General features: G+C 39.3%; 1 protein-coding gene across 1 annotated transcript; it reads right to left on the bottom strand.

Annotated features, from left to right (window-relative positions):
• Nucleotides 1-30,373: 30,373 nt before the first annotated feature.
• LOC124117541 (hematopoietically-expressed homeobox protein hhex-like) lies at nucleotides 30,374-48,040 on the bottom strand. Its single transcript, XM_046479477.2, has 4 exons — nucleotides 47,248-48,040; nucleotides 33,543-33,730; nucleotides 32,274-32,324; nucleotides 30,374-31,789 (listed from the first exon to the last, which is right to left on the bottom strand). The coding sequence occupies exons 1-4, from the start codon at nucleotides 47,753-47,755 to the stop codon at nucleotides 31,616-31,618; spliced, it is 921 nt and encodes a 306-aa protein (XP_046335433.1). The 5' UTR covers nucleotides 47,756-48,040; the 3' UTR covers nucleotides 30,374-31,615.
• Nucleotides 48,041-72,089: the final 24,049 nt, after the last annotated feature.

Below are 72,089 nucleotides of genomic sequence, written 5' to 3'. Positions count from 1 at the left end.
ACTGTGCAGTAATTGAATACTATCTAATTGGCCATTGGCTCTTATTAATCTGCACTCCGCTGTCTTAACTATAGAGGTTCCAAGCAATACGTCAGCTGCCTATAACCTCTTGTCTAACACGGAGTCTCCGTGGCGGATTTCTTTCACACCGTCACGTTTAATCGCCCCAAAAGTAAACAAAAAGGTAATATACTGTTTGGTTTGCGATCAAAATCGTAAAGTTGGCCACATTTTGTGTCGTTCTAGGGCTGTAAATTCAGACCGCGAGAGTCAATCCATAGCTTCAGACTTGAAACAGGGAGAGGTCACTCTCAAGACGGTTCCGTTGCCTGGAGGCGTGGCCGAGTACGAATCACGCACGAGCGTTAATACAATAGTCCAAGTGGGGATTGTTCTTAAAGGTGAATTCGAAAGTTGACAAATTGCTTCAATTAAATGCAAAGAGGTGCCACGGAGGCCGCATACACTTTCCTATTGCTATGCTGGGTCTAATTCAGATGATTATGTTTTCGTCAACTACCTGGTTTTGAAGGTTTTGAGTTCCGATCACATACATAAATAAGGCTAATTCAAAGCCTATTGAGACCAAAATCTTGCTGGTACCTCCTGCTGTGCAAGACCAACAATTATAATTCAATTATATCATCCTAGTCAAAGCCCTAGATGAAAGGATTGGTTCTGGGAGCAATCGCAAGTTCAACCATCTTCTCAATGATAGATATCTCTGAGGAGCTCGTCCAATGTTACTCAGCGACTCTGTGTTCCACTTCTGGTGCTTGATCCTTTGTAAAGTTCGTTTTTCTTTGAACGTGTTTCGTCACTGACAATGTATAACATATGGTTGCTCCAAGGGTCCATTTCAAAGTAATAAGTTTGCTCTGCGTGCCCCTAAATTGAAGTTAATGGGGTACAAGGGGTGTGAGAATTTGACGAAAATGCTGAAAAGATCTCCCTTTGTGTGGATGTGGTGGATGTGAATTGTCATTGACGCACGGGTGTCAGTCCATCGGTGTATTTTTGTTCACGTCATGAATAGTGCACACATTCCTTCTAAAATTTGCTGTTGATAATGTCGCCGTTAGTCAACTTGTTGCGGACTCAACACTCATCTTGATTTCTTCCATTGATTGAGTGATTGTGTGTTCCTTAACGCCGCACCAGCAATATTCCAGCTATATGACGGCGGCTTATAAATAATCGACCAGACCAGACAATCCAGTGATTGACACCATGAGCATCGATATGCGAAATTAGGATACGATGGCATGCAAGTCAGTGAGCCTGACCACTCGATCCCGTTAGCCGCATCTTAAGACAAGCATAGGTTGCTGAAGACTTCTAACCCGCATCTTCACGGGAGACTTCTTCCATGCAGTTAACAGTACGAGAGTTTCAAATATACTGCAGATAATGCCGAACTTTCGTTCAGGGGAGGCACTTTGTTTGGTTGTCAGTAAAGGGAAAACAGTTGTTTTTTTATTTATCATATAATACACTTGATCAGCGAGGATGGGTCCAACGCTGTAGTCACTGATAAACAGTGAAGATTTGCCAAGTTATAGAAGCAGTGAAAGAAGAAGAGACCCTTCTGTCAGGCTGTGTGAAACTGAACTGGCGTTTGTATGTATGCTTGTTGTTGAACCGCACTCAGCAATCATCCACATATATGACAGCTGCCTGTAAATAATCGAGTCTGTACCAGCTATTGCAGTGATTATTATCTGCAACGATCAACGCAGTCGGGGTACGATGACACACAATCACCAGTCACCGAGTCTGACCACCTGATCCATTCGCTTCGTACGACCAGCATAGGTTCCGGGGACCAATTCTAACCTGGAATCATCACGTGAACATTACAAACAGTTGGGGAAGATAACTTAACATGAAAATCACCACAGAGAAATTGATAATATAAGACCGTTGCAGTGTAGCATAGGGGCGGTCGGGTAGCCTAGTGGTTAAAGCGTTCGCTCGTCATGCCGAAAACCCGGGTTCGATTCCCGACATGGGTACAATGTGTGAAGCCCATTTCTGGTGTCCCCCGCCGTGATATTGCTGGAATATTGCTAAAAGCGGCGTAAAACCATACTCACTCACTCACTCAGTGTAGCAAAAGAACGCCTCTAAAATTATTTTTGTCAAATTGACATGATTTACTGTAATAAATGAAGGCTATTTGATCTGTCTTGTTAGTTAAACATGCATTAACAGCTACTCTTAAAGTAGGAGAGCTACTTTCAATATGAGACAAATGAAATACGGTCGGTTATGAGTTATAGGTGTAAACGTGACTTTATAAATCGTAAATAAGTCAAAGTTGACAACACACTCACGTAAGAAGGGTTTTTACAGCCACAGTATATTTACTTTAAAAACAACTGTTTTTTTACAGACGGTTATTCGACATTTGTACATGAATTATTAGCCATTTAATACTTGTAATGTTCAACTCAATGGCTTTATTCTTCGGTCTGATCATTATTCCCAATATTATGATTTATGATGATTGCAGTTTAAGCGCATTACGCAATACAAGTTGCATGACAACAATTATAATCGGCGTTTCGGCTTGCTCTTAGAGATACTTCAGCCTGTAAGCGCTCCGTTTTCTTCCAAATTTTATTTCGGCAATAAAGTGGTCATACAGCGTTATTGCCTGGCGGTAGGTGAAATGATAGCCCAATATTTCGATTAATTGTCCATTATTATCGGCCGTTCTACCTCTTGAGGCCTCTTGACGTTTTCCATGTTGTAAAAATTATCAGAGATCCGACCAAGCTATGTCGATTCCTGATAAAGGTGACAAGTATCGTATTGTTATAGTATTGAGTAGGGTGGGTATTGGTGATACGACAAGGAGATACGGCATTAAGTACTTAATGTACGACCTCCGAGAAGGGTTGAAGGAACGATGCTTAATTTTTCTCCATGTTGTTAATCATTTATATGACGCCGTCATGTCCGATGTGTTGTGCGAATGGCGTCGTTGACATGATATCAAACACGATACGGCTTGTGGGGAATTACGAGAGAGGTTTATGCATGTTGTTAATCACTTTCGGACAAATATATTCGCCGTCGAGAGAATTAAACATCCTGGAAGCGAAATTGTTAATGTTATAAATAATCGTAAAGCAGTCGTTCGTTCATTTATTTAGACAAAAAATTGTCGTGTAATATATAGGACAGTATAATACAAGACCACGCGGTATAACACAACCCAGCTCAAGGTTGGACAAGTTGGTAAAACCAGAAGAGTTTAGTAAAACAAAACACAAAACAGCACATTACGACACAACAGGGTACAGTACAAGTGAACGCAACTTCACACAACACAACACAGTGCAGTACGAAATGACGTATCACTGCAAGGTACTAGAAAGCTCCATACAACACAACACAACACAACACAACACAGTGCAGTACGAAGTGACGTATCACTGCAAGGTACTAGAAAGCTCCATACAACACAACACAACACAGTGCAGTACGAAATGACGTATCACTGCAAGGTACTAGAAAGCTCCATACAACACAACACAACACAACACAGTGCAGTACGAAATGACGTATCACTGCAAGGTACTAGAAAGCCCACACAACACAACATAATACAGTACAGTACGAAATTACGTATCATCGCAAGGTACAAGAAAGCCCACCCAACACAACATAATACAGTACAGTACGAAATTACGTATCATCGCAAGGTACAAGAAAGAAAATGACAGCAAAACAGCACGTCACAACGCGGGAATAGCTGGTACGGCGCAACAACACAACACAGAGAGGCAAGACACAACACAGTAAAGAACTCGATGACACATCGCCGCACGGCACAACACTGCACAAGAACGCAAATGATTTTACAGCACAGAACAACCCGGTGAAACATGGCACCAAACCAACACAACACGCTCTGCATAATCACACAACACGTTCCACATCATTACACAACACGCTCTGCATCACCACACAACACGCTCTGCATCACCACACGGCACGTTCCACATCAACACGTTCCACATCACCACACAACACGTTCCGCACAACACGTTCCACGTTACCACACAACACGTTCCACACAACACGTTTCACATCACCATACAACAAGCTCTGCATCACCACACAACAAGCTCTGCATCACCACACAACACTCTCTGCATCACCACACAACACGCTCTGCATCACCACACAACAAGCTCTGCATCACCACACAACACGCTCTGCATCACCACACAACAAGCTCTGCATCACCACACAACACGCTCTGCATCACCACACAACACGCTCTGCATCACCACACGTCACGTTCCACATCAACACGTTCCACATCACCACACAACACGTTCCGCACAACACGTTCCACGTTACCACACAACACGTTCCACACAACACGTTTCACATCACAATACAACACGTTCCACACAACACGTTCCACATCACCACACAACAAGCTCTGCATCACCACACGACACGTTCCAGATCATCATACAACACGCTCTGCATCACCACACGACACGTTCCACATCAACACGTTCCACATCACCACACAACACGTTCCACACAACGCGTTCCACGTTACCACACAACACGTTCCACACAACACGCTCTGCAGCACCACACGAAACGTTCCACACAACACGTTCCACATCACCATACAACACGTTCCACACAACACGTTCCACATCACCACACAACAAGCTCTGCATTACCACACGACACGTTCCACATCATCAGACAACACGCTCTGCATCACCACACGACACTTTTCACATCACCACACAACACGTTCCACATCACCACACAACACGTTCCACATCAACACGTTCCACATCACCACACAACACGTTCCACACAACACGCTCCACATCACCACACAACACGTTCCACATCAACACACAACACGTTCCACATCAACACGTTCCACATCACCACACAACACGTTCCACATCACAACACAACACGTTCCACATCACCACACAACACGTTCCACATCAACACGTTCCACATCACCACACAACACGTTCCACATCACCACACAACACGTTCCACATCACCACACAACACGCTCCACATCAACACGTTCCACATCACCACACAACACGTTCCAAATCAACACACAACACGTTTCACATCACCACACAACACGCTCCACATCACCACACAACACGTTCCACATCACCACACAACACGTTCCACATCACCACACAACACGTTCCACATCACCACACAACACGTTCCACATCAACACGTTCCACATCACCACACAACACGTTCCACATCACCACACAACACGTTCCACATCACCACACAACACGTTCCACATCAACACGTTCCACATCACCACACAACACGTTCCAAATCAACACACAACACGTTTCACATCACCACACAACACGCTCCACATCACCACACAACACGTTCCACATCACCACACAACACGCTCCACAACACCACACAACACGCTCCACATCACCAAACAACACGTTCCACATCACAACACAACACGCTCCACATCACCACACAACACGCTCTGCATAACCACACAACACGCTCTGCATAACCACACAACACGCTCCACATCACCACACGACACGCTCCACATCACCACACAACACGTTCCACATCACCACACAACACGCTCCACAACACCACACAACACGCTCCACATCACCACACAACACGTTCCACATCACAACATAACACGCTCCACATCACCACACAACACGCTCTGCATAGCCACACAACACGCTCTGCATAACCACACAACACGCTCCACATCACCACACGACACGCTCCACATCACCATACAACACGCTCTGCATAATCACACAACACGCTCCACATCACCACATAACACGCTCCACATCACCACACAACACGCTTTACATTGCAGCCCAATACACCGTACATTTACGCACAACAATTGGTATCATCGCCACATCCACATACAACTACACAACACAACCACACAACACATCACACAATTATAAACCTGTACCCACCGCAATTACGTATGCGACTCTGGTGCAACCTCTAACTCGGGTAGTTAACAACATGTGTGCGTTTCACCAAAGTGATAAGCGTCTAAAACCTGCATCACTTCGGCTGTCCTCCCCCAGCAAGCTGACAGGTCGTCACACAGCCGTCATAATTGTCACGTTATACCCACTCACTCACTCATTCAAACACCGCATACTGGACACGTTGAACCGATCTTCCAAAATATCAGCCCATAAAAATCGCCGTAAAATTCATTGGCCTTCTTGTGTAGTCTTGTTTATAACATATACACATTCCACACAACACGCTCCACATCACCACACAACACGTTCCACATCACCACACAACACGCTCCACATCACCACACAACACGTTCCACGTTACCACACAACACGTTCCACATCACCACACAACACGTTCCACATCACCACACAACACGCTCAACATCACCACATACTGGACACGTTGAACCGATCTTCCAAAATATCAGCCCATAAAAATCGCCGTAAAATTCATTGGCCTTCTTGTGTAGCCTTGTTTATAACATATACACATTTCAGACAGCAACAACGATTGAATGGGCCGCTTTCACGCCACCTCAGTCAGACGTATCAGGCCCCGGACATCATTTAATCAAATCGTGTTGTGAGTTAGTCATACTACACACGTCAAGAATGCCAGAGAGACAGATTAGCCTTTAAATGAGCTCTAGAGACTTCAACAGATAAGAAAGTCGTTAAAACACAATCAGTTGTGAGGGGATGAGCGTTGACTCGGCCCCTCACCTGACGACCGCCATTCTGTCTGAAGTGACTCCGCCATATTGGATACGTCTCCGCGCTTGCATGGCGTTTCGCGACCAAATCCCTCTGCTATTCGGATAGACGTCATCAATTAAGCCGCGTTAGACACTATGACTTATTACAGTCAGGTTAAGGTTATGCTGTCCTAAACTGACATTTAAACACCCTCATTCATAACTCCTCTCCCTGCCGTCTTAGGCTCCGAGGAGGCGCGTGGACTATGTTTTCAACAATGGCGGACGTCACTCTGATAGATTGGGATAAAATATTGTTCTAATAAACTTTGAGCGAACTAGAAACTGTTGGGGGCGTATGGCAATTACTCTGAAAGGAACATTGCTGTTCATTGTCGTGATATTGGCAGATTAAATGATTACACAAAAATCTATACGTCTATTTCTTGCAATACGACTACGTTGATGGCTAAATGACTTTGTCGTTAGAAATTGAGTATTGTCGATGGGTATGGCGTTATCAGGCAAAAGGAAAATGAAAAAAGGTTTTGCACTTGGAACAGGTACTGCTGACTTGGTCACGACGAACATTAATCGTGAATGTGTGCATGTGTGCATGTGACTGGGTTTAAGGGAAAAGTATACCAAGAAAATAAACAAACAAACAAACAAACAAACAAACAAACAAGTAAATAAATAGTGGTTGTTTCGGTGAGTGAGTGAGTGAGTGAGTGAGTGAGTGAGTGAGTGAGTGAGTGAGTGAGTGAGTGAATGAAGGAATGAATGAATGAATGAATGAATGAATGAATGAATGAATGAATGAATGAACGATCGAATGAGATCTACAAGACCATAACCTCTAGATAGTGACCATTTATGTATGACCTTCAAGAAACAATCAGTCAATCAATACATCAATTGCCAATCCACCAATACATCATGCAGTACATCATTCAATATCAATCAATACATCATACAATATTAATCAATATATAAATCAATAAATCAATCATGTTATGAGCCACTTCATCATCTCCTTCATAATTTTACCTACGTATCTATAATTTAACAAAATTAAAACGATAAAATTCAAGACTATCCCATAAAGAGGTCATGTCAATACATAAAAAGACGATAAAGTTTTGAAATGGGACTTAGATTCGATATTTGAAGTCTTAATTGAGTAAAGATAGCAATTGTCAAATTCAAAGCAGAATCTATGTGGACAATCCACTCCAGTTATGGCTCTCTAAAAACAAGTTTCCTGTAATATACGACCTTCAAAACAAATAACAATAAACAGCCCTCCTTCAATATTTAGCGCACTATGAACATTTATAATGTTTGTGAGAAACAATATCTTCAATTACAGCTGTTCAACATGAAGATAAATGTTTGTCGATAGATTACCTATTTATTTAAAGAGGTGATTAAGAATAGCGATGTAATATAATCCTGCGTCACCTGTCGTTGTCACATACATTGAATTACCTTAGTAGCTGATAACGATTTTTACTCAGAAGCCTATATCATGTAGTATATGTTTTTCTGATATTTCGAATTTGCTCAAAAATGTCCGAAATTCACGTTTCTAAGATGGAACGTTATTCATGTTTGCCCTCGCCATGGTAACAGATTTTCACCAGGGCGAGAATCAGAGAATACTATTGTCAGTGGTTTTATAAAAAAAATCCTGGAAGTCTTTTAAATTTAAAAATTTGGAATTTGGAATTTTAAAAAAAACAACTCTTTTCCAAGCACACCAGATATATTAACTTTTTAACCCCAGTTAATGTCTTTAGGTATCTCTCCTTGACAGACATATTATAAAATTGAAATGACTTCTGAAATTAGCAAGAAATCACAATTCGTTGATTGTTCCAGGAAACACGAATTCGAAATTCGGCATACTGTACTTTATGTATTTTGTTATGTTTATTTTTTTGCATAACAGCTAAGATGTAAACTGATGGTATGTCATCGTTCCCCGATGTCATGGATCCTTGCTCACACTATTAACCACTAGATTTCAAGACCCAGACTCGAGTATGATTTATGTTGAAAGTGCCCGAAAACAATATTCACCAAGTCATTCTTCAAGCGTGTATTTTGTTCCGTCCTTCCACATGTTGTACAGCTTGCGCGTTTGTGACTAGGCCCCCAGTTACCCATGACTGTCGTAAGAGTGAGTGAGTGAGTGAGTTGGGTTTAACGCTACTTTTAACAGTATTCCAGTTATATCACGGCGTGTCAGCTTAATGTGGGAGGAAAGCCCGAAGTGATGCAGGTCTCAGACGTTTACCGCATCGATGAAACCCACGAGCACGGGTATGGTGCTGACAAACCTAGAAACATAATCGGGGCGAACCGGGATTCGAACCCACAATCATATGTTTCTGGCGTGCCCAAGGAACGCAACTCTGCACAGCGAATCGCGGCGCCTTAGCCGACTGGGCCACCCGTGCCTCCGACTGTCGTAAGAGCCGATTAAAATGGGGATCTTATGGTCAGGCTCTGTGATTGTGTTTGTTTGTTTCTTTATTTGTTGTTTAACGCTGCATTCACAAATATTCCAGCTATATGACGGCGGTCTGTAAAAAATAGTGTCTGGACCAGACAAACCAGTGATTGATACCATGAGCATCGATCCACGCAATTGGGATCGATGACATGCATCAACCAAGTCAGCGATCCTGACCATCCGATCCCGTTAGTCGCCTCTTTCGACAGGCATAATCGCCTTTTATGACAATCATGGGTTGCTGAAGACCTATTCTTACCCGGATCTGTGATTGTGTATCACCGTTCCCTTACGGCGTGAGACGTCGATCACGCTATCAACCACTGGTTTGATCAAGGTTATTACGTGCAGGCCGAGTGTGGACCCAGCTTGAATGTTGCTGAAAGCGGAATTACAAACAAACAAAAACAAACAAGCAAACAAACATTTGTCCCGGGTCTCGTTTATCATTTTTCTTAAAACAATAACGAAATTTCACTGTATCTTCAATTTTTATTTATATATATTTTTTTAATTGACGAGCCCATCTGATGATGATTCATGAACTATTCATCGCTTCACGTAAACGTCGTGTTGATATTACAACACGCTTTTGTTGAAGGAGTGTAAGCAGGACTTTAGAACGGTAGTCAACGCAATATTACACCTTCACTCACTGCAATACGCCTTGTAAATAAGGCCTGTTTACACGAACAACACGCAAAGCCTATAATTGGTTTCGATGTAACCTGCCGATAAGACATGGGCAAACTTTATGGCAGGTTGAAAAAGGTCACTCACCTTGAGATTGGGTCAAAGTTCACAGCAGATTGAACAGTACATTTAGAATTCAGCTTCGAGAACTTACTTGAAAATATGTTATCCCTTTCGCTTATTAACTTTTCATATATGATTCTCTGTGACGTCACCCAAATCCTTCACATTATCTGTTGTAAATATGTTTGGGCGAATATTTTCATAACACTGCATTACCACGTTTACATTTAATTGAGGCAAGTGTCGACTGTCGGCCCAGTAGAATAAAGTTAGTATAAAACCTTTTTATCCAACACCCTCTACAAACCAGCTTCAGCTGTCGGCCCAGATGAGAACGGTTACGGAAACGACCTTATTATTCGACATCCTCCGTGAACCAGTAAGAGATTTTTTTTGGAAAACCCCAATTGTTCTCGAAAACATTTTGCCTCAAAATTTACTCGCCAAAATAAATTGTGCTTTGGACATCATCCAATAACACACGTTGGCGTCCTCTTTCAAATAAAAAAACGTGTATATCTTAAAGTGTTAAGAGAAAGAAATGTTTCGTCTCCAACACAAATCCGCCCCATCACTTAATATTAAAAGGTCTGCCCCTAAAACCACCCAAAGCTTGCGTCATCCCCTTTTACGTAACCTCAGGTAGCAAAGTTGAGAGCTTTGGTTGCTAATACCCCTGTTAAACACAGAACGTTTACACAATCTATCACGCAGGTCCTTCACGCGGCGGGCACACAACAGCGTGTTGCGCAGCCTATAACTGGTCTCTATCTCGCCATACCCGGTATGACAGCCAGTATTACCCTCTTACCTTTGACAGCTCATAAACAACTGCACACACATACCCAGACCGCCCCTTAATATCGAAGAGGGGACAATATAGTAATTACTGCAGCGCTAGCATAAGCTATTAATTTGACGGCACGGCCGCCATATTTGAAGTTCAGAGTGACCTCTGACCTTGAGGATTTGGACTGGCGACACTGGGTTTAGCGAAATAGACTGCTGGTGTGGTTTCGCTATCTCCAGCATTGATTTTGGATTGACACTGGGACTTATATGTGAAAGTGAAATGAAAGATTAACGCGAGGAAAGGAGTAGGCGAAAAGAGGATTTTGACATGTGATTTTGACATGTTTGGCCCCATCCTATAACATTCCCTGTGAAGGTCCAGGTTAGAATTGGTCTTCGACAACCCATGTTTGTCGTAAGAGGCGACTAACGGGATCGTGTGGTCAGGCTCGCTGACTTGAATGGTACATCCCTATATCCCTATTGTCTAGGCCGATGCTCATGATGTCAGTCACTGGATTGTATTGTGCAGACTCCATTTTTTACAGACCGTTGCCCCATAGCTGGAATATTGCTGAGTGCGGCGTTAAACAACAAACTATAAAACTATACATATCCCAAGTACGAAACCTTAAAGGGCCCGACAGAACGGATGTTCACAATAGCTGCAAATTATGAATATTAACTCGATGGATGTATTTTATTCCCTGTACCGATTGTTAAAGGAGTCGACATTAATGGAGATGACGTGTTCACAATGACTGTTAATTATCAATATTTTTATATTGTGTAATCACGAAGAGTTTAAGTGATAGGTTGTGAAGTATGTTTTTTAACACCGCACTCAGCAATATTCCAGCTGTATGACGGCGGTCTGTTAATAACACCAGACAATCCAGTGATTGACATCATGAGCATCGATCCACGCAATTGGGATACGAAGGCATGCATCAACCAAGTCAGCAAGCCTGACAACCCGATCCCGTAAGTCGCCTCTTACGAAGAGTTTAAGTGTACTCGTCGACACCATAGACATGAATCTCTGCTCCAATTAGCGACCATAATTTTGTCTTGAGGCAAGTGCAAGGAGTCGTAGCCATAAGGCGTGTGCAGAGTTTTCTCCCTTAGCAGTGCAACGATCCGCGAATCCACGTTTCCGTCGTATGTCATCCCTTTCTTTACCAACACGACACCCCTGCCAATTTCCCATTGACAATTCACTTATATATGTTCACCTGATATATGAATTGAAATACGGTTCAAAGCGGATATAAACCCAACTCCCTGAACTCATCAGAATCTACAAACATCGGTATTCAATAAAATAAATGATATAAAAATAATAATAAAATATAAAAGACGAGTAGATAAAAATAAGTGTATATATGTTTAAAACAAATAATGAAAATGGCTGTTAAGGTAAAGAATTTATGAATGCTTGTAGATTGAAATCTGCAGCAATCAATAAACGACGACAGTCAAGGAAATGAAAGTGCAATGTTTGCATTTTCGTGGGCGTGGTCCGGTTCAAACGTCATTGCCATGCAATAAACATGTTCACCTTTGACCTACTAAGAATAAATCTGATAAAGCGAATATGGTTGCGTCGGATGATTTTCACAGCCAGAATCAAACATATAAATAGTTAAAAATAATTCACATCAAACTTCGGACCATTGCTTTATTGTATTTATCATAATATTGCTCCTGTTCCAAGTATAAATGGAAAATTGTAACATTCAAGCGATATTGTTTTATTTATATCATGCAATACGGTAAATTATCAGTTAATGAAGTGAAACATTAATTTCTATGCGAAACCACTGTGATCTGAAATGTACGCGCCCATGTGAGCGTCGGTTTATGCTGAAATAGCTGGACGCGCTTCCTTACGACGCAGCCGTGATCAATGTGTTTTTTGTTATTGAAGGTCACTGAACCTAATTATGTTTTTTGGATCGGCTGGTTGGAGGACATGTGCCTTACAACGTCGGCGCAATTAGGGAGTGGGTCTAACGTTACTTTGGACAGTATTTGCATCACGGCATGTCAGCTTAATAAGGTAGGAAAACGATACATGCCTTTCGCGTTGACCACTTTGTGAAAACCCACGAACAGGTATGCTGCAGAAAAACCAGGATTCAGGGTGATTAGGGGTTTCAAAAACACGATAATAAAATCCTGGCACGGCTAAGCTGATTGGTCAACTGGGTCACTTGTGGAAAATGACGGGCATCGACAGTAAGAGTATACATCCGGGCAGAATGACGAAGACAAAATGACAGTTCACAAATTCCACACATACATATTTCTTTCTGAAACGTAGGAGCCAAACTATTTGGGAAGAGGGGGGCCGAGAATTCATTTTCTTCGGCATTTCGAATTAATAATTTAAAAAACAAACAAAAAACTGAGGCAAAAATAATTTTGACAGTGTGGTCAGGAACAAATTTTTTTTTACTCAAAATATCTTTCTCTGATAATCGAATTAACCTAACGCCGACACAACAATCAAACATGATTGACCAGAAAGTCTAACATCAATCATTTTGTCCCACAATTTCAAACCAGTCAGATTTATATCAGAATGTTATTTCACTTTTAAAATGATTCGTATATGAATATATTTGCTCATTAGTTGCCCATTAAATGAAGAGCTTAAAATTTCGAGCAATCAAAAAAAACGGTGGAAGAGTATTAATTATGAGCATATATGTTTTACAACTATTGATACGCACAATCATTGCTGGGTGCAATGCGTACGACAATGACGTTATTGTAAAATCTTTGTCAAAATATAAAACAATCAAACAGTGAATCGGTAAAAAAATATTTTAAAATGCATGTCAAGTTTTTCCCCAAACGATTTAAGTGCTAGGACTAGCCTGTATGTAACTCCAGTACAGTTAATAACCTCTTAGTGGCAGCGATAAAACCGATTGATGGAGCGGTCCCATGTTCTGTACTTAAATTAAAGGTGAGGTGAGGCAAATGGGGTTTACGTCGGGTGAGTGAGTGTGTGCGTGCGGCTGCTTGCTCTTATGCAGCGCCATGCGTGCGTGCGTGCGTGCGTGCGTGTGCGTGCGTGTGTGTGTGTGTGTGTGTGACTGCTTTTGCTAGTCAACACTAATGCGGGTTTTACAGTGCTAGCCCACTGAGATACCTACCAATTTCTACCGTGGATACCCCACTCAGACACTATATAATGCCGAGCGCCAGTCAGGTTAACAACAAATAGCATCTTTTAACGTCTTTTGGTATGACGCGGCCGGGGATCGAACCCCGACCTTCCGCTCCCCAGGCAGACGCTCTACCACTAGACTACGAAGGCAGTTACTTATTAAAGAAAAATATACGAGATTGAGACACTGCCAAACCTTGAAACATAATCGGCGCCAACCGGGATTCGAACCCATGATGATAGGTTTCGGTCGTGTCCAAGGGACGCAACTCTAGTCAGGAAACGACCGCGGCACCTTGTCATTAAAAAATATATATATATAAACTTATGTCACGTTTAAAATGAATCAGAGGAAACCAAACTGTTTGGGCAATATGATCTCATGTTGCTACAACTGACCAATCAAGTTTAAAAATAGCTGAGACGCTCATGTGCAAATATCGAACCCTTATTATACTCGATCTTTCAACCTTTATGGGCAATATATTAAATTATACCGGGCGCTTTGATGATATCTACTTGTTAGACATAAATTAACTTGTTGAACACTCGTTTGTATGATGAATCGTAAATTGTTAAGCAAACAGTCTTCTTCATAAATTATATAATCGTATAGCCCCTCTGGTCAATGGCTTTAAATACCTCGGAACGCATGTCCAGAACGTTAATTGATAAAGCCAGGTCTCAAGAAGAATGATATGAGGTACTTCCAGTTGTCTAAACTGTGAATTATCATGAATAGTGAGTAGTTTGTCTTTTCAAAACACCGTAAAGTCAAGTAGATTTGTTTGAAAGCCTGTCCATATGAAATGTAATTGAAGCATACAATTGCTTAATATGCCGCTCTTCCAGTCTGTCTTGCAATAGACAACAATAATGATTGATGACGCCAAGCACATTCACTGGGACATCTTACTCTTAAATTGCCAGCTAACCTTAGCTCCGACAGTCAATAGAGAAGCAGGTTTGAGTACCGCGCATGCCCGGATACCTGCTTGTCGTCATGGTAACTGAAGGAGCTAATGGCTGCCAGGTCGCGCCTACTTGACGAGATCTCTTGGTGACGAGAGTTCGGATTTGAGGCAGCCTTCGAGAGCTAGAGACGCAGCCATGATTGATCGAAATTAGGATACATGTTTAGAGAAATTATGGAGAATTTAAACAGCCGTCTTGAACGTGAGAGGGTGTCGCCGCCTGGCGGCCAAATAACGTGACCATATCGTGGCGACGTAGTCCCCCGGCTCTTCAAAAGATATTTCTATCTGTCGTGTTTTAGGAGGAGAAGACAAATTAGCTTCAATTGGTGCATGCAATTTCACACAGGTCTCTATGTTGAATGGGGCAATTCTTCTGTGTATTGGTTGTTCTTGAGGGTCGTCCTGCTGTAAGTAGCGATGAGTCGACAATAATGATGGAAGACTGTTCTGAGGTTTACATGATCTAACCGCTATCTTGATCTGAAGAATGTAAACACTTTCAAACATGACCCTGGTGACAGTAGTTTAAAATACACCTCATGTTGGGAGCCCACAATGTATTTTATTCAGGGCGTCTAGAAGACATTAAACTTGTTTCGTAAAACTTGAGGCAATTTGTTTATAAAGCTAACAACAGTATTACGGGCTATATTTTAGATAAATATTAAAATGCATTCGAACACGGCTCATATAATCGTTGATATGTGAGTGAGTGAGTGAGTGAGTGAGTGAGTGGGTGGGTGGGTGGGTGGTTGAGTGGTTGAGTGAGTGAGTGAGTGAGTGAGTGAGTGAGTGAGAATGTATAGTTCAAGTCACTGGGCAAAGTAAATGATGTGTAAACGACTTCAAAACAATTTGCTTGGACTGCCAATTTAGCAGTGCATAGCCCACCTTTAAGGAGAGTCGACCTGGGTGATATCTGACATATCGAATGAAAGGTATACACATATGTAATAATACATTAGACAACGTTCAAGCGGAACCCATTTAACCGAGAACCTCACCATACCGAAATGCGCTTGCCCATGTCACTCGTTTATTCAGATAAAATAAACATTTCTAATTACGAACTGACCCAACTAATAGTTTCGAGTGTTTCAACTGGTTTCTGAAAGCCCACTTGTAAAAAGTAAACTGATCAATTCTTTTTAAATCACACAGCAGCTGCAATCTAATAACAACGATTAATTTGAATTTGAGAAAGATTTCGCAATTTGAATATTAATTCCCTCTTAAAAAACGTGACTTCACAGCTGTATTCTGAAAGTAATCGCTATTTACAATCGGGTGTTTGGAGAGAAATGCACACAACTGGATTTCAAACACCCATCCAAGAGACGTCACACGGTGGATTTTAGCATTCTACTTCTGCCGTTTCAAGCAGTTATATTTGTTCGAACGTCGGATCTAGGGTTATATTTCATATTCAACTCGAGCAATAACCAAACATTTGACGCCGAACACAGCAGAGGAAATAGTGAAATTGATAGATTGTACAGGTAATAACTTAATGAATCCATATTTACTTGTCCTACTAACACTCGAGGTTTGTCACTAATTCCTAAAATGAGGACCGATTTGTCAGATTCGACTCTATATTCTCCAACCTTTCACCCATCCCATATATCTCCTTCGAGAGCGGCGCCTTCAAAAGTTTACTGCGGTGAAAAAAGCGGAGGAAATATGCTCTTGAAGTTGAGAGACGTCATAACGTTGTGCCATAAACGTGAAGATTTATTGGGGTGTGTAGTTTTGCACTTTGGGTTTACATGGGATTACGCTGTAGAATAGATTCACTTTTTGTAAAGACGAAAATGGGCAGTGTGTGTCTTAAGGTTTAACCTCGAATTTGAATGTGCCATCTTTATATGGCCGTTAAACCCTCGGAGCGATTGGAAAAATAAAGCGGATCCTGCCACCTAAGGAAGATAATCGTGTAAATTGAGGTATCTGTTCGCACTGGGTCACCCGTGCCAAATCGAAATTTTGGAAGAACGCTGAGTTGCCCTAAACCTTTATTTTTAAACTTTTCAGAGTTAGTGAGTGAGTAAGTATGGTTTTACGCCACTTTTAGCAGCAATATTCCAGCAATATCAGGGCGGGGGACATCTGAAATGGGCTTCACACATCAAACCCGCGTCTTCGGCGGGCATTAATTAATCTAATTAATTTGTCTAAATACGAAACTCACTCACTCACTGAATTCAACAAACAATCAGTAAATATTTCAATTATTGCTTTATATTGGATAAACAAAGGGGGATTTTACATGCGCTTCATATTGTCACCCATCAACAATTTCTGTATCTTTATCGCCGCATGGTGAGGTGGGGTGAAATGGGGTTTAACGTCACGTCCAAGAGTATTGCATTTATATAGCGACGTGCATGCACGTGTGTGTGTGCGCGCGCGCGCGTGTGTGTGTGTGTGGCTGCTTGTTCGGATTAATGCTGATTTATTGTGCTAACCCACTGAGATACCATCCCGCAGTTTAACACAAATACCCCACTCAGACACAGTACACTGACGCCGAGCCGACCAGTTTTTGTTAAAGCCCCTTAATTCCTTGTACAAGGCAAGGTAACACGACTGCCAGGCAGGGTAACAACAAATACCATCTTTGAACGTCTTTTGATATGACGCGGCAGGGGATCGAACCCCGGACCTTCCGCTTTCCGGGCGGACGCTCTACCATTAGACCACGGAGCCGGTCTCGTCGCATGGCCTACATCCGGTGCATAACTCACTGAGAGAAGCGAATTATTTGTTGTATTACCGGCAATCGGCTTTTACTTCCTACATCAACTCCATGTCATGTATAATTATGGGAAAAGAGGAATGTCCAACAGAGGCTGATCCTGGAGCTGAAACTAGTTGATGGCGGTAGGGATGCACACTTTATCCAAGTCACTTGACCGAGGGCGAAGCCGTGTCTGCAAAAAAGGTGGGTAGCCGATACGGGGAAACCCGTGGTACATGAAGCGTTACCAATTTGCGCCAAGTACCACTTCGAGAAAGACTTTTCCGGTTGTTTGGGAAAGACTTTCGCGAGATCGACCATCACCCCCCAAATCACTTGATTTGGGAATGCCTCGAGTTGTCACGTGATATGAGCAGCGGACGATCTGGTCACGTGATTGCTGAGCACTTAAAATGTTGTGCAGTCTCTCTCCCTTATATGGTAGTCGTATCAGTCATAACTCCTTGCCGAGCATAGATACGGTACAGACGCAGTCACAATGATGTTTACACCGCCGTTACATCTTCCTCATTAAATTGGATGTTTGGGGTCGGGGTGGGTGTGGGTGGGGGTGGGGGTGGGGTGTCGGGGTGGGGTGGGGTGTGGGGTTGTGGGGGCGCTCCAGGTTTGTCGGCACCATAACCGTGATCGTGAGTTTCACCAAAGTGGAAGTGGTAAACGTCCAAGACCCGCATCACCTCGGGCTTTCCTCCCCATCAAACTGACACGCCGTGATATAACTGAAACGCTGTTCAAAGGGCAGTTGCCCCCTCCTAGATTTTTTTTTTTTTTATAGAAAACAGTTTTATTTGAATCAAGTTGGGGACAAGTGATACTTGTACAAATATTTGTCTTCGAAACTGTGACGTCACGAATGGCGTCTGTAATTTTTACATGAATGCCACAATGAGCAATATTCCAGCTACATCGCGACATCATGTAAATAATTGAGTCTGGACCAGACAAACCAGTGATTGATAAGCTATAAAAAACATGTGCATACACAAAGCTTCTCCATGGGAATAAACACAAACATGCACAAAGTCCGAAAACAAAACAGAAAGTAACTGGACCTGGATTTCTGAGAACAGGACAAGAAACCCAAAACACAGCACCTAAACACACCATCCACACTCAGACAAATTTCCAGCCTCCGGTGGCCTCCTGTCCACAAGGATGACAAGCCGACTATAGCCCACTTTGTTTTTGTTATGCTGGATATCTGGAAGTAATTCAAAGTAAAATTACCTTGTTTGGAACTCCAATGACTTGGGACGAACCGTTTATCACCTCCGGGAATAGCACAAACGGCGGATATACTCCTTTTTCTTTGACCTCATAAACAAGGGATTAGGACTAGCGTATCGAGATCTAGTCTTTGAAGAGACTGGGGTATGTTTGGTTGAGGTGAAGGACTAAAACTTCTGTTAGAAGACCGTATGACAAAATTGCGGTTAGCAGGCGGTTTCAAAATATACAGAAAGCTGGTCGACGAAATATAAAAGATGGATATTTTTATTTGAAGGGAGATTTTTCATTTCACCGCAAATCCGTATACTCATGTTGGTTAGGGAGCGGCCGTTTGATATTAGGGACCAGATATAGGGGGGAGGCGTCTGAAGAGTTATTATTTATTCCTTCGATTCCTGGCGGCCGACCATTTAATATTTTGGGTTATTGGTAAAATAATATTTACTTTTAAGTCACTGTTTCAAGGCACACCGCAGTATTCTCGGAAAGGGGTAGCCGAAAAAAGATTTCACAATACAGTTTTTTTCCGAACGTCCGTCATATCCAGACAACTGTTATTTGATGTGTGGCAGACGGGGTATTTTGGAGGATGTGTGTGTTAAGATTGAGGCAGAAAATTGTTCAGTATATTCTATACCATCTATTTTCTGAATAATTACACCCATCCCACCAATGCACACCCATCCTCACCCATCTTCACAATAATTCGACAAAAGCATTATCTCGACATGGCCGTGTGGATGATTGCAAAAGGTAACATATATCTAACACGGTGGTCACCTTTATTAATAAAAATGCTATTTCAATATTATACTACATACTCTGAGGTCGCCCATCTCCCGCTAAGTCCCTGGACTTGTGTTGACGTTCAACGAGTGTTTACACTTCCGAACTAAAGGTTTCTGTCGAAAAAACATCAACAACTGTACTTAAACAAGCGTGGCACTGGCTTTCATCTTGGTCAATTAAGGGCAAAAACATCCTCTAGAGCCAGTGCTTAAAGGGGCTATCTGTAACGTAGCGAGAGCCGGGGGTCAATGGGACGGGTCACAGCTTCAAAGTAACTGGGAGTACTGTTGTCGTGTCTACTCCATAATTAGATCTAAGGGATTGCTCATGTTTTATTCGAGAGCGAATACGTCTTTTGAAGGAGATTCTGCAATCGATCCTGTCTCTGTTTCCTCTGTTACTATATATACTATGTACTAATATCACCACACACCTGCCATCAAATATTATCCTGGCATAACGTCTAATATTATCACATATCTACTATCCAATATTACCCTGGCATTGCATCTTATATTAACACAGACCTACTGTACAATATTATCCTGGCACTACGTCTAATATTACCATATATCTGCTGTCCAATATTACCCTAGCATTGCATCTTTTATTATCACAGACTTACCATCCAATATTACCCTTGCACTACGCCTAATGTTACCACAGATCTCCTATCCAATACTAGTATTACCTTTGCACTGCTTCTAATATTACCACAGATCTACTATCCAATAATTCCCCGGCACTACGTCTAATATCACCACAGTTTTACCATCCAATATTACCCTGGCGCTGCATCTAATTTCACCAGACAAACCATCCAATATTACCCTGGCACTGCATCTAATATCACCAGACAAACCATCCAATATCACCCTGGCACTGAATCTAATATCACCAGACAAACCATCCAATATTACCCTGGCGCTGCATCCAATATCACCAGACAAACCATCCAATATTACTCTGGAACTGCGTCTAATACCACCAGACAAACCATAGAATATTACCCTGGCACTGCGTCTAATATTTCCACAGATCTACCATCCAATATTACCCCAGCTCTGCATCTAATATCACCAGACATACCATCCACTACTACCCTTGCACTGCGTCTAATATTACCACATAACTACGATCTAATATTACCCTGGCATTGCATCTTATATTAACACAGATCTACTATCCAAAATTATCCTGGCACTACGTCTAATGTTACTATATGTCTGCTATCCAATATTACCCTAGCATTGCATCTTATATTATCACAGATTTACCATCCAATATTACGCCCAATATTACCACAGATCTCCTATCCATTTTTTTGTATTGCCTTTCCACTCCGTCTAATATTACCACAGACCTACTATCCAATATTACCCCGGCACTACGTCTAATATCCCCACAGACTTACCATCCAATATTACCTTGACACTGCGTCTAATATTACCACAGATCTGCTACCCAATAATACCCCGGCACTGCATCTAATATCACCAGACATACCATCCAATATTACCCTGACCCTGCTTCTAATATTATCACTGTTTTAAAATCAATATTAACCTGGCCCTGCTTCTAATATTATCAAAGTTTTACCATCCAATATTACCCTGGCCCTGCTTCTAATATTATCACAGTTTTAAAATCAATATTAACCTGGCCTTGCTTCTAATATTATCACAGTTTTACCATCCAATATTACCCTGACCCTGCTTCTAATATTATCACAGTTTTACCATCCAATATTACCCTGTCCCTGCTTCTAATATCATCACAGTTTTACCATCCAATATTACCCTGACCCTGCTTCTAATATTATCACTGTTTTACCATCCAATATTGACCTGGCCCTGCTTCCTATATCATCACAGTTTTACCATCCAATATTACCACAGATCTCCTATCCATTTTTTTGTATTGCCTTTCCACTCCGTCTAATATTACCACAGACCTACTATCCAATATTACCCCGGCACTACGTCTAATATCCCCACAGACTTACCATCCAATATTACCTTGACACTGCGTCTAATATTACCACAGATCTGCTACCCAATAATACCCCGGCACTGCATCTAATATCACCAGACATACCATCCAATATTACCCTGACCCTGCTTCTAATATTATCACTGTTTTAAAATCAATATTAACCTGGCCCTGCTTCTAATATTATCAAAGTTTTACCATCCAATATTACCCTGGCCCTGCTTCTAATATTATCACTGTTTTAAAATCAATATTAACCTGGCCCTGCTTCTAATATTATCACAGTTTTACCATCCAATATTACCCTGACCCTGCTTCTAATATTATCACAGTTTTACCATCCAATATTACCCTGTCCCTGCTTCTAATACCATCACAGTTTTACCATCCAATATTACCCTGACCCTGCTTCTAATATTATCACTGTTTTACCATCCAATATTAACCTGGCCCTGCTTCCTATATCATCACAGTTTTACCATCCAATATTACCCTGACCCTGCTTCTAATATTATCACTGTTTTACCATCCAATATTACCCTGTCCCTGCTTCTAATATTATCACAGTTTTACCATCCAATATTACCCTGTCCCTGCTTCTAATATCATCACAGTTTTACCATCCAATATTACCCTGACCCTGCTTCTAATATTATCACTGTTTTACCATCCAATATTGACCTGGCCCTGCTTCCTATATCATCACAGTTTTACCATCCAATATTACCACAGATCTCCTATCCATTTTTTTGTATTGCCTTTCCACTCCGTCTAATATTACCACAGACCTACTATCCAATATTACCCCGGCACTACGTCTAATATCCCCACAGACTTACCATCCAATATTACCTTGACACTGCGTCTAATATTACCACAGATCTGCTACCCAATAATACCCCGGCACTGCATCTAATATCACCAGACATACCATCCAATATTACCCTGACCCTGCTTCTAATATTATCACTGTTTTAAAATCAATATTAACCTGGCCCTGCTTCTAATATTATCAAAGTTTTACCATCCAATATTACCCTGGCCCTGCTTCTAATATTATCACTGTTTTAAAATCAATATTAACCTGGCCCTGCTTCTAATATTATCACAGTTTTACCATCCAATATTACCCTGACCCTGCTTCTAATATTATCACAGTTTTACCATCCAATATTACCCTGTCCCTGCTTCTAATACCATCACAGTTTTACCATCCAATATTACCCTGACCCTGCTTCTAATATTATCACTGTTTTACCATCCAATATTAACCTGGCCCTGCTTCCTATATCATCACAGTTTTACCATCCAATATTACCCTGACCCTGCTTCTAATATTATCACTGTTTTACCATCCAATATTACCCTGTCCCTGCTTCTAATATTATCACAGTTTTACCATCCAATATTACCCTGTCCCTGCTTCTAATATTATCACAGTTTTACCATCCAATATCAACCTGGCCCTGCTTCTAATATGATCACAGTTTTACCATCCAATATTACCCTGACTCTGCTTCTAATATTATCACAGTTTTACCATCCAATATTAACCTGGCCCTGCTTCCTATATCATCACAGTTTTACCATCCAATATTACCCTGACCCTGCTTCTAATATGATCACTGTTTTACCATCCAATATTACCCTGTCCCTGCTTCTAATATTATCACAGTTTTACCATCCAATATTACCCTGACCCTGCTTCTAATATTTTCACAGTGATACCATCCAATATTACCCTGACCCTGCTTCTAATATTATCACTGTTTTACCATCCAATATTACCCTGACCCTGCTTCTAATATTATCACTGTTTTACCATCCAATATTACCCTGACCCTGCTTCTAATATTATCACAGTTTTACCATCCAATATTACCCTGACCCTGCTTCTAATATTATCACAGTTTTACCATCCAATATTACCCTGACCCTGCTTCTAATATTATCACTGTTTTACCATCCAATATTACCCTGACCCTGCTTCTAATATTATCACAGTTTTATCATCCTATATTACCCTGACCCTGCTTCTAATATTATCACTGTTTTACCATCCAATACTACCCTGACCCTGCTTCTAATATTTTAACACTGTTACCATCCAATGTTACCCTGGAACTACGTCCAATCACTACAAGCCCACCATGAAGTATTACCCTTTGTACGACTAACTGGATCGGGTGGTCAGGTTCGCTGACTTAGTTGATGAATGTCACCGTACAGACCACCGTCATATAGCTTGAATATTACTGATTTTCGCGGTTAATAACAAACAACAAACATATTATCCGGGCTCTTCGTCTTATCTCACCACAGACCCATCGTTCAATATTACCCTGGCACTTCGCCTAATGTCACCCCTTACATTCTATTCAATTTTACACCTGTCATATCATCTTACACTTCTTGCACACTACGCCTAATGTTCGCCTGACACTACGTCTAATAGCATGAGCGAGTGAGTGAGTGAGTTATTATTTAACGTCACTTCGGCAGTATTTCAGCCATATCCTGACGCGAAGTCATACATTTTTAGTATTTAAACTAAATAAACCCTGTCATCGATAGACAGTAAAATTACTAGAACATCACAGATTAATGTTTAAAACTAGCATGCAACCATAAAAAGATATCACTAAATGAAACAGTACAATGTAAAAAAGGGCTACAGATCGCCAGCAGCTGAAGGTAGATCACCATGCTAGGGTCCATGGAGACTTACAGTACTGTTGCTACCTGCATGGACCCCAGCCGGATTTACATAATCCCTTCTGCTGTTGGTGATTAATGACAAATTTAGCCAGATTAAACGAACATATATACAACGATTAAAAAAGTGGAAGAAATAAACATATTTTGAAAGACGTGGTCTCACATACCCTCTCAGGGGGACAATAATATGTCTAATAGCAGCACTGACACAACGTCTAATGTTACCACCCACACTACTTCTAAATATTACCACCCACACTACGTCTAATGTTACCACCCACACTACGTCTAATGTTACCACCCACACTACGTCTAATGTTACCGCCCACACTACGTCTAATGTTACCACCCACACTACGTCTAATGCTACCACTCACACTAATCCAATGTTACCCTCACATTAAGTAGAATGTTACCACTTCTATTGTTACAACTGATACTACGTCTAAAGTTACAACTGACAATACGTCTGAGGTTTCCACCACACTACGTTAAAATATTACTACTGACACTTCGTCTAATGTTACCATTGATACAACAGCTATTGTAACCCCACACTGCGTTGAATGTTACTCATAAAACCCCGTCTAAAGTTGCCATCACACTATGTCTATGGTTACAACTTCGCCTAATGTTACGATTGATATTACATGTAATGTTACCCCTCACACTGCGTGAAAGGTTTCCCCTAAAAGTCCGTCTGATGTTACCATCACACTGCGTTCATTGTTACCACTAAACACCTGTCTTATGTTACCAGTCACACTACGTCTAATGTGATTACTGACACTACGTCCAATGTGATAACTGACACTACATATAATGCTACCACTCACAAAACGACTAATGTTACCACTCACACTACGTCTTATGTTAGCACTCACACTATGTCTAATGTTACCACTGACACTACGTCTAATGTTACCTCTCACACTACGTCTAATGTTACCACTCACACTACGTCTAATGTTAGCACCGACACTACGTCTTATGTTACCGCTGAGACTACGTCTTATGTGATTACTGATGCTATGTGTAATGTTACCACTGACACTACGTCTAATGTTACCATCGACACAACGTCTTATGTGATTACTGATACTACGTCTTATTCACCACTGACACTACGTCCAATGTTACCACTGACACTAAGTCTAACGTGATTACTGACACTACGTCTAATGTTACCAATGACACTACTTCCGATGTCAGCACTGACAAAACGTCTAACGTTACCTCTCACATTACGTCCAATGTCACCACTCACACTACGTCTAATGTAAGCACTGATACCACGTCTAATGTTACCTATCACACTAAGTCTAATGTTACCTCTCACACTACGTCTTATCTTACCACTCACACTACGTCTAATGTTACCTCTCACACCACGTCTAATGTTACCACTCACACTACGTCTAATGTTACCGCTGACACCACGTCTAATGTTACCTATCACACTACGTCTAATGTTACCTCTCACACAACATCTAATGTTATCACTCACACCACGTCTTATGTTACCACTCACACCACGTCTAATGTTACCACTCACACCACGTCTTATGTTACCACTCACACTACGTCTAATGTTACCACTGACACAACGTCTAATGTTACCTATCACACTACGTCTAATGTTACCACTCACACAACGTCTAATGTTACCACTCACACCACGCCTACCGTGATTACTGACACTACGTCTAATGTTACCAATGACACTACGGCTTATGTTAGCCCTGACAAAACGTCTAACGTTACCTCTCACATTACGTCTAATGTCACCACTCACACTACGTCTAATGTTACCAACCACACCACGTCTAATGTTACCTCTCACACTACGTCTAATGTTACAACTCACACAACGTCTAATGTTACCACTGACACTACGTCTAATATGATTACTGACACTACGTCTAATGTCACCACTCACACAACGTCTAATGTGAATACTGACCCTACGTCTTATGTTACCACTGAGACTACGTCTAATGTGATTACTGACGCTATGTGTAATGTTACCACTGACACTACGTCTAATGTTACCATCGACACTAAGTCTAACGTGATTACTGACACTACGTCTAATGTTAGCACTGAAAAAACGTCTAACGTTACCTCTCACATTACGTCTAATGTCACCACCCTCACTACGTCTAATGTAAGCACTGATACCACGTCTAATGTTACCTCTCACACTACGTCTAATGTCACCACCCTCACTACGTCTAATGTAAGCACTGATACCACGTCTAATGTTACCACTCACACAACGTATAATGTTACCTATCACACTACGTCTGTTACCACTCACTAGTCTAATGTTACCACTGACACCACGTCTAATGTTACCACTGACACCACGTCTAATGTTACCTCTCACACTACGTCTAATGTTACTACTCACACTACGTCTAATGTTACCACTGACACCACGTCTAATGTTACATATCACACTACGTCTAATCTTACCACTCACACCACGTCTAATGTTACCTATCACACTACGTCTAATGTAAGCACTGATACCACGTCTAATGTTACTACTCACACTACGTCTAATGTTACCACTCACACTACGTCTAATGTTACCTCTCACACTATGTCTAATGTTACCACTCGCACTACGTCTAATGTTACCACTGACACCACGTCTAATGTTACATATCACACTACGTCTAATGTGACCATTCACCCAACGTCTAATGTTACCACTCACACTACGTCTAATATGACCATTCACCCAACGTCTAATGTTACCTCTCACACTACGTCTAATGTTACAACTCACACAACGTCTAATGTTACCACTGACACTACGTCTAATATGATTACTGACACTACGTCTAATGTCACCACTCACACAACGTCTAATGTGAATACTGACCCTACGTCTTATGTTACCACTGAGACTACGTCTAATGTGATTACTGACGCTATGTGTAATGTTACCACTGACACTACGTCTAATGTTACCATCGACACTAAGTCTAACGTGATTACTGACACTGCGTCTAATGTTAGCACTGAAAAAACGTCTAACGTTACCTCTCACATTACGTCTAATGTCACCACCCTCACTACGTCTAATGTAAGCACTGATACCACGTCTAATGTTACCTCTCACACTACGTCTAATGTCACCACCCTCACTACGTCTAATGTAAGCACTGATACCACGTCTAATGTTACCACTCACACAACGTATAATGTTACCTATCACACTACGTCTGTTACCACTCACTAGTGTAATGTTACCACTGACACCACGTCTAATGTTACCACTGACACCACGTCTAATGTTACCTCTCACACTACGTCTAATGTTACTACTCACACTACGTCTAATGTTACCACTGACACCACGTCTAATGTTACATATCACACTACGTCTAATCTTACCACTCACACCACGTCTAATGTTACCTATCACACTACGTCTAATGTAAGCACTGATACCACGTCTAATGTTACTACTCACACTACGTCTAATGTTACCACTCACACTACGTCTAATGTTACCTCTCACACTATGTCTAATGTTACCACTCGCACTACGTCTAATGTTACCACTGACACCACGTCTAATGTTACATATCACACTACGTCTAATGTGACCATTCACCCAACGTCTAATGTTACCACTCACACTACGTCTAATATGACCATTCACCCAACGTCTAATGTTACCACTCACACTACGTCTAATGTTACCACTCACACCACGTCTAATGTTACATATCACACTACGTCTAATGTGACCATTCACCCAACGTCTAATGTTACCACTCACACTACGTCTAATGTTACCTCTCACACTACGTCTAATGTTACCTCTCACACCACGTCTAATGTTACATATCACACAACGTCTAATGTTACCACTCACACTACGTCTAATGTTACCTCTCACACCACGTCTAATGTTACCTCTCACACAACGTCTAATGTTACCTCTCACACTACGTCTAATGTTACCTATCACACTACGTCTAATGTTACCTCTCACACTACGACTAATGTTACCTCTCACACTACGTCTAATGTTACCTCTCACACAACGTCTAATGTTACCACTCGCACTACGTCTAATGTTACCACTGACACCACGTCTAATGTTACATATCACACTACGTCTAATGTGACCATTCACCCAACGTCTAATGTTTCCACTCACACAACGTCTAATGTTACCTCTCACACCACGTCTAATGTTACCTCTCACTCAACGTCTAATGTTACCACTCACACTACGTCTAATGTTACCACTCACACTACGTCTAATGTTACCTCTCACACCACGTCTAATGTTACATATCACACCACGTCTAATGTGACCATTCACCCAACGTCTAATGTTACCACTCACACGACGTCTAATGTTACCACTCACACTACGTCTAATTTTACCACTCACACCACGTCTAATGTTACATATCACACTACGTCTAATGTGACCATTCACCCAACGTCTAATGTTACCACTCACACTACGTCTAATGTTACCTCTCACACTACGTCTAATGTTACCTCTCACACCACGTCTAATGTTACATATCACACAACGTCTAATGTTACCACTCACACTACGTCTAATGTTATCACTCACACTACGTCTAATGTTACCTCTCACACCATGTCTAATGTTACCTCTCACACCACGTCTAATGTCACCACTCACACAACGTCTAATGTTACCACTCACACATCGTCTAATGTTACCACTCACACTACGCCTAACGTGATTACTGACACTACGTCTAATGTTACCAATGACACTACGTCTAATGTTAGCACTGACAAAACGTCTAACGTTACCTCTCACATTACGTCTAATGTCACCACTCACACTACGTCTAATGTTACCAACCACACCACGTCTAATGTTACCTATCACACTACGTCTAAAGTTACCACTCACACAACGTCTAATGTTACCTATCAAACTTAGTCTAATGTCACCACTCACACAACGTCTAATGTTACCTCTCACACTACGTCTAATGTTAGCACTGACACCACGTCTAATGTTACATATCACACTACGTCTAATGTTACCACTCACACAACGTCTAATGTTACCTCTCACACTACGTCTAATGTTAGCACTGACACCACGTCTAATGTTACCTATCACACAACGTCTAATGTTACCACTCACACTACGTCTAATGTTACCACTGACAACACGTCTTATGTTACCTATCACACTACGTCTAATGTTATCACTCACACAACGTCTAATGTTACATATCACACTACGTCTAATCTTACCACTGACACCACGTCTAATCTTACCTATCACACAACGTCTAATGTTACCACTCACACAACGTCTAATGTTACCTCTCACATTACGTCTAATGTTAGCACTGACACCACGTCTAATGTAACCTATCACACTACGTCTAATGTTACCACTCACACTGCGTCTAATGTTACCACTGACAACACGTCTAATGTTACCTATCACACTACATCTAATGTTATCACTCTCACCACGTCTAATGTTCGAATCCCGACATGGGTACAATGTGTGAAGCCCATTTCTGGTGTCCCCCGCCGTGATATTGCTGGAATATTGCTAAAAGCGGCGTAAAACCGTACTCACTCACTCCAAGCGGCGTTAAACCCAGCCCACTCACTCACTCAAGTCGCCACATGGATCATATTTCCTAAGCTCATTCCTGGTTTCCCCAGTTTGGCTGAATACTGTGAAACCGGTGTAAATTCACGTTCCCAAATCCAGATGAACCTCGCGAGACAACGTTTCAGCGGTGACGGCGGAACTCAACAGTCATACAGCGTGACCACTGACCCTTTGCACACGAACCTTCCGAACATAAGCATTCGAATGCTATAAAAACAAAGGGTGACTCTAGTAGAGAATTAAGTATCTTTTATTTACATACATTATACATAACTTGCATAGATTTACATTCATACCTTCACATACGACAATGTTAAAGCGGATCGTGTGGTCGTTAAATACCAACGGACACATATAACATTATACCACTGAACAATACTATGTACAAACATGGTAGCGGCAAAAGTTTAACAAAGCCCTGGGTGCAAAGCATTAACAAGACGGCTGAATACGGTAAATGATTGGCTTATATTTATGTATAAATTAGAATCATAGAGCAGTTGTGTACATGCTATAATTGTTTATATTCTGTCTATTTATTGACAAGGCATGTTTATTATGGAATGTATTTGATATGATGTATTATTGCAGTTGCGTGTTGCGACAGCACGTCACTTGTTGGCTGACGTTGAGTGGCGTTAAGTGACGTTCAGTGACGTTTAGTGACAATTGCATGTTCATTAAAGAGATACAGCCTGTTCCTTATCCGAACGTCAGTATCAAATAGAATGTCAAATGAAATAATGATGAGAATATTCGTTCTAAGAACGTCACCGCGGCGGATACAGCGTAATAGTGTAAGCCATTTTACACCCGGAACCCTTTCAATTATAACACAGTGGGTCCAGGGATCCTAAAAATTTATTATAAAATTATTGCTTATTTTAGTGTAAATGAGTTCGATACAGTAAATTCAGTTAATCCTCGTTAACTCGAAGTACTCGTAGTTCGAGACAAACGTTCTACTTGTATTAGACCGTAGTATCGGAAATTTCTACTGGCGGAACCACCAGTTAGAGATTATATCGAATTAAACGAAGTTCGGTTTAACGAGTTTCCTTGTATTATACTGCCTGCATTGCAAGGACACAATTGAATTTTCATCAAAACATGAAATATTCTTGTTTTAGTATAGTTTTCTAATGACCCTATTCAGGATTTGCTATATAAAAATGCAGTCCGCGTCTTATTAGTTTCGCTACCTTTTCCTCTTCCGAATGTAGGGCAAGTAACATGTAGCACTTCCGATAGCCTTTCAACTTGGCTTAATTTCTTCCGTAATATGGGCTTCAGCACTTTGAACAGTTTCTCTCAGTGCAATGCACCACCATCTTTGGTTTTTAAGTCACGCGAGAGTTCCTGTCAAGTCACGTGGGCGTCAGCATTTGTCTCACGCGTATGTATTTTTTCAATGAAATATTTCCTTGGCACAATCCCTTTTCAGAAGCGTAATTGCCCTGAGTTAATACCCGTTTCTCATGTTCCTTCAGCCTCGTTTTCCACGTCTATTTCATCCTCAGATTGCTCATCTTCCTCTTCTGACGTCTGGCCCGCCATTTCACAATCGTCTGCGCCACCCTCAGCTGACGTCACTTCCTTTTCTTTGTCTTCCGCCTCGTGTTTCTCGTTATCTTCACTCGTGGGGGTGTCCTGAAAAATGATTGACAAGTGTCATTTAAACGAACTCGAGAAGTAGATCAAAACAGTTAAAGAATTTGAATCATCAGACCGTTGATTGACACGACCGATAGCTTAAAAGTGCTTATGACTGAAACACATTTATGTACCAGTTACGCTCTGTACATGCTTACTGCATGAGTAAATGCATAATTGTCCTCTCGCAAAAAAAATAATAACATCTTTCTTATTCCCCTGATCATGTCAGTCATCAGAATATATGACCGTATACTTCAGTTCAAGAAATAAGAGGGGCGGCGGGTTAGCCTTGTGGTTAAAGCGTTCGTTCGTCACGCCGAAGAGCTGGGTTCGATCCCCGCATGGGTACAATGTGTGACACCCATTTCTGGCGTCCCCGCCATGATATTGCTGGAATATTGCTAAAAGAGGCGTAAAACCACTCACTCACTCACTCACTCAATAACAAATATATTAAACAAGTTGTTTTACTAAATACCTGTTTTAGGCGTCTCCATTTCGCCCGCCGATTCTGGAACCAGGTTTTCACCTACGAAAAAAATAAACAAATTCAGTTTCAAACACGAGATAAATACGCGTACTGTAGGTTTCCAAATGTCAATATTTAATTTAATATTTCAAGTAACACATAGGCAGCTCTATATTTCATTGGAAATATTCAAGTGCTTTTAAACAATAGAACACATATGGGTATATGTCATGGGATGTACATTAACATTTACTGCCTCCTGTCTTGTTTTAAATGTTTGTCCTGGCATCTTGGATAACTTTATCTGGGAGTAGCATGGTGCAAATGAATCTTTTCTGATGAATCTGATTTTAAAGTTTCTGTGATCTCACCTGATTGTATATCATCATATTCTGACTACGGAAATGCTCATACTATTGATCATTCGTTTGTAAGGTTCAGGTTTGAAATTATTTTGCTGACATCAACGCAAATGTACATGTCACAAGTACGTGTATTTGGTGTTTTGTTTTCCCTTTTTCAACAAACTAATGAATACAATATGGGGTGATTCTAATTGCCCCGCAGACAATGGTTGGAGAAATGAGTGAGTGAGTGAGTTGGGTTTAACGCCGCTTTTAACAGTATTCCAGTTATATCGCGGCATGTCAGCTTAATGTGGGAGGAAAGCCTGAAGTGATGCAGGCCCCAGACGTTTACCACTTCGGTGAAACCCACGAGCACGGGCATGGTGCTGACAAACCTAGAAACATAATCGGGGCGAACCGGAATTCGAACCCACAATCATAGGTTTCTGGCGTGTCCAAGGGACGCAACTCTGCACAGCGAAACGCGGCGCCTTAGACGACTGGGCCACCCGTGCCCCCTTGGAGAAATGAAGACATGGACCTCATTATTTAAAAACTGCGGTTAGTGAGTGAGTTACTGTCGCATTCTTAATTCTAAACTACTGGGCAACAGAACGTATACACTTGAAAATTGGATATGACCAAACAATTACAAACGTTATCAAAGCAGGCTGAAAACAGTCGCCAAAACACTGAACACGTAAGGTCCAAGACACAACTTTGATACCCGTACCACATACATTACCATCAAATAACCATTTCGTGTTTGCTTCATTTTTAGCCACTATCAAACATTGGTGTATACCGGCACTTTATATAGCATTTAAAAAATGGTAAAATCAGCGAGACAGGAAAATATTTTTCGCCCAGATATAACACAGATTACATGTCATAAATAACTAAACTGTTCCAACTAAACACTTTTACACACCTGTCTCTCGGTGAGCTGTAATACTTTAGCAAGTCTCTTCCTCTCCTGTGGAGTTAAGTATTTCTGAGTTTCAAACTTCTTCTCTAGCTCAACGGTCTGTTCGTTTGAAAACCGCACTTGACCGCCTTTTCGTTTATGAATTGGTCTTTGAATGAACGGGTTCCAGAGAAAGGGTGGCTTGGGGCCAACTGAAACAAAACATTATACCTTGAAATCACAGAATATCATGAAAGAAAATGCGTCTAATGTCTTTTATTAATAAATTAGTTTATGAATCTCGATAATACAAATTTGAAAACTTTAATTGAGCATTATTACTTTATAGATCAAAAGATCAAAGAAATTTATTGTATAATTGCAATGCTAAAATATCTTTACTAATTGTTTGCATTTCCTAAATATAACCTATAGGGTTCATATTTTCTGATCCATAATTATTTATAGGGAGAACAATAGTTGGAGGTCAAGTTTTCGTAATTTCCTTTGTTAAAACTAGACCCAGTAACTTTTTCCGAATCAGGCGCCAGCGAGACTCATTATAAAAGAACCAGTCTGACAGAGGGTTCAGGTTTCACCCAACTCGGAAGGGTCCAAGTAAAACGCTTCAAAGGGAACCTCGTTTTCATTTCCAATACTATTTCCCAAACGACAAGACATTATATAAGGAATTGTAATAAGCATTGTTAATGTGCACCAATTACTACAATATGCGTGCGCCAGTCCTTAAGCAACGAGGAAATATTCTGCCCCCAAGTTCAACGATTTCCTACGCTCTAACTTGGTACTTATAGGCTTGTTTTGTCAACGGAAGACTGCTCAGCGAGATAAGAAGTAGAATTTGTCTGAAGCATTTTAGTTCCAAGCTCAGAACGTCCAAATGAATCAGATAAAGAGATTTTTAGATTGGACACATGTTATCCTAACTTACACATTTTGACTTCTGTGTGTTTAACAAAGATACAGATATAATATTGGGATCAAAAGCAGACTGAAGTGAAGTCTTAAGTGCTCGTTTTGTGTCATTGTAGGCAATACTTTCGTTTTGATCTCAGTCGGAATAGCCTTTCATTTTTATCCTGAACGTTTTGTCATTTTGAATGATTTAGGGGAAGGGTGGGGTGGAGTGGGGTAGGTAATTGGTAATTGTTTTGTCTTGCGTCGATGTTGGTCGATAAAGGACAACATGGTGATGCTTGGTTTGTTTTCAGTAACATGGTTTAAATAGCAGATGAAATTTCTATCATAATTGAAATGGAATTCATTGTATATTTGATCACACATGCAAAAAACACGAGAAGAATAAGTGCGTAATTATAATAATATACGTCTGTGTAGAAACAATATAAATGTTGCACGAATACCAACATGGGTGCACGTGCACCTATAATATGTATTTACAGAAGTAATTGTTGATGTACACATTCGTCCTTGTCAATTATGTGTTGTACATCATATTCATCTTGCCCCTTCTATTCAATCCCACGGTACATTCAGACAATCTAAGAGGTTTAATCGATAACATAGGAAGAGACTGAACATACATTATACAACATAAGCAGAATATTTCCTTTATTTTAAAATCATAATCATAATCACAATCACAATCATAATCATCATCATCACCATCAACATTGTAAAACTTAACCACAACCCGAAGAGAAGAGATCAGGGAATGTGTCATAGCAATTGGTAAATTTCTTGTCAGAAATAAGTCAACCGAGATGCAAATACCTTCTACATTTCCTTCTTTGATATCATTAACGTTCACTCTGGTCGCGGGTGAAATAAACACTTTAACTAGAGACCCGTGAGCCCTGATAGTACAGGCCATACGTGACAAAACAAACACATTTCACACTAAAATTAGCACCAAGTGTCAATCATCTTGACCGTTTCCTCCGAAATATACATTTTCAAATTGTCATCTGTTTTAATGCAGACTATTTCAAGAGTTACTGTAAGGGCACTCTTATATGCGGAAGGCATTCAATGATAATCAGAAATAAACATGAGTGTTTATGTCATGTACATGTACGCGTGTTACTCTTTGTTCCTTCTTATCATTGCATTGCAGTCCATCTTCTAACAGAAATATACAAGCGTCAATTTCACCCACAGAGTAGACACTTCAGATATGTGCTACCATGATTGTTCCCATATATCGCAAAGTACAGACACGATTTAATCATTAAACTCTAATTTGAGAAAATTGAACATAAGTGCTTCTTTAGAAACAGTTGGTGCTACTTAATGTCTGTGGAAGTCACACCCTCCCCATGTGAAACTGGTGTTGGCATATATTGTCATTGTTATCGTTATTATTAATTATGGTTTATTAATAATTCAATATCGTGCAGATGAAATGCTTCAAACTTCAAGTTCCAGTTTGGTTTTACAATATATCTTTTATTATCTATGATCATATAAAATAATGAATAATCTTTTGAGTGCCGTTTTCATATAAATGCTTTCGAGTTTTAACATATTATGTGCATGAAACTGCTTGATTTGATTCTAATTCAAAATTGAAATATTTTGTAAAATGACCTTTCTATGTTAATTTGCTCTTTATCAGGATGTTTGACTTGTAAAAAAATCATATTTGTTGTGTTATTTAAAGTTGTTGTGATATCCCTGTGAACAAGATCACAGTTTGAAATTGTGTATGGCGAACATAATTCAAAAGATATATAACATATATTGTAAAATTTAAATATTATCTACACATTTCATAACGAAAATCAAACATTAACAAAACTATATAGAATTCGAGTGAAGCAAATATTCCAAATGACTTAGTTTCAGGTTAGTTAATAGTTAATATAGAATTTACTTTATACTAATCGAGATCTAACACCATCGTTTTGCATACAATCAGCAGAATGCATACAAGAGCTATTTACCACCTCGGGTTAAAAGTCAGATATTCTGCAAAACATCTCCTGTTGCTAATAAAACTGATCTTAATATATTCCACATAACAGATTTTGCGAAGTAAACGTGATAACCACACAATAAATGTATTTTGTTTGTTGTTCAACTCCGCGCTCAATAATCAATCAGCTATGCTTCATTTAATCATGTTTCTGTTGGATTATGATACCCTCTTAATAGCTAAAAATATGAGTCGGGTTTTACATGTAGTATTAAACTATGATGCACTTTGTCAGTTCCGCACATACAAAAATGGGCACGTGTCTTCCTTATATGGTTTTGGATTCTACCGGGCAACAGTAAATAGGAACTAAAATGAACGCACAAAGCAATGTAAATTTACATTGAAATATCAAATAATGATCAAAATGGACATACTTGATATTAATGGTTGTGACAGCTGATTGTGCAGTTTTCCGACAAAAGAACAAAATCAATTAAAGAGTAATATGATAAGTGTACGCGTGCAGTTCAAAAGTTCGATATCAGATCAAAATCTGAATTCCTTAAGTTTAGTTGTGCGGGCTTACAGGTCTGCAAGAGTTTTCTTCAGACAAAATCAACGTTTGGTGGATGTACAGTTCAAGTCAATCAACAGCAGCTCACATCGTCATGAACAACAGTCCCATCCTAAGTATAAAAATCAACGGCATAAAAACACTTAATATCCTGCCCCATCACCAGTTTTAAGCAGAGAGTTCTTGTAGCTCTGGAAAGGGTCTTGTCGCTTTTATTTAGATTATTGTACATCCGTGGGATTCTCTTTGGGGATTTCAAGATTTTCACAATTAAGGTTGTATTTTGTCGTTTTGTAAATGATGTTTGGTTTGTTGGTTCATGTATTTATTTTCAAGGGAACATGTCTCAAAACTTAAAGAATACACTGTTTTGAACTGCTCCCTTAGGACAGGAGCAGTTGGCAGACAGCGAAAAAAGGGAAATCATATTATAAATATTAAGTAAGTTTAATGCCAATTATTTGTCGCTTTGAAATACAAATTGATATTGTATCATTAATTTTACGTTTTGTTTTCATATTTACATATGTTTGGGTGAGATTCCTAATTTAGCGCGTGATCAATATGTCAAACACAACACATTGCATATTCAAGCGATCGTACAAAATGTATTTTCATGCACTGAAATACCATCCCTATAATTACTGAAATATTTCCAGGGCGGCGTTGGTAATACCCAAGCACAATGATTATGTCCAAGACATGTGGGAGCCAGTTTCGGATGATATATATTTATATATTTCAAATTATGACATTGATATCTTATGATGAGATAATGGTTGAATGTCAAATCTTTGACATTATGACATAAACTTACTATATTGATAAGATGTGAAAGTAATACCGTTATCATAGCTGAAAGGTAGATAATTACATTTATTATCAAGTGCGCCGTTTATTATAAGCAATGACGATCAACGACATGTGACGGTACATCGATTAACAATCGTAATATTTTCATCAAAATGTCACAACCTTGGTCAACGCCAAGCAGAAACATTGAGGTTACAAATTCATTAAAAAAAACTGAAAAAATCCCTGTAAACATAAAAACGACAATAAACGCAAAAATTAAAAGTTTGACTTTTGACATTTACACTTAAAAATATTTCTTTTGTTAATCTGGACGTAACGTACTCAATCTAAAATGAATTTGAAAATGATCCAATTCTGTCAAACCATAAAGTTTACATGAAATTTCATTACCTTCACACTATTAACAGACATTGGTCGGCTGCGCTAATCTTTGGCTTATCGAGGGCGCCGCCCGACTATCATACCGATAAAAACAATTTGAAAGTTATCCATATAACCCTCCATGTCACCCGCCAAGTGCCATCAATGCAGTCATCTACTGGGACTTGGCGAGATTGTTTGACGGCGTGTCAAACACCCAGGTACCACACGAACCCCTCCCGATGTTTGTCAATAATGAAAGCGTTTCAGACGTTAAATATCTGGAAAAGGATTGTGTAGACATAAATTTGTACACACAATCATTGTATATAATCCCCAATTGTTCAGTGTATTGATCGTTCTTAGGACACAAGTGGTTTGAATAGTTTTTTTCGTAGCTGGGAGTCGAAGTCTGGAATGACAGATTAATATAAATACAAATAGTGTTTCCCTTGAGAACTGTTTGACAGATATAAATCCATGTATCATAATTATTGCAATGTTTGGTTCGTAATGGATTTGAATGAATGGTATGTGACGCTTTAAAGCAACGCAAAGATTAAGGTCTTTTTACTTGATCGGGGCAACCATGGTTTCAGTGAAACATTTGAATACTGTTTCGACATAAGCAGAAACACTGCCAATCTCTAGATCTTCTTTGGGTTCCAAATTGAAAGCATAGCTTTTTAATAACAATAATCTTCTGTCATATTCGTGTGTTTCACGTGGGTTCTAGGTGGGTTGCACGTCTGTGACCTGTCGCACTTTGGGCTTCTCTACTGCATAAGTCAAGCTGTGAAACTTGAACCCCAACTAACTCACTCACCGCTGTCAGCTGGCGTTATGACGATCTTAAGGTGAACATTGACACACTGATATATTTGTTATGTCCGAACATAACATTTATAACTATGGTACAGAAATAACCTTTGGCATAACTATTATTTCGCTTTATGCAGTTTACTTGCAAAGGGATAAACAATTTACTTTGTATCATATTGATAAATTCAAACTATCTTATGTTTGGATGAACATTTTAATACATGCCGTTAAACTAAGCAAAGTGTAATGGTATGGTGGGACATTGGACTATTATTTTTTTTTAAATGCCTTTGTTTTCTTCTCGTCCATCAATCGAGAAGAATGAGAGATGGAGGTTTAACGTCTCACTGAGCAATAATACAGTAATATCTCAAATAATGTGCCTCACATATGCTACTCAAAAGAAGTTAAGGAACACATGGATTTTTCATATTACTATAGTTAATCTGTGAATTAGGATATAGACGAATTTTATTGATGTCACACTATCATACCTTGCACAATACACTAATATTATACTGCCTGATACAAAATGGAAATAATATTTACTGCGTTTTTACCACATGTCAACATTGTACACATTGTACACACTGACTGAAACAAAATCATGAACATCGACGTTTTATAGCTAAACTACCTAACTCCGGGCTGTCTAGGGTTTACTATAACATGTACTACTACTGATGCTGCTGCTACCGCCACTGCTACTGATGCTGCTGCTACAACTACTATTACCCCTACTACTTCTACCACTACTTCTACTACTACTACTACTACTACTACTACTACTACTACTACTACTGATAATAATAATAATATTAATAATAATAATAATAATAATTGTGATTGGCAAGATTGAGGAAACATATGGCAAATAGGCAGACCTTTCGCTTTCGAAATGTCACGTTTGCATCCCAAGTACCATGTTGTTCGACTCTCCATTGTTTTCTGTGCCTTAGGTTTGGTACCTCCCAATCTGGGAGAGTACCCGGGTTCGCTACCAGGAATACAGCCCTCCTGACAATCCGTGTAATGCAGAAGTCTGCAGTGTTGGGGAGTCTTCACATTCTCCGAAAAATTCTGGGTGGGTTTGACTAGGCAGCGCTTCCTTGGAGAGGTCCCATTCGCTGTCTGGGCTGCGTGTAGAGTGGGCAAGGACCCTGAGCTGAAGATGAGCCTAGCCAGCCTGACTGTGCCAGGATCACCCAAGCCCTCTTTGCTGCATTTTTCTATTTTAATCTGTACATAATGATTATAAAGATGATAAACTGGTTTATTCATCTACCAGTACGCATACAGTTTCGGGCTTTGTTTACACTCTCCGGATGGTTATAGTATATCATAGTCACTTCCAATTCAGTAGAAATACATCCGCCAGGAAATCGTAACGCATAATGCATAATGGGGCGGAAGGATTCTAGTAGAAATATCTCATGCATCCTGTTCTTATTATACGTGTGAGGATTCACTAACACCCTGACTGCTGAATGGCCATTTTCGTGGGAAAGACTAGTGGATGTATCCGAAATCATATCTTTCTAAAACAATATTTTCTCTAAAATAACTGCGATCTTCCAATAAATCGACAAAGGACACAACTACCACCTTGTTTGACACCGTGTTGGCAATGTCCAGGATGCATATGATAAAAGTTCACGATTTGTTTTTTATCCAATACATACATACATACATACATACATACATACATACATACATACATACATACATACATACATACATACATACATACATGGGGAATATCTAAGTAAATAGCATACTACTACGGATTCGAGTGCACACACACACACACACACACACACACACACACACACACACACACACACACACATACATACATACATACATACACACACACACACACACACACACATACATACATACATACATACATACATACATACATACATACATAACATACATACATGGGGGAATATCTAAGTAAATAGCATACTACTACGGATTCGAGTGCATATACATACACACATACACACACATTGAAGTTGGTAGAACATAAGGATTTTTTTTAATAATCAATGTATGAACTGCCGTCTTAAATCCTCTTTGATATATACGTAATCGGCTTTCAACAAAACCGTTTTGTCACAATCGCGGAATGGATGTGCACGCAGCTTTCCCCGACCGTGTGTGCCTCTTTCTGTACCGAATGATCACTGTCGGGTATCACATGGCGTGTGGTATGTTCTTGTTGTCGGTATAAGATTAGTCTCAGCGAGGTATGAAAACAGGAGATATTGTCAACAGTATCATAAACACTTGCCATCTCCTGCATTTCTTTGGATTCATTTTTATCAACGTGTTGTTTATACCAGTAACTTGACTTTAGGTCAGTCCGTCCTTTCGGTTCAATAAGTTACAAAAGGACGCATAATGATATGCATAATCAATAGGAAGCCATTATGTCGTACTGACAGTGTGTAATCTCCTTTAACAATTTACCAATACATAATGAGATCTAAGGTGAATTTCATATGGATTAACTTTTTAACAGACTAATTGCATATTTAAACGCTGGATCACACATTGCAAAAAGCCCGAGGCACAAGAAATACGTGCTAGGCCATAAAGACAGAAGTTATATACCCTTCTCATGTTAATAATGCATATTGTGTTGACATATGTTTAAAGCAACCTTTTTTTAACCGAGTTCTGTATTCCTGTTGTTTAAACGGTTGACAAGCATAATGTAAATCGATAATGACTCGAACTGAGCAACTCATTAATGACAACATAATTACTTTATGAATATACATTAGTTTACACGGCAGCGTGGTCTATCGGGTTTAAGTGTTAGAATGATGGACCTGCATTTAATATCAACAAAGGGTATATAGAAGTACTGCCAGAATTGCCAGTTTAGTCTCTCTCCCAGACTCAAGAGAATAACTTGCAAAAGGAGTCCAACTCAAGTCTAGAATGATTTGGCAAGACTAGATTGCCCCAGCACTTGGCCTGAAATTAAGGATTGTTCTCAGCTCCATTTGGATTTTTTTTAAATTTTATTTTGAAGTTATATGTTTATTAATAAGATAACTTTATTTCTGGGTCTAAATGTCAGTCTATTGCCAGTACTGCAAGTCATGTTAATACTGCCATTCACGAAATGAACGTTTTTCAATTCCCCAACAAAACGATACACTGTCGTGGCCTCTTTTCATATAAATGCGGTATTTGTAAGAACAGATAAAGAACACAATAAACACCTTGCCTTACACCAATTTGGCAAAATAGCGTAATGGACACGCATACGTAATCGGATTAACTCTGGTACAAGATTGAGTCCATTTAACTACTTGTTGTGTCCAACAATGTCCACTTGAACCTTATCATGGTCTTGAATTCAAACAGTGGTCATCGGTCTGCGGACACGTGAATTGCATGCCTGACCAACATGGCAAAACAAGAACGTTACCTGCGATGACTGGACCCGTATCTCGAGACATCGGTGACTCGTGGCCACATGGCTAAATAGGTAAACAGTGTGGGGCTTGCTTTATGAACTATCAGCAGGTCGGTGATGTTATACAAAACGTAGCGATAAACTCGACAAATTCACAAATTTAACATTGTTTGATTGTTACATGAAACTGTCTTTCATGTAGACGTGCACTATGACGCTAAAACCCGAATGTTTATCTCACGTGGTGATTTGGGGCCCCAGTCCGCTTTTTTGTTACCCATATTTTGATTCTACTGCAATGTCTTAACTATCTGAGAATGAAAGATTCCTCTCGTAAATTGGTAGTTACTTTATCATAGACCAGTTAATGGCTGTCTATCCATGTTGGATAGACATGTTGGCATAGAATCTGGTTTGTATATCCGCATGAAATGGGCAAATGTAAAACTAATCAACATGGGCATACATATAGGAAATGCTTATTTGGCAATGAAGAATAATTTATCATGACATATGACTTATGTCGGTGTCAGTTATCATGAAGGAACACCTCGTCAAATAGAAAACAATCACGATTTCAGAACACAATGTAAAACAATAGGAATAAAGAGATAATTTAAGATAATTCAAATATTGGTCAGTCGAATGTTTTTGCATAAAGGAATCATTCAAGTATAACAACCATCACTATCATACCAACCATCACTTTGAATAATTTAGTTTCCGTATTCAATACATGCGGGTATTTGTTAGCAAACATTATGTTAAAAGGTGAACAGTCAACGCTCACATTCGTTTATTGCAACGTTGAACGAGGCGTTGGGTATAAATCAAGTATCCAGGGTGATGTTTCTGGTCGATACGTTGAACGTATCTTAAGTTTACCTTACGAATTTAAACATTGGTAAAGTCATCTGTGGCGTCGTTAGTAGTGTGCACATGACTAACAACACATATATGGATGCTAAATCGTTCATTTGCAAGGCATGGGTTTGTTTTATACAGAAGCTGTTTGCTTCTTATGCTAATCGTGTTTACTAACACTCTTAGCATGTCACGAAATTAAGATGTAATTTATTATACATAACTCTTGACCCATTTTATGGCGTCTGATAACCCTAAATGTTGAAATAGGGAAATATGTCACGTTTGCGATTATTGCATTGTAGTAGTTTGTAGCTAATTATGAGCAACCATAACCTATTTGGTTGATATTCTGGTATATAATATATATATAATATCCGAAGTAAGAAAACTAAACTGCCGGGCAAAGTATACATATGAAAATTGGATTTGAGCAAAAATTTACAAACATTATCAAAACGTTACTAAGCTGAAAACAGTCGCTGAAACACTGCAAACTTAAGGTCCAATACGCATCTATGATATCCGTATCAAATATGTCACCATCGAAAAAACATTTCTTGTTTGTTTCATTTTAACCATTATCAAAAATGGGTGTGTACTCTCGTTTGCCCGGCCTTTTGTATTTGAAATTACATTGCAGTGAGGGGACATCGTAATAATCAACAACAAAATGTGTTTTACCTGATCGCTGTATGTAACTTGATACATTTAATATCAAACTAAAGATTTTAGGGGTGAAATAAATTGATGCCTAATAAGGTTGGGCTCAGAAGATTGTGTAGATATGTATTATCTGTTAAACATTGTTCAGTGTTACGGTTCTCTGTACTATTTGTTCATATATAAGTAAATCTTGCTCTATCTTCGAATTCTTTTGCATTGGAAGAGTAGAGTTATATACATTTTGAATATGAAATACCTAAATTAATTTTTCATCAAGGGAAAATTCACGTTTGCAAATATTAATGGCGTTTTGTAAAACATACGTTACTATATGCCGTTGAAAGATATCTGTGTTCTTTTTTCATATAATAAATTCGAGATTGGCATAATATGGCCTAATATCAACGACAAAAGGGTGACATGAAATAAAAGTACTGAGAAACTACGCGTGCTAAATATAATAAAATCACTGTATGTGCTTACAATCTCAAAAGGAATTGTTAGAAATAATAATACTTATTCGAATTAAATCATGCCGAAAATAGAAAAAAACCAATTATGAACAGGACCAACCGAAGAGACCGGCAGTGGAGTGAATTTTCTGGCACAAGTAATCAGTGTTCGAGTCAAATACGAACGATAAAGAGCTATATAATTTTGGATTGAATTTTTTTCAAGGGCTATCAAGAGCCTTGTGCAACTCACGTTTTAAATAGATTTATCACAATTCCAAATGATGGTTTGCAAATTTGTCTAATACGCAAGGAATTACTACAGTCCACAGTCCTCGATTGGGCTGTGTTTGCTGTTTATGTGCAATCGGAGATGCTTTCATACAGGTCCTGATAAGGCACTAGACCCAAAGCAAAGTCAGACAATTTTGTCAAACAATTGTTGGTTGAACGAGGTGTTGGGTGTCACTTCAAAGGAAATGTTATGAAATCAACACAAAATAAACATATCTTTAATAACTCAATATTATGAGCAGTTGAGAGGTTGTCTGGACGTTTAATGGATAAAGTGAATGGGATGGGACACCTGTATTAAAATGATATCTACCCGTATCTGATTTTGTGATATATTGTCGATTTCGTGTGCATGCATATATTATAGATATTCCCCATCTATGTTCAAACGGTGTGTGGTGACTTAAACAAGTTAAGGTTTTACAAAGCAGTTTGTGATATGAAATTTTATGTTTACAGGGTTAAAAAGAGATATGATATTGAGAGAAATAATACCAGGGACCATCAACTTAGGTGGAATACTGATTCATTTTTATATTTTCACCAATATTACATTACAAGTTATTTTGTCATTTATTCTGAAAAAATGTTTTTGAATAGATAGTTTCATTAATCGAATCTGCATGTTATGTAGTTCATATTTGCAGTGGAGTCTTTATTCGGGTTTCTATCTGTATATCGTCGTCATTTCTCTTAGTATTTCAATATAGATTCTAAAGAAAAAAGCACTGCCATATGCGTTCAAGTTGACAATTCCTCACTTAAACGTCTTAACTTTCAGGAATTGTGGAAATAAAATATTTTGGACATAATATCAGCTGACATTTTAATTATATATCAATGTTATCATATAATTCTTATCTTCAAATATTAAATCCAAGTTGTGAATGTTAAGACAAAAAGATGTATTAATCATTTTGCATATGTAATGCAGGCAAAATATAATCACATAAGTTTTAGGTGTATAACGAAATAGAATATGCAGTATAAAAATCGATGGAACAGATAATATCATTTTACTTTAAGGAACTATTAAGTTCCACCTCATCATATTGTGTTCATTGACCTCCCTACACACAAATGCACCTTCTAGTGTTAAAAATCGCAGATTTAATATCAAGATTTCGCTGTGGGAAATTTTTATGTGTCCTTACTCTGAAATTAATCTCTTATCACTTTGGTGTGAAAAGCAATTTAGCCGGATTCATTTTACGATCATGCCCGTAAAATAGCGTTATGCGTTGCTTTTCTCTTATTCTTAAAGCTGATACCAAAGACATACCCTGAATTATGAGCTTTGTAGCAAATGAAAGAGTATTTGGAACCCCTATTACCAGAAAGGGGTGTTTGGGGTTAGAACTTATAATCAGATTGAGGAACGCGCAAGGATCAGAGCAAGGCTATAGAGTGTTGGGGGTGAATGAAATTTTATATGCCTTTTCAATTTGCTGGGTGGTTGCTTTTGAGCACAGAGCCGTTTTTCAACCAAGCTATTTTTTAGCTCTTTGTTGTTATTAAAGTTCTCTTCAATAACGATAACATGGTTATGAAAAATACATATATGAACATTAGGATGGAAATGGATAGTTCAAATTGGAAGAATATATACCTTTGGGGTGGATGATGGTCTTTGAAATGCCATAGTGGGGGATTCAAGTAGATTGTGAATGTAACATTTAAGATTTCTTAATTATTATTAATAAATTGCATACCGTAAACGGTGAGAAATGTAGTTTAAAATATAGATATAATGACTTTAGAAAATATATTATTATTGGAAATAGCTTAATATAATTATTCATGTAGTGTAGATGAACATTACATATTGGCGAACTCCACGAGTCTGTTTCAGGTACATTTTTAATAGCTTACTTTACATAACAGCAAAATGATCAAACATTGGTCGATTATGTCTCCTTGATAAAAAGTCACTACATAAAGTCATGGTCGGATCACACACTACCCGAGACTGTGTTACTGTTTTCTCTATGAAACCAGTTACGTCTATATAAATTCAACCGAATGAATAAATATAAACAGAGAGTGACTATTTGATCACAAAAAAGTACATGAGATATTTCACAAAGACGTGGGATGATTTACATAACATGCATAGAAAAAACGGGCAAATAAAACACCGGTATGACCTACATTGGAATATATATTGCTCTTGGGGTGGATCGTGACACGCATAAAATATGTCTTTCTCAGGGTTCAGATTTGTCATACTTGTTTGCTTAAGTTATTTAGCAAATATGAGAAAGTAGTCAGGTAGATCCTGTGTGTTTAACGGGCATTTCAGGATTTCGAATATGTATGTACACCTATGACCATCTTGAGGAGGTTATTTTGTCAAGGTATTTCCGTAAACACATCACGCCGCATTGTCGTGTGATGTGTTCAGTTATCAGAAACCCCGACACCTTCTTCCTTGTTTTAAGGGTACATTGTGTGCATGAAGTGATTATATCCGCATACAGCGTTAGTATATGTGGTACACATCGGTGCGGATGTTCGCAGGTTAACGAAATTTAACTCACCTTTTGAAAACGCATGATGTCTCCCGTCCAACAAGGCATACTCGTGAGCACGATATGGAGGAAAGGGGTACATTTGACTGAGCAGAGTTCCGTTGTAAGCCATTGGCGTTGTGAGGTAACTGTGTGATAGGAGGGAAGGGTCGTACACTGCCACGGGCTTGTATAAGTTCGGAGGTGCAATTGTATGTGAAATTGGACTAGATTGCAGGGCAACTGGGTTGATAGGCGTAGGTCTTGCTGGTGCAGAGTTCGACACAGATGAACCAGTCGTATTGCCTAAAATGTCATCAATTCGGAACGACGTCTGTCCCCCTGGTGAAGTGTTGCCGTGGTGTTGTACCCCCGGGGGTGATGTCTGTAGGGTAGGGTACAGCGTTGACAGCCCCCCTGGAAGGATATGGTGGGGATGCTGCGCAAGAGGATGCATCATGGCGACGTTGGCAAATGTCGTCTGCAAGTGTCGTCTGCTTCCGTACGAATTTCCAGGGGAAATATTTTCATTAAACATTCACTGAAGTATGTGCCAAAGACGATCCAGATCCACAAAAGCACGTTTTGAACGGCCGAGGCAATCACTGAAATGAAATCAAATAATACAGTTCACTCCATTGTTCTACGAACATCGCTCATTAAATTATGTCGCTTAACTGCTCACAATACCCGTTATATCTTCTACTCCTAAATTTCCGTGTTATTAAAGGCCCTTAAGTGACTACATCTCGTCACATGTCGAGACGAAGCCACCACACGGAGGTGGGAGTGGCGATTCGACGCTATCACTGTGAAGTGCTATCGGTAGATGCTTATAGGTCAGCTCGAATAATTAATGGCATCTACCCATGTTCGTTTACCAGGACCTGATTGATGACATACTTTGACATGGACCCCTCACACCCCTGACACTTCAAATATGGACTCTCCCCAAGAGGAAAGGAGCCCGTCGTCAGTTACTGCCCAATTCGTATAAGAAGTGGGCGGATCCAACAAGCATCAATCACGCTATAGAAAGTTTTCAACTGTTCCGCTGCTTATTGCCACGCCCCCTGTTTAAGATAAGCTGAAATCAGCAGTGGGATACCTACAGTGTTTTGTTAAGCTTACTTGTTAACCACATCCAACACGGACGCCTAAGTCGTTCACTCGCTAAGGGTTTCTTATATAACTGTGTACACTACTAAACTTGGGGCAATTTCGGACAAACATTCAACAACTCAAAGTACATTAGATGGTAGGTTTTCAAGGTTACCTTGTATTAAGTACGGTTGAGGAGGTTAATGAAGGGATATTTATAATAGAATGAACGTTTGGGGATAGAACATAGAAGAAGGTAATATTATGGTCGTTCTGGACATTTTTTAAACGACTTAAGATTAACGCATACATTTTTTATTTAATTGCTGAAATTTGTCCAGTTTATAGCATGGAGATGATCTTTGGGTGGACAGTGTACATTAAAGTGATTGGTATGTAGGACAACACCATTACAAAGTTTGGCATAGAGTGCATAGTACCTTCTAAATGGGTATTAATGTTAAATAGCATATAGTCTCGAGCACTTGATTTTTCTGCTTGTAAAATAAGCATATCTGTATGAGTAAAATTTGAACATGGGATATTTTCAAATTGGTGACAAAAAATCATCAGTTGCATTAATTTAGTTACACTAATTAAGAAAGTAGAGACAACATATACCTTTTTTATAACCAATAATTCTTATATAGATGGAGCGAATTTCCACTGCTGGGATTGAGGATCCTAGTATGTATATCCGATATAGATATCAGATTTCTGACAGAGGATGTTAAATGTCTCATGTTTCACACATCAAAATTTGATTATTTGAAATATATTACGTGTACATATTATTGTGTAATATGATGCGTACGTGTACATGTGTGTCATGTATATGATGCTTACAACGTGTACATATATGCCATGTATATGATGCCTACAACGTGTACATATGTGCCATGTATATGATGCTTACAACGTGTACATATGTGCCATGTATATGATCCGTACCACGTATGCATATGATTGTGCCATGTACATCACGTAAACCATTAATATCATGTGCATCGCATCTGCATATGTGTCATGTCATGTATATGATGCGTACCATGTGTACGCTTGTCATATATATGATGTGTACCATGTGTGCAAATGTGTCATATATATGATGCGTACCATGTGATTAATGTGTCATGTATATGATGCGTACCGTGTGTTCATATGGCATTGTCGTGTATATAATGCGTATCTTTTTTACCATATGTTGAGATATATATAATGCGTACCATGTGTACATATGTTATGTATATCATGCGTATCATGTGTACATATGTGTCATGTATATCATGCGTGTCGTAATTCATGTATGTGTTATGCTTTTTGCACCATTGACTCTGAAAAAGTCCAAAATCGACGAAACAATGTATTAAGGGATAACACTCAGTCTTGCATTTTTTTCCATATTCATTCCATATGACATTGAAGGATATCTGTTAAATATTTTTCGCTTAAGATAGTCTGATTTATTTTAGCAATATGTTATGTTTTACTGGTTGGGATAACAACATGTTATTATCTACAGGAAGCACTGACCAAAGACAAAGTATGAAGTCTTCATCGGTTATTAGGTGCTTTTTAATCATCAGCTGTATTTACCATCTCATTCACACACTTTTTACTTACTTCTGAGCCTTTTTTTAAACAACACAATGTCATATCGAAATATTCTAAAATTGAAACACCAATAATACAAGCTGATCATTCTGAAATATTTTATATATCTAAATATAAAAGTATAATGTATGAATCCTCGATAACAATATATATTAATTTTTCAAACATTTAATTTATTTTGGTATGCCTTGAAAAAATGCTGTTGTAGTACAAGAAGCAATGAAGGATTATGTGGTGCCTATAAGGCATAATGGATTTTTCCAAAACCTAAATATGACTCGACCCTAACAGGATCTTTATCAACGACATTCTCTTCCGTTCTGTGCAAGACATTTCTCCTACGCCAGAAGACCATGTGCACCAATTGTTGTACTGGGCAGTAACATGATGTCCATTGCACCTGCAGGTTTATGAACACGCTTTTAGCTCCTGAAAGATATTTCTTATTAGGTCAAATGTTGAATCCAGTTAGTATATACTGTTTCTGCTTCGTGTAAAAAACCCACTTGATTTGTTAATTATGAAGATTTGTTTTAATTATTCATCAATGTCTACTGTACTGTTGATATTTTCGTACACAACTGACTTGATAAATGTTTCATGGCAAAAGAGTTATACTTTGTAATATGTCTTGCCTGCTTTTGAAAGCATTAATAAGCCCATTGTGTTACGCACAATAAATTTAAATTTAAATGGGTTATCTACAAGTTGACCAATATCTTTTTTTTAATCTGCAGAACATTTAAATGATTCGAAAGTAGTTTAAAATAACCAAATATCAATATTTTAAAAGAAGACAATTATTTTCTGGACTCACATACATGTCATCTGCTACACACCGGGGAAGCTGGCAAGAGGACCCCTGCTGATAGCGGGAGTTTTGGGGGGGGACTGGAATGCAGTTAGCTGTTCCTCACTTTGAGGAATTCAGAGACCCTTATTCCACTAAGTGCCTACCCTTTGTTATCAATGAAGACCACGCACATATAACCGGGAAATGTTTTTCCAGATGGTAAGATAGGTACAACATAATACATTGTTGTACCAGTGTTCCGTTATGCTACGATTTACTATCTGTCAGGGTTTTATTGTCTATGGCGATTAACTAAGATTAAGCAGTTTAAAAATAAAAAGCAACTCAATTTTCCTTCCGTTTTTTGGACGTCCTATGAACAACGATGCCTTTGCATGACTCCAAACCTTGTGTATACCATGGTTGCAAATTTGCTTTCAGCACATATGCATTTTTATGGCGTAACATGCACACTTTTTATTGCATACAGGTTACTTGTGTCATACAATTTAATCAATGCTGAATAAAAATTACAAATACATATATACATACTAGTAGGGTGATGAATTTGTGTTTCCAGTTACAAAACAATTACATTTCACAGATATTTCGCCAGTGATATGTGTGAATAAACCACAAGATAAAAGTACATGTAAAGCAAGTTTCATGAACTTAAATATCCATGGTTTTAGTAAAATAATAATAGCCAGTAGCTGAAGAAGACATGTTAAAATGTTTGATATGAGTTGGAGCGAATCAGCAGCGATATGAGCATCAATGATAATGACACAAAAGAACAAGAAGATGAGTATATGAAATTCAAATGCAAATCAATGGTACGCTGTTAACGATAATGAGAGGTTGTGATTGTAATGGGGAAATTTTTTAAAAAGAAAAAAGAAGGAAAGCAATATGGGGAAGGAAATGATAGGTGAACATATTACAAACAACGATGTAAACTTTTCTCCAGTAGTTTATACTTTCTCTTTTTTATTACCATCGGTATATTTGTCATTTCTGTAATGCGTATGTCATTTAATGCAAAATTGTCAGGGATAATGAATAGTTTTGGGGATATTTTTTTATGAAATTGTGATCACTGCACAATATCCCCCAAAACATTAACGATCCCTAACTTGTTTTTTTTTAGTATATATACATACTGCAATGGGTGAATTGTTTATTATTTTATGTCCGGGTGATGATGATGACTAATTCCCTCGTTGTTATATTATGCTGAAGTAATTGATACCTCCTCATGTTAACATATTGACAAAGATGAAAACTCCTCCAGAGCACCATGTTATCATATCATAGAGTTTGCTGTCATTTCAATGTATCATATTTATGATCACATGTTATCATATCATAGAGTTTGCTGTCATTTCAATGTATCATATTTATGATCACATGGTATCATATCATAGAGTTTGCTGTCATTTCAATGTATCATATTTATGATCACATGGTATCATATCATAGAGTTTGCTGTCATTTCAATGTATCATATTTATGATCACATGTTATCATATCATAGAGTTTGCTGTCATTTCAATGTATCATATTTATGATCACATGGTATCATATCATAGAGTTTGCTGTCATTTCAATGTATCATATTTATGATCACATGGTATCATATCATAGAGTTTGCTGTCATTTCAATGTATCATATTTATGATCACATGGTATCATATCATAGAGTTTGCTGTCATTTCAATGTATCATATTTATGATCACATGGTATCATATCATAGAGTTTGCTGTCATTTCAATGTATCATATTTATGATCACATGTTATCATATCATAGAGTTTGCTGTAATTTCAATGTATCATATTTATGATCAAAAGGTATCATATCATCACAGGGTTTCATATCATCACTAGTTTCAAATTGTCACTCAGTATCATTTCATCTTAATTTTTTGTATCATCATTGGGTCGCAATCACAGATCAACATATCATCACAGAACACGATATTTACTAAGTGTAGCATATTATTACATAGTATCACATCTTCAGAGTACTACATCATCACAGAATTTCATATTGTTACAGAATATGATATCTTCGCGTGTTATCATAGCATCACATTTCCGCCATGTAGCTGTTTTAACGCAGAGTATAGCATATTAAACAACCCGATTAAAGTATCACCGAATATACCTCCGTAGTAAAGTATATCATAAAAGAGTATCATATCAATAGAGAAATACAAAACTGAAATATACAAAATAATAACAATGCTTTAATTACCAAGAATTCATCAGAAATTTCAAAACAACATAGAGATAAGCGAAACCACATTTTTGTGGATGACAACCAGAAGTGGAATGTTTTCCTTTTGACTAACCAACTTCTAGAATGCCAATCAAACAGTTAACGTGGAGAGACTAATTTAAAACCACAACTCATGGATTAAATATCATTATGGATAGATGATTAAAGTAGGTAGTTACAAGAATGATAAATAAATACATTTCTCCTGACATGTTTGACAGAAACTATTTAACAGCTAATGTTCTATTTTATCTCTCTGTATATATATATATACATAAAATGATAATTATAAGCATACCCTTGAAACGGAAATTAGATTTTCTGCAACGCTACCTTCCGAAGTAACGAGGTTTGCTGTACAAAAACAACATGCCATTTCTATGAGGTAAGCAAACAGCATTTATATTCCAGCTCATTGATACAATTCGCTCAGAGCCATGTTATTATGCATGGCACATGAAATGCATATTAGGATGTACGGATATGTACAAGCACCGAGAGAGGCGTATGTCTGTCATTTCCTTTGTAACCTCATGGGTGAATCATACATGGGATTCTATTCATTTCCCACGAGCCAAATATAACGCGAATAAGAGTCTTCCGTCAGATAAACTACTCGCAAAAACAACACTGCATCTGTCAAGCGCTTAGGATTTGTTTTATCATCCGAAATATAACACATCTAAATAACTGTATTGTCAAATTATTGTTTGAATTTAAAGAATTAATTGAATTGAACTGTATTTTGAATCGGGTGATAGTGTGATACAAATGCCTTTATTATAGGTTAGGTTTGGGATAAATAATTTCAAGGTATATATCACACATCAGCCTAAGGTTTTACGGTAGTTAAATTTTGAAGGCATCTTCCAAGATGGAACATGATCAAAATCAGCAAGACAGTAAAACACATGTATGGACAATAAGATATTATCACAGTATCTGCATTAAACACCGTATCTGTAGTATGTATTGTTTTTCTTGTATAGTTTTTGAAAATATTTCTCAAATTTATATATGTTTTAAGTCATAATTAAACACTAGTATCGCTATACATGCAATTGCGAGCAGAAGCTCGACGAAATGTTAACGATTACAGGTGTATATAATACATGAATTCCCGTGCCCGAGAAATGAGCAATCACAAATTTATATTAAGTTACATCCTATTTTAATTTAATTTATCATAAATTAATGTCGAAAATCACTTGCTGAGTAGGATTCCTTGAAAATGAAGTTCCTTGTTTTCCGAAAACATCCGCATTGCGTTACATTCCTATATTATTTACAATAAATTTATGTAGTGGCTTGCACGTTTAAAGGGCATTTAATGGACGCATGCTCGAGACTGCCTTGTGGTTTTTTTTCGGGTCTTGGGACAGCCGCCATAGAAAGACAGTGAAATTTAAGATGGTCGTCGTTAGTCCTGAAGTCCATATATGCTACCTTATCAAACAATCATTTATATAGCTGTATTTCGTTCTGGCGCCACGTCTTGCTTGGCCTCTTGGTCCATTGATAAGGGAGATCAGTGTATGATTTCTTTTCCCTTTCGCATTTGGCGTTTCAATAAGACAAGCTGTCAGTCAGGCAGGGGAGAGTGGGTTGTTTGTTTATGGTATAGGGAGAAGTTATCGTTTTGTTTGCACGCCGGCCTACCACAGTATTATGGCAATTGCATAAAAATGAAACGGTTTAGGGTGTTTGTAAAGTAATATGTGCGACAAGTGGCAAACATAATTTCTCTTTGCACAAATTCAATCATAAAAATCTCATTTGAAACAAACCGTGGAGAAACAGCATTAACTTTGGATTCACACAGGGATTAAATTTTACTTAAACCGTCCTCTTTTCCACTTGTATTGATTCAGTTTAACACAGGATAAAACCGGGATAGCGGGCCCTTTCTGGGTTTTTTAATGGGTTCAATGACAGGTGTTTTGGATGACCTGTATTGTCAGTAGATTTTTGCAGACCCGAGGAGAATAACAATTAATATTTGTTCTTGAAATTTTATGTGAATAGTTTTCTGTCGGCGGTACGTGTTGGAGTGATGTCAAAATTAGACATAACTGAAAGTTGATGCACTCTTCAAGATATTTTCTGATTTGTGTTTAAAATATTTTCTTTTTAATGAGATGAAAATTGTTTCATTTAATTTTTTAATTCAAAACTATATATTTCGCTTTGGAGCATGCTTTTTCGCCAATGTGCTTACACTGAACTGATATTCCCATGATAATATACAGGTGCTTTTATCTCTGCTATAAGGCGTCATCATATAAAACACATTGTGGCTTATTTGTTTAGCGTATTCAATATCAAATATGTCCTAAATCAACATAATTTTAAGACTGCCTCTATGGTCTAGTGGTAGAGCGTCCTCCCGGTAAACCCAATTTCACCTCAACTCACATAATTTTAACCTATTTTTCATTGTGGTAACAACATAAAGACCCATTCAAAGGTTTAACTGACACATTTTTGTGTTTGTTTGTTGTTTAACGCCGTACTCTTTATGACATAAGCTTCTAAATAATCGAGTTTAGACCTGACCATCCATTTTCTTTTCGCTTTCAGTTTGGTGGCCATCGTGGGTTTAAAACTGGATTTTAAACTATATTGAGTCATTAAATATCTTCTGTTTGAGTTAGAAACCAAACCCTTTCTATTTGAATTATGCAAAGCAATGTCTAATGATATGAATATGTAGACAGTCAAGTAATAGCTATCCAGTGGAATAAAATATAACTCTAAATCAACGCAACTACAATTAAAACACACCACCCTTGAAGATTGGGGTTAGAATTGTGTTTGTCGTAAGAGACGACTAACGAAAACGGGTGGTCATGATCAGACTGGCTGACTTTGTTGATGCATGTCATCGTATCCCAACTGCTCATGATGTCAATCACTCGAATGTCTGGACCAGATTTTAATCGACACCGACAATGAAGATATTTAATTGCACCTTATGTCACATGTCGTTGTTGTTACCGGTGAAGGGGCAGCCGCCAGGTGCCATCACACAAGAATAATTATTAATGTTAACGCCAGGTTCTACCACACGATAATACGTCCTTACGTTAACACCATGTGCTACCACATAAGAATACGAACTGCCTTTAACGCCAGGTGCTACCACACCAGAATAGTTCTGACGTTAACACCATGTGCTACCACACGAGAATACGTCCTGACGTTAACACCATGTGCTACCACACGAGAATACGTACTGCCGTTAACACCAGGTGCCACCACACAAGAATACGTACTGCCGTTAACACCATGTGCTACCACACGAGAATACGTACTGCCGTTAACACCAGGTGCCACCACACAAGAATACGTACTGCCGTTAACACCAGGTGCCTCCACACAAGAATACGTACTGCCGTTAACACCAGGTGCCTCCACACAAGAATACGTACTGCCGTTAACACCAGGTGCCACCACACGAGAATACTTACTGACGTTAACACCATGTGCTACCACACGAGAATACGTACTGCCGTTAACACCATGTGCCACCACACAAGAATACGTACTGTCGTTAACACCAGGTGCCTCCACACAAGAATACGTACTGTCGTTAACACCAGGTGCCACCACACGAGAATACTTACTGACGTTAACACAAGGTACTACCACACGAGAATACGTAATGGGGTTAACATCAGCTGCTACCACACAAGAATACGTACTAGCGTTAATACCAGGTACTACCAAATGAGAATACGTACTGGTGTTAACATCAGGTGCTACCACACAAGAATACGTACTAGCGTTAATACCAGGTACTACCACGCTAGAAGATGTACTAACGTAAACGCAAGATTTCATTACACAATAATACGTACTGACGTTAGCACCAAGTACCATCGTAAAGAGAAAAAGTAACGACTTTGGCACAGTGTGTTTGAAAATAAGAATTGGTGTCCGGTGTCCACAAAGCGATCTTAGCACAATAACTGATGTCAGCGTTGTGTACATGGAATACGGTATTATTTAACAAAGACAGTTTAGAGCTCCGACTGTCGTACGTCAACTTAAAGAAACACCACGTTCTTACAGCCCATGTTTTTATACCATACCACATGGTTAAGGAGAGATTATGTTCCACTGTCCCGTGGCCATTTTCAGTCTCTGGCTAGATGTTGTAATGAGTGCCTGATGCTGAGACATAGTCCCTTTATAATTTAGATTACCATTAACTGCTTGATTGATATAGACTTTAAAATTTGAGATCGTAGACGAAGTGAATTTGTATTGACTGGAGTTACAAAGGACTACAAATTGACCCGAGCCAAATCTTAATTTAATCAAGTTGAAATATGAAATGCATATTATTTAAATAATTTTATGATAAGCTTTAAGAAAGCGTTTTATTTCAGTGCCAATCATTTCTTTCTTATCTGGAAAGAAGCGTATGTTGTAGATAACAAGCACATGCTATTATTACCTGTCTCCTTAGGCGTGAGATGAAGCAAACAATGACACACATTTCTCGCTTGATTGACAGGTTAAATGTAAATATCAAAAGTTTTAATAACGGTGTTTTCTTTTCTCTTAAAACACACGTTGCATATTCTGATCTCTTATTTATATTAATTTTCAGTTGTAATTTACGAAACCCATTACCATATATATGCAACTAATAAATGTGGGAATGAATTCTTTCATCGAAGGACAGTTTCAAGGGGATTGAGAAGATCATTATATCACAAAAACTGGTGAAACATTCTCAATGTCTGAGGCTTGTTATTATATAAATATATTAGTGTGCATATACATACATACACACACACACACACACACACACACACACACACACACACACACACACACACACACACACACACACACACACACACACACACACATACATACATACATACATACATACATACATGGGGGAATATCTAAGTAAATAGCATACTACTACGGCCTCTCATAAAGTGTACACACAAACAGTTCTTTACCGTTTGCAGTACCCACGAGCTCGACATACACAACAGTAGTCTATTGAAGTTGGTGAAACATAAGGAAAGTTTTTATATTAATTAATGTATGAGCTGCCGTCTTAAATCCTCTTTGATATATATACGCAATTGGTTTCCAACATAACAGTTTTGTCACGATCGCGGAATGGATGTCCATACAGCTCTTCCCATTCTGTACCGAATGATTCGTGATAGCATTCATGTAGTTCGTATGTTTACATTTATGGTCGAATGTCATAATGATGACATCTTGGCAACGGAAGGGCTTTCTCCAGTGAGTAAGAATATCTCAAACTATCGATATACAATATTCACAATACTTATGGCACTAATACTACTCCTACCACCACCACCAATATTACTACTGCTACTACTGTTGCTATGACTACTACTGCTGCTGCCACTACTATGACAATAATGGCACCATTTCCAATCTTTAGAGTGATAATTGCTGATTTATAAATTAAAAGAATATTTTGAAATTTTACTCTTGTCATTCAGATTGGAGTGGAATTCCCTTAATTCAGACCATAACATTCTTACTGAAAATGACCCGATATACGGCGTCATGTTATTTGAAGCGTTCCCGGCAGTGGTCGTCTTGAAGATGGGGTTTCCGGATTAAAAGAGTTTCAATCTATTTGGAATGACAACAGTAAAATTTCAAAGGTTGCAAAAAATGTTCTTTCAAATGTATATCAGCAAATAACCCGTGATGTTTTAATGGAGTTCTATGAGCACATGAAGACCGGAAGATTGAAAAAAGAAATTCATTGGAGTTCAATGGATTGTTTTTAGACGAATGTCGTGCATATTAAGAAAAACAGATTTCAAAAGAAATCTATTCTTCATCAAATTATTACATCTATCATTAAATTGTAGTAGTTAAGTTGACACCTTGGGTAAACCTCACTATGCCAAGCGGAAAGAGTACACGAACAACTCAAACCTCAAAACATAAACATAATTATATTTTTTTAATAATGTGGGCATAAGATATTTGATACCTTAACCAGTATTAATATTGGAGATGTGATACTGGTTTCAAAAATCAAAACATACAGGATAAAGAGGAATATTAGTTTAAGAAGAACTACAGGCAATACATTAATGAGAAAAGAAGACTCAAATTTTTCATACAATTGCAAAGATCAACCGTTGGCTTTGTGAATTCGCCATTCTCCTAGTGATCTTTATCAGAGTTTCCTGTATGTAAACATTGTCCATGGAATTTACGTTTAAGCGCTGGCTTTCTCCGTCAGTTTGACATCTCTCAGCCGCGCCAGGATCCGATTACCATGGGTTCGAATCCAATATTCGCCCCGATTATGATCCTTGCTTCGTTAGTACCGTACCCATGTGGTGTGATTCACAACATTGGTAGGACATTCACTTCAGAATGGAGGGTAGACGTAAAGCACTGTATTATCAATACCTTAAAACCAAATCTAACTTTGAGAAGTTTCTTTATCTTGGCAAAATATAAGTAGGAACATCTACTTTAATTTACCCACAATGTTATTCTTCAACCATCGGAGACGAATGCCATTATCTGTTTAGTGCGAAGCCCTCAAGCCACAGCGGTTTCTCTGTATTCCAGTTAAATATAACGAAAGGCCTAATATTTCAACAATCTGTAGAACAATAACTCCATCAAATGTATCATCACTTAAAGATCTCTCAAGATTTTTTACTCACCGTCAAAATGCATTTCGCCAAAGCACTTAATTGTATTACCTTTATAAATAGACATGCATTATATGATGGATATATATTATATGATAGAATATATGTGAATGCCGTCGTGTATGTTATGTATATGAACTGTATTGTAACGTATGGTCATGTACCACCGATGGTGGTTGTTTTTTAGATTAAACAGAATCCAGGTACAATCTTCGAATTTGGATTTCCTCCAATATTAAGCTAACACACCATGATGTCATTGAAATAGTATTCAACGCAGCGTAAAACTCGTCTCACTTACGCTCTGCTCAGTTTGACTTTACAGTTAGATGGAATCTGACAACATTTATATGAGATAAATTATCCAACTCTGCATGTTCGATCATCTCATTACAATAATCTACAGTAGTCTTCCCCTTCGCGTGTACAGTAGTATACAGTTATTTTTGTCAAATAATTAATGTAAGAATAATATTTATTTGTTATGCAATATATATTTCCAAGCCATATATCATGACGAGTCTTCATGGAAGTGAAGTGATACAAAACTAAATTAAATAATTCCGTTAATAGAACATAATTATAATGTTTACATTGCTTCAGAACGTGTACAATCTTCATAGAGCTACTTCGAAATACTCGTGAATTTTGAACGTTTTTCATGTTTAGGTCACATTAGTCTGCTATAATTACCCGCGAAACATTATCGTTCTTAACTACGTTTGTTTGCAATAAACAATGTAACACTAAATCCTTGGAGGGGTGTACAAGACTCAAAGCATGGGCATTGTTATGTAACAAACACACGTCAAATCTTTGACGTCTAAACGTGGAAGGTCAACAAAATAAAGCCAATCAGCTTTCGTTATTCACGAAACGCAACTCCTATTTTACAACCAACGTGTGTATATTTACCGAACAGTTTTAATTATTTGCTTCCCGACTTGTTCCTTTTCACTGCGGAACTGTCATTATTTAGTGCAGAACTAACAGGAAGTGGTCAATTTACCAATCAGAAAGACCACCCCGTGACTACTACCTGTTCTGTTGGTAATCTAACCTTGTTAAAGTAACACTCATAAACTGAATAACACAGGAGTGTCATCAGATACCTTGTTAACAAAATTAACAAAGCACAAATTGTCCTGTAAGCCTTCAATTAACTTAGGAATAAGGTAAATACAAATACAACCACAACTACCACAGCACTGGGTAATTAGCTGTCAATGAGTCGGCCGGTAAACATTGTGAGAGTACTAAATGGTCATTCAATGATTGGCTACTGCTGAGAGCAGCTCTTACGGTCAAACAAGACTGACCATTGCCGGGTTCTAATTAGGATTGGCGTATTCTATAGCATTACATATAAATGTCAAATGACCATCGTCATATTTAGACAATTGAGTTTTACAAAGAATGTGATACCCTTACTTATGATGGTAAATGCCTTTTAGGTAGATTATAGGCTGGTTCATCAATACAGGAAGCATTATACGATACTCCGAGAGGAATGGAGTTTCCTGTAGGGCAGAACTTCGGCGATGTGGATCCTCTAACTTAGGAAACTTCAAGTGCTTGTACCGCATTCTTTACGGTTTAATACCAGAGTGTTATTTCGAGCGATTAAGATGAGACCTATTGCGTCCGTATTGAGAGTTAATCTTGTTACGCTGATAAGGATGGTCACGACAAGGATATACGTTATTAAGTGAACCCCGAAAATGTGAAGGGTATTGTTCCTTGGGAATTCGTCCGGACTAACGAATGTCCGGTTTAATTAATGTCCTCATTACGGAGTAACAGGACTAATACTGTACGGTTTGCGGCAACATACACTTACTTTTTTATGGAAATTGTATGAGTGGTGGGTTCTACCTGTAGAGCAGGACATTCTTACCCTTTTTTTGCGAACACCTGGTGTCATCATTGATGTTCAGCGATCCATTCATATAATTTCCAACACTATTTTCCCTTTTACGTCAAATGAAATCTATTTCGGCAGAAAATCGAGACTGATGTTTTCTTGGTTTGACGTGTTATATTGTGTACATGTAAACGTTTGTAGCGTCTAGGTTCGGACAACGGGAATTCCGTAATAGTGGAATCCGGTTAAGAGAAGTTTCATTTAAATGGGTGATGTGTTTAAGGAATTAATATCAGTTCAAATATTTATTATTCTGTGTTACCCGTGTTTGTTGTAAACAGGTCGTAACATACTATAATAGGATGAATACAGATTCGAACAGTATTTGAGTCATATCACGGGGTGTAAGCTTGACGTACGTAGAAGGTAAAACCGAAGTGAGACATATCACGGGGTGTAAGCTTGACGTACGTAGAAGGTAAAACCGAAGTGAGACATATCACGGACGTTGTGCCGACTGACCAATCGTATTTAATACAAAACTGTCACAGAGAGAGTACCAAACCAGCAAATGTGTGTGTGTTTTTATAGCTTTCTGTATTGTATACTCCCTAGGGAGCTGAGAATAATAAATAGGGGTGCACACTGTTTCAAAGACCGGGCGTATCGCTATGATGGTTTACATGTGGCGATTGGAATCTGTAGTAGTAGTAGTAGTAGTAGTAGTAGTAGTAGTAGTAGTAGTAGTAGTAGTAGTAGTAGTAGTAGTAGTAGTAGTAGTAGTAGTAGTAGTGAGTGAGTGAGTGAGTATAGTTTTACACCGCTTTTAGCAATATTCCAGCAATATCACGGCGGGGGACACCAGAAATGGGCTTCACACATTCTACCCATGTCGGGAATCGAACCCGAGTCTTCGGCGTGACGAGCGAACGCTTTCACCACTAGGCTACCCGACCGCCCCAGTAGTAGTAGTAGTAGTAGTAGTAGTAGTAGTAGTAGTAGTAGTAGTAGTAGTAGTAGTGGTAGTGGTAGTGGTACACATTAAAATAAATAAATTCAACAAAGGGGTTTCAGGTGATCCTGGCACAGTCAGGATGGTTAGGCTCATCATCAGCTCAGGGCCCATGCTCCCTCTACACCGAATGAGACTTCCCCAAGGAAGCGCTGCCAAGTCAAACCCGCCAAAAACTTTTCGGAAAATGTGAAGACTCCCAAACGCTGTCGAAACATTTAAATGAAAATGTTTCTGAGAGTTTTCAGATCTGTTTATATGTCTGAAAATAGTATTATTTTCAAATCATGCTTGTTTGTACTTATATCAACATTAAAATGTGTCAAAAAGGCTGATTTAAGAGGTTTTCGGGAAGTGGTTTCTAAATATTTGAACATCAGCAAGTCTATGGTCGAAGCTGATTTTCTTAGTAGACGTATATAAAAAAGGTACAACGTCTGACAAAAGCATAATCTTGGGTCGGGGACTTGCTAGATTTTGATAATCTATTAAAGTTGGGAAAATCGCCTTTTATCACTCATTTAAGCTATGTTCTTTGAGTTGCCTTTGCATGTATTTGTGATGACTGAACAAGTGGGACAGGATGCGCTCACGTTTTTGCGAACAGCTGGTATCATCACTAATGGATAGTGATCCATAAACACATGACTCTAATATAGTCGGAATCGTACAACGGAATCTGCTTTCAGCATAACTACCATGGTTACGGATATGTTTTTTAGCCTTTAAAAATCTACTTGAACATTCCAAAAGTAAGCCACTTGCAAGGGTAAGAAAAACAAAATGCTAGTTGTCAACCATTTAAACATGTCGGATAATTTTCGTACCAATATGACAAACTCAGCTAAAACATTTGACGTTTCCAATAGGCCAAAAAAAACGTTATGTCATTCCACCTCGTCCTTCGTAAGTGCAGACGATTTTACAGTGAATGGCGTCGTTCGCTTTAACGGAGTTTCATTGTAATTGATCATACCGTTTAATATATTGCATACTCTGTTTTCAAATTCATAATACACGACCAAGCCCGTCCCTGATTCATCTACAGATAATTTACGAGAAAAAATGCAATGTATGATTTGACGGCAGATGTCAATATCGTCCATAGAAATTCATCTCTTCTTCACAACGGACGATACAATAAAGATTATCCGGTACGCAGTATTTATTACCAGTTTCCTTGAATTTATACTCTCACAAGTTTCCATTACATTACTGACATACGCACTTAACATAAATACACAATTGTCCATGTACAAGTTAAATGCCTTTCAATGGACTCGATTCTGTTATCAATAAACGCCTTTCTTACAAATACTTAGAAATTTCGTCACACAAACAGAAGGAAATTTACAATACATACATATCTCGTATTGCAAACATTCAGAGAGCCTAATAAATCGCATCGGCGCCGCTTGTCTCCAGATTTCCACAGTTATCAGTGCGATGTGGTCTAAGGTTGGCTTTATTATAGTTTTATTCGAGGAATTAAGTCTTAAGGAGAACTAATAACGAACTTTACAATGATGTTATCTGATTAGAATCAATCCTGTAAGTGTCCTTTGACCAGTGATTCAACATAAAGACTGATTCGGATATGACAATTATTTAGTATTCTTATGTCAAGAAATGGGATTTATTGTCCCCAGATTCGATCACGTACTTAGTTGGAATTTAATAGATAAATATGAAATTTTCGACCGTGTGACATGTTTATTCAGATACGGTAATGAGATGTCAAATCTGATACTATCTGAGTCTATCTGTGTTGATTTGAGAGATATGGACCTTGAACGATTTTATTATTGAGCTGCTATATTTAATTGCGTCCATAACAGTTGTACAACAGGAAAGCTGCCTCTGTCGTCGCATTGCATACGATATTTGCAGCTTCTTGTAACAATGACAAGGCAGTGGTCATTTAGATGGAAACTACAAGGCCTGGACAAGCTTATTTAAGAAATATGAAGACTTTAAATTTCTTGAACCTTCTTGATGGAATCGAAATCAGGCTTTGTGCATTACTCACTTTAATGTTTGACTGATATATGTGTTGTTTGTGCCACATTATTCCAGCTGTATGTACATTATCTTGTCTAGACCAGACAGAAACAGTGATTGATATTATGAGCATCGCATGATGACATGCAATCGACCATGTCGCATAGCCTGACCCCCCGATCATACGTCGTCTCTTATGACTAGCATAGGATGGGGATTAGTTTCATACCAGTAAGCAGTTACGCTAGTGTTGGCAGAAATATCATTATCGCTTGGGTACTGTAGCTGAACATGACACCGATGTGATATCAAGTCAGTCAAGGTGATTCAGTGGGACATTGTCCAATATATGTACTAGTACATTCAGTCAAACACCTGTGGTCGGCTGTCATCTGTCTACAGTGGTGTGGTCAGCTGTCTACCATGGTGTGGTCAGCTGTCTACAGTGGTGTGGTCAGCTGTCTTCCGTGGTGTGGTTAACTGTCTTCCGTGGTGTGGTTAACTGTCTACCGTGGTGTGGTCAACTGTCTGCCGTGGTGTGGTCAGCTGTCTACCATGGTGTGGTCAGCCGTCTACCGTGGTGTGGTCAGCTGTCTACCATGGTGTGGTCAACTGTCTACAGTGGCGTGGTCAACTGTCTACCATGATGTGGTCAGTTGTCAACCATGGGTTGGTCAACTGTCTACCATGGCGTGGTCAGCTGTCTACCGCTGTGTGGTCAAATGTTTCCCATGGTGTGGTCAACTGTCTACCATGGTGTGGTACCGCTGTGTGGTCAATTGTCTACCATGGTGTGGTCAACTGTCTATCGTGGTGTGGCCAGCTGTCTATCGTGGTGTGGTCAACTGTCTACAGTGGTGTGGTTAACTGTCTACCGTGGTGTGGTTAACTGTCTACCATAGTGTGGTCAACTGTCTCCCGTGGTGTGGTGAACTGTCTACCATGGTGTGGTCAACTGTCTACCGTGGTGTGGTCAACTGTCTACCATGGTGTGGTCAGCTGTCTACCGCTGTGTGGTCAAATGTTTCCCAAGGTGTGGTCAATTGTTTACCATAGTGTGGTCAACTGTCTATCGTGGTGTGGTCAACTGTCTACAGTGGTGTGGTCAACTGTCTGCAGTTGTGTGGTCAGTTGTCAACCATGGTGTGGTCAATTGTCTACCATGGTGTGGTCAACTGTCTATCGTGGTGTGGCCAGCTGTCTATGGTGGTGTTGTCAACTGTCTACCGTGGTGTGGTTAACTGTCTACCGTGGTGTGGTGAACTGTCTACCATGGAGTGGTCAACTGTCTACCGTGGTGTGGTCAACTGTCTACCATGGTGTGGTCAACTGTCTACAGTGGTGTGGTCAGTTGTCAACCATGGTGTGGTCAACTGTCTTCCATGGTGTGGTCAACTGTCTGCAGTTGTGTGGTCAGCTGTCTACCATGGCGTGGTCAGCTGTCTACCGCTGTGTGGTCAAATGTTTCCCATGGCGTGGTCAACTGTCTACCGTGGTGTGGTCAGCTTGTACCGTGTGTGGTCAGCTGTGTACCGCGGTGTGGTCAATTGTCTACCATGGTGTGGTCAACTGTCTACAGTGATGTGGTCAGCTGTCTACAGGTGTATGGCCTACCGTCTACCATGGTGTGATCAGCTGTCCACTATGGTGTGGTCAACTGTCTACCATGGCGTGGTCAGCTGTCTACCGCTGTGTGGTCAAATGTTTCCCATGGTGTGGTCAACTGTCTACAGTGGTGTGGTACCGCTGTGTGGTCAATTGTCTACCATGGTGTGGTCAACTGTCTATCGTGGTGTGGCCAGCTGTCTATCGTGGTGTGGTCAACTGTCTACAGTGGTGTGGTTAACTGTCTACCGTGGTGTGGTTAACTGTCTACCATAGTGTGGTCAACTGTCTCCCATGGTGTGGTCAACTGTCTTCCACGGTGTGGTCACCTGTCTACCGCTGTGTGGTCAAATGTTTCCCATGGTGTGGTCAGTTGTTTACCATGGTGTGGTCAACTGTCTATCGTGGTGTGGCCAGCTGTCTATCGTGGTGTGGTCAACTGTCTACAGTGGTGTGGTTAACTGTCTACCGTGGTGTGGTTAACTGTCTACCATAGTGTGGTCAACTGTCTACCGTGGTGTGGTGAACTGTCTACCATGGTGTGGTCAACTGTCTACCGTGGTGTGGTCAACTGTCTACAGTGGTGTGGTCAACTGTCTACAGTGGTGTGGTCAGTTGTCAACCATGGTGTGGTCAACTGTCTACCATGGCGTGGTCAGCTGTCTACCGCTGTGTGGTCAAATGTTTCCCATGGTGTGGTCAATTGTTTACCATGGTGTGGTCAACTGTCTATCGTGGTGTGGCCAGCTGTCTATCGTGGTGTGGTTAACTGTCTACCGTGGTGTGGTTAACTGTCTACCATAGTGTGGTCAACTGTCTACCGTGGTGTGGTGAACTGTCTACCATGGTGTGGTCAACTGTCTACCGTGGTGTGGTCAACTGTCTACAGTAGTGTGGTCAACTGTCTACAGTGGTGTGGTCAGTTGTCAACCATGGTGTGGTCAACTGTCTTCCATGGTGTGGTCAACTGTCTGCAGTTGTGTGGTCAGCTGTCTACCATGGCGTGGTCAGCTGTCTACCGCTGTGTGGTCAAATGTTTCCCATGGCGTGGTCAACTGTCTACCGTGGTGTGGTCAGCTTGTACCGTGTGTGGTCAGCTGTGTACCGCGGTGTGGTCAATTGTCTACCATGGTGTGGTCAACTGTCTACAGTGATGTGGTCAGCTGTCTACAGGTGTATGGCCTACCGCCTACCATGGTGTGATCAGCTGTCCACTATGGTGTGGTTAACTGTCTGCAGTAGTATGGTCAGCTGTCTACTATGGTGTGGTCAACTGTCTACAGTGGGTGGTCAGCTATCTACAGTGTTGTGGTCAGCTGTCTACAGCGGTGTGGTCAGCTGTCTACAGTGGTGTGGTCAGCTGTCCATAGTGGTGTGGTCAACTGTCTACCGTGATGTGGTCAGCTGTCCATAGTGGTGTGGTCAACTGTCTGTAGCAGTGAGGTCAGCTGTCTACAACGGTGTGGTCAGCTATTAACCAAGGTATCGAATAAATGCAAGCCATTCACAGCCAACGGAGAATATATGCTAGACGTCGTGTTCACGGAGCTATTAAATTGTAAACTTTCAAAACAAAGGATGCGAAAAATTCAGCTTTCACGTTTATTATTAACGCGGTGCGTTTTAGGTGTGTATATGTTTATACGTGATGTCCAATTGGTATTATTCGCCGCTATTCAATGTGAAGAGTAGCGTCCCTTTTCTGCCAGGATCCGCTGATTCTGAATCCCTTATGTGTCGCAGTTATGACATTTGGTCTGTAAGCATCCAATCTCGCCATGGGCTTTACCTTGGACTTGTGGCACACTATGAATGCAATTACTTTGCCTTGCAATTATAATGCACTGTAATTATTTTAGCCTTCGTGTATGCATATGTCAGAATTCTAATAGCCGAGTAAACTGGCAGAAAAATATTGACGAACACCCGACATTTGAAATTGCAGGGGACTCTTTCTAAATCGAAATATTCGGCTTAGAAAGCGTTCGATGTACTCAGATCGTTGTTTTTTTGTAAACGTTTGGTCTAATTCGCACACGACTATAAACACAGCAGTTGAGAAGTGGTTGATTTGCCTACAGGGACAAAACTTCCATTTCTAGAATATGACAAATATAATTAATCGTTTATTTGTTGGATACGGAAATACTTTAAGGTTGTTTTCGAGCTCTCATTCCTAGCGCTTTTAAATACCAAAACAAGGCTTACGCTATTGTATTATTTGGGTGCACCTTTGTTCTTTTTACGGATACGTTTAAATTGAGTAATACTATTTAAACTGTCATGACCCGAACGGGAATTCCATTGTGACGTTAAGTCTTCCAGTCTTTGGGTGTCGCTCGATGACTTCCTTTAGCTTGGTGAGTCAGTGTTGTATGTTACTTGGAACAACCAACTTTAGACAAACATCGGAAAACGGTCCGTTTATTGGTCAAAGGTGCCTCAACTCTCTGTGTAGAGTCATGTCCCTTAGTCTGCATCCGCTGCCGTGGGTTCGAATCCCAGATTAGTATTCGTCTTCAGCACCAAAGTGGTAAACGTCCAAGATCTGACCCAGATTCGATGTGCAGAGTTGCGTCCCTTGGGCGAGCCAGAGACCTATTATTGTGGGTTCGAATCCCGGTTCGACCCGATTATGTTTCTAGGTTTGTCAGCACCATACCCGTGCTCGTAGGTTTCACCGAAGTGGTATACGTCCAAGATCTGAATCTCTTCGGGCTTTCCTCCCACATCAAGCTGACACGCCGTGATATAACTGGAATACTGTTAAAAGCGGCGTTACACCAACGCCATTGCACGAGAGATCGGACATTATGAAAATGCACCAGTTATAATTACGACCATAAGTACTTAATATCACTGCATTATCCAAACTAAGTCAGTGGAGCAAGTTTACATTTCGACAGACCCTTACTTTCCTTTTGATAAATTTGAATACATTTCCAACCACATAGGGAACTACGTGTCCGAAGTTTTAAGTGTGGTTTCAAAGTACTTTCAAGTGTTTGAAAAGGTCCAACTCAATTAATTCAAGGACATAAAGTGTACGTCTAATTACTATGGCACGCGAATTTGTCAATAACATCATGCACGCCAGTTCTCCTAGTTTAGAACAAAGTGATGGGGCTCAAATTACCATGTTCATTACTAATTAGACCGATGGTGTATCCGCGCTGTCCACCCATACGGAAACTATACAGTGTGCTTGGGTTGACAATTGGCCTCGAGGCCCTATCTGCCAGGACAAGTGCTTCCGATCTTCCATTTCACACCAAACAACCACGCGATGGGGGTGGCGCGGCCGGGATCTCACTTGGCTGGGATTGTTGTTAATTTCGTTAAAGATAGACATCGAGTGATACTAAAAAGCTGGCAGATCCATGGTATCATGTGGTCGCCGGTCCGTCTCTCACTTGGATTATAGTTAATCGCATTAAAGTAGACATCGAATATTACTAAATGGCTGGAAGATCTATGCTATTACGTAATATTCGGTGGGACTCTTTCTTGGATTATATTTTAATTTCATTTAAAGGTAGTCATCGAGTAATATTAAAACGTTTGAGGTTATGCGGCAACACGTGATCTCACTGGCATTGTTGTTAATTTTATTAAAGGTAGACATCGTGTAATACTAAAAGGCTGGAAGATCGATGTTAACACGTGATCGTCGGTGGGGCTCTTTCTTGGATTATTTATAATTTCATTAAAGGTAGTCATCGAGTCATAATAACAGGTTTGAGGATATGCGGTAACACGTGATCTCCTGTGGGACTCTCACTGGCATTGTTGTTAATTTTATTAAAGGTAGACATCGTGTAATACTAAAAGGCTGGAAGATCGATGGTAACACATGATCTTCGGTGGGGCTCTTTCTTGGATTATCTTTAATTTCATTTAAGGTAGTCATCGAGTCATACTAACAGGCTTGAGGATATGTGGCAACACGTGATCGCCTGTCGGACTTTCACTGGGATTGTTGTTAATTTTATTAAAGGTACACATCGAGTCAGACTAAAAGGCTGGAAGATCAAGTAGCATGTGGCCTTTTCATGTCAATAATGGGATTCTCATTGAATTCACGTCAGAGGTACAACATCTGGATTGAACGTACCTCGTATAACAAAAAATCAATTGATTTAGCATGTAACTGCCCTGCTGTTTCGTACACGCCTACACACAAGCCGTTTGTGAAATAAATGCCCAATTGGTACCTTTCCATTGACAAACTTTTGTAACGTCGCTTTTTATAATTATCGTAATTATATCACAGCCATTTTGCTAAAAGGTCAAGGATCAAGGTATAGCTCCGAGTCTAGGATTTGAACCAGAGCCCGGAGAGCTGAGGCGCCTTAGACCACTCGGCCACCCATGGCATGGAATCTTTAATCATTTTGATCTGCAGTAGTACAAATTTGCTTTTACATCTATCGTCCAGTTACGTATGAATCAAATGGGAAACATATTTGGAAAATAAATTATTCTCAAGCAAATATTTTGTATTAGTTTAAGACATGCTCTGCGTTTAATGTAACCTATCCCAGTACGAAAACGTCGAGAAATGGTTTGGTTCCTATACTGAGGACTTCGGTCGACTCTGCAACGTCGGCAATATAACAATTATGTGAGGCACAGTAACACTACATCATCTTATTTGGTTTGTGGAGACATTTCATTCGTTTGTTTGTTCTAACCAGGATCTTCACGGGTTATATTTCAGTGGTAACGGGACTGGGTAACTGAGAAGTAGAGTCTGAAATAAACATGTTCTCTTACGTTCCATCTTAATCAATCTGCCAACTTGTTCATTTTACGGGAACGTATGCAAGCCATGGATCATAACACGGACTTTCGAACCCCCGTTAAGTGGATCCAGTCACGGTTAAGGGACACAACTCTGCACATGGAGATCGCGATACGCTGGAAAACTTTGCCAATACTACCCAACGTTTACTAATTTCCCAGTCTGAATATGTCCCTATTAAAAGTTTTCAATGACATGCGATCTACTAAACACATTCAGTGTCATATTCATTGACTTCAAATTCTATCTCGTGTATTACCCATCCCTCTGGGGCCGCCTATTTAACACCAATTACATCCGTGGGTTTTAATTACTGCTATTTTTCCGAGTGCCTCTCGAGACTGGACAGCGAACCTGTCACTGAAAGGACGACGGGATATGGGTCATTGCAGATGACCCCGACCAACCCGGACCGGAAGTTGAGGAAAGCTCCACACACAACCGGAAAGCAAGCAGCCGTGCTTTGAATCAAGAAATGTTCAAAATGTCGAAATATGTTTCTTTGTTGAAGAAACGGAAAGAGATGTTAGTTTATTTGATGACACGTGAGTATCGGTCACTTAGTTTATATATTATTCATGTCAAGTATGCTTCCATTCAACGCTACTTTAATCACTTGGAATAATAAACATTCAGTTCCCCCAAATTCTTGATGTCCTCTGCCGGAGTTATGGCGGGAATAATGATAGATGCGTAAAACCATTCGCACTTACTATAATTCAAGATACGTGTCCTTATAGGTTTCAACGATCTTAAATACATGTTTTCTGATGCATTATTCAATCTAATACAATCATTATAAAGTCACGTTTTTGAAAACAAATTATTTCGCTTATCTTTGTGTCATTCATATAATATACATCGTATATTGTACATGTGTATATGTTTGTTTGTTGTTTAACGCCGCACTCAGCAATATTCCAGCATTATGACGGCGGTCTGTAAATAACCGTGTCTGGACCAGACAATCCAGTGATTGATATCATAAGCATCGATCCACGCAATTGTGATACGATGACATGCATCAACCAAGTCAGCCAACCTTGACCACCCGATCCGATTAGTCGCCTCTAACGACAATCATAGTCGCCTCGTACGGCAAGCAT

The sequence above is a fragment of the Haliotis rufescens genome, unplaced genomic scaffold, assembly GCF_023055435.1.
Source record: "Haliotis rufescens isolate VD_foot unplaced genomic scaffold, xgHalRufe1.0.p SCAF_12, whole genome shotgun sequence".
Taxonomy (NCBI): Eukaryota; Metazoa; Mollusca; class Gastropoda; order Lepetellida; family Haliotidae; genus Haliotis; species Haliotis rufescens.
The sequence above is the reverse complement of the archived record's forward strand: the minus strand, read 5'-3'. Positions and strand labels throughout refer to the sequence as shown.

Coding starts and splice junctions, on each gene's coding strand:
- LOC124117541 (XM_046479477.2), bottom strand. CDS start 47,755: ATGTTTAATGAAAATATTTCCCCTGGAAATTCGTACGGAAGCAGACGA. Junction 32,325..33,542: donor TACAGCTCACCGAGAGACAG/GTGTGTAAAAGT, acceptor TTTTTTTCGTAG/GTGAAAACCTGGTTCCAGAA. Junction 31,790..32,273: donor AATGGAGACGCCTAAAACAG/GTATTTAGTAAA, acceptor ATCATTTTTCAG/GACACCCCCACGAGTGAAGA.